The sequence below is a fragment of the Pelophylax lessonae genome (assembly GCF_965119305.1).
Source record: "Pelophylax lessonae genome assembly, chromosome: 4".
In the NCBI taxonomy this organism is placed as follows: domain Eukaryota; kingdom Metazoa; phylum Chordata; class Amphibia; order Anura; family Ranidae; genus Pelophylax; species Pelophylax lessonae.
In genome coordinates this window covers 463032336-463104424 of record NC_138771.1, presented here as the reverse complement: position 1 = coordinate 463104424, position 72089 = coordinate 463032336, and positions in this window count along the sequence as shown.

The window sequence follows — 72089 nt, the reverse complement described above, 5'->3', positions numbered from 1 at the left end:
ATGATATAGTATCTTCATTTTCTTGTTTGCTGTTCTGTACACCTAAAAAATTTGTTGTGAATATAAAACAGAGAGCATTCTTTCTCCAACAGCACATTCTAGCATTTGTTTTACTAAAATAATTCCATTATACAAGGGAGAGAACTTGTACAGAGGGGATTCATTATTGATGTGTGCGCAGCCTACTGCATTAGGGTGTGCACCCCAAAGCACAAACATGCGTGTATATCAGTAGAGCCATGGACCGCGTCAGTAGAGCAAATATTGGTGTCAGTAGAGCAGTGGACGGTGTCAGAAGTAGTTTTTTATTTTTATTATTCTTAAAAAAAAATTTACAATTTTATTTTTTCATTATTTACAATTTTTTTTAGGAGCCCCATTATGGGTCTTTGGTGAAATATCCTACTTTTGAGACAGAGAATGAAACTGGGGACAGAGATTCCCTAATCCCTTTCTCTGCAGCCTGCAGTAAACATTATTTACTATGCTTCAGCTAAGAATGATGACAGGAGTGATTAGTACAGCCCACTCACTGTTCATTCAGAAAAAAAATATTTACCAGCCCCTTCCCTCTCCTAAGAGGAGGGAAGCTGGCAAGCACTGCAGAATGGAGACGTGAAGCAGGGGGAATCAGCACCCCACGGGGTGATGAGGGTGTGCCCAGGCACACCCAGCACACCCTGTGCGCATGTCTATGGATGTGTGCTTAGAAAAGCATAACGTCTAAATTCAGCCATGATGACATAGTAATGTACATGCAACATAAGGATGGGATTTAAATTAGGTGGGCAAGGTTTAATTATTTCACTTCAAAATGACCAATAACTGAAAAAAGGGCAATGTAAAACTCTGGGATTGATTTACTAAAGGTAAATGGACTGTACACTCTGCAAGTGCAGTTGCTCCAGAGCTTAGTAAATGAGGTAAACCTTCACTTTGCAAAGAATACCCAATCATGTGCAAGGGAAATAACAAAAGAAACAACATTTTTGCTTGCTCGTGATTGGATGATGAAAGTCGGCAGAGCTTCTGCTCATTTATTAGGCTCTGGAACAACTGCACCTGCAGAGTTCAACTGCAGTTTGCAAATGCTCCGTCTATTTGCCTTTAGGAAATCAACCCCTTTGTCTACCTATTTTCTTTACAGCATTAGGCCGCCGCCTACCCCAAGACAGCCTCTTTAAAATTCAATCCTAGCTTGGGCAAAACCTAAAAATTTTATAAAAGGTAGCTCCAGCTGCAATACTAACCTCTACTCCACCACTGTCCCCTTTAGACTGAAAGACTTTTCCACTGTCAGAATACACTGACCAGCGCCGCACCAAATGTAGATTTCCCAACAGTCCTGTATGTGGAGCGGGAACTGCCAAAGATGGAGCAAATTTGTCTAATCGCTCCTAAACTGGCTGGATTTTGATCCTTTAAAGGCCAGCTTCAAAGGAGAATGCAACAGAGAGAAGCCCCATATCATTAAGCACCCTGCTGGATACTATGGATGAAGAGGACCTGTAGCATAACTGGACTGAGGACACCTGGCGAAAGGTATGTACTGTAGGTAGATTTTTATATTTACAGGTGGGGGCAAGGCTTGCAACCCCAGAGTTAGGCTATAAACCTGCATTATGATGTCACTTTGATAAAACCCTGTGCTCCTTACATCAGTGCTGTTTCTGTGATCTCATAATAACTTTGGGCTCATTGTAGGTAGGGTGACGTCACTGTATTATGTGGTAGGGTGGCGTCACTGTATTATGTATTCACTTTAAAGGTAGGGTGGCGTCACTGTGGTATGTGGTAGGATGGCGTCACTGTATTATGTATTCACTTTAAAGGTAGGGTGGCGTCACTGTATTATGTGGTAGGGTGGCGTCACTGTATTGTGTATTCACTTTAAAGGTAGGGTGACGTCACTGTATTATGTGGTAGGGTGGCGTCACTGTATTATGTATTCACTTTAAAGGTAGGGTGGCGTCACTGTATTATGTGGTAGGGTGGAGTCACTGTATTATGTATTCACTTTAAAGGTAGGGTGGCGTCACTGTATTATGTGGTAGGGTGGCGTCACTGTATTATGTATTCACTTTAAAGGTAGGGTGGCGTCACTGTATTATGTGGTAGGGTGGCGTCACTGTATTATGTATTCACTTTAAAGGTAGGGTGACGTCACTGTATTATGTGGTAGGGTGGCGTCACTGTATTATGTATTCACTTTAAAGGTAGGGTGACGTCACTGTATTATGTGGTAGGGTGGCGTCACTGTATTATGTATTCACTTTAAAGGTAGGGTGGCGTGACTGTATTATGTGGTAGGGTGGTGTCACTGTATTATGTATTCACTTTAAAGGTAGGGTGGCGTGACTGTATTATGTGGTAGGGTGGCGTCACTGTATTATGTATTCACTTTAAAGGTAGGGTGGCGTGACTGTATTATGTGGTAGGGTGGTGTCACTGTATTATGTATTCACTTTAAAGGTAGGGTGGCATCATTGTATTATGTATTCACTTTAAAGATTATTTACGATGCTACACCAGCAAAGATACATTAAGATGGATATCTCATTTTGAGTCATGCCCTGGTTTCTATAACGTAGACAATGCACAGACAGACATTCACTGTAAACACAATCACCAATACTGAGAAAGTTCCAGAACAGCAAACCAAGGAACATCTAAGATTGGGGGCTTCATTGGAAGTGGGAGGTGGGGGAGCAGATGGTTTTACACTGCGGGACATTAACCCTTCTCAGGTTTTATCTGTTAAAGAAAAAGCTGCGCTGCAGAATCTATTACTTCATTGTATATACTGTATTTGGTAGACTACAGGAGGGCGGATTTAAGACACATAAAGCAGTATTAAACCCTCAGTAAAAAAAAGAAAAATCATGTTTTTCTCTAGCTCCACATAACATTTTTTTTTTCCCATAATATTGGAAATGTTGTAACCATTCACTTACATTTGTCTTTTAGAAGACCTCTGTGCTGCCTCCTCCACTGTTCTTCCTCCAACTTCTGGTTGAAGAGTGCACACTTTCCAAATGGGTTGGATCTGAAGCATCTGGACTATATGTCCCATGATCCCCGGTGTTCTGAACATAGCACGCATGCACGTTATTGGAGCAACTGAACACAGCGTGTAATAATATAGTCTCCGCTGAGAGTATGCATGGAAATGTGGTGACCCTGCAAGGCAGCAAAGCCACCCAATAGGTAGAAAGAAAAATACATTTCATCATTTTGCAAGAAGGGAATGCATACAAATAGGGACAGGGAACAAGCAATAACAGCAATAACATAAAGTTTGCTGCTACATTTACTTTTTTCCTGGGGGGAGGTTCAATAACGCTTTAACACCAAAATGTAAGTCTATTTATGTCTTTGTATAAAAAAAAAAAAAAAAAAAAAATATATATATATATATATACTGTACATATATATATATATTGTCAAAAGTACTGGGACAGCTGCCTTTACACGCACATACATTTTAATGCCCCCCAGTCTTAGTACGTAGGGTTCAATATTGAGTTGGCCCACCCTTTGCAGCTGTAACAGCTTCAACTCTTCTGGGAAGGCTGTCCACAAGGTTTAGGAGTGTGCCTATTTGTGAGGTCAGGCAGTGATGTGGACGAGAAGGCCTGGCTTGCAGTCTCCACTCTAATTCATCCAAAAGGTGTTCTATCAGGTTGAGGTCAGGCCAGTCAAGTTCCTCCACCCCAAACTCACTCATCCCATGTCTTTTTGGAACTAGCTTTGTGTATTTGTCCCAATACTTTTAAAAATATAGCGTGTGTAAGTGTGTATATATATGTATATATATATATACATATACACACACAGTATATATTATATATACTATTATATATATATATTTTTTTTTTCTTTTTCTTTAAAATATTGCTCAGAAATGTCATTGTATTACTTTTCCCTGGCCAAAGAGGGTCTGTTTTAATACACTAGAATGCACTGGAAGTTAGAGTAGAACGGTGGGTTGTTTTCAGTCAATTTCAACCTGGCACCAAACATTTGGGCACAAGACTTGTTAAGGCCAAGGTCTAACCTAAAATGCCTTGTTAACATCCATGGCTAGCACATCTGTAACCCTTATCATCACTCTAACACTAGGGCTGGGTTCACAGATGTCCGGCTGCGGTTTTAATGCGGAAGTCTGGTGCGGTTCTGTTCTCCAGTTCACGTGCGATTCAGGTGCAAATTTATACCTGAAATCGCAGCTGAAACAGACCCAAAACGCACAGGATTCTTTTTAAAACCGCACCGCGGCCGCCCTGCACATGCGTTAACCGGCTGCATTGAGAAGGCTGCCAGTTCACATGTTATGCAAATTGGATGCGGTTAGACACCCATCCAATTCGCATAAATGTGAACCGAGCCTTAAGGCCCTTTCACACTGCTCTGTAGTAAATGTTTGCTGTCTTTCAGATGTGTTTCCTGTGCGTTTCTGGTGCGTTATTGGGTTGCCTGCATCTGTGGAAAAATGGACATGTGACTCAAAAAATGCACCAAAAACACAAATTGCGGTGCCTTTTTACCATTATTTCTATTCATTTCAATTGGAAGCTACGTTCAACAAAGATGCCACATGCAGGACTTTTCAAAATCCACCACACCTGCGGCACAGTGGTGAGAGTTCCGTAGGAAAGGATTTAGGTCCCTTTCACACAATTGGACAAATTGGGTCCACCTGTCCACCCGATCAGGCCACCTATTGACCTCTATTGGGAGGCGGATTTTAGCAGACATGTGTCCACTGACACCCGTCTGGCATCCGATCTGAAAAGATCCACTGAAAACAGACGTATGGCAATACGTTGGCCATCCATCTAGTGGGTCAAATTGGATGGGATTGGATGAAAATGGACAGGCTGTCCGTTTTCATCCTATCTCCCCATAGAGGATAGCGGGGATTTGACAGGTGTGTCTGCACAGCGAGCGGAGACGGACCTGTCATCTGCCTGCTCAGCGGGGATCAACGGAGCGATCCGCGCTGAGCAAGTGGAGTCCGTCCAAACGGATCTGCCCCGTGTGAAAGGGGACATTTTTCTTCCAAGGTAAAAACGCAAGAAAAACATATCAGTGTGAATGGGCCCTTAGGGCTCTTTCAAACCAGCAGCATTGGGCAGCGTTTTTTAACACTGTCACAACGCAAAACAAGGCAATTTGCCTTATGTCCAATAAGTTAAATTCATGTCAACGTGCTGGGTTGGTTTGCACTAAAAAATAGGACATAAACTTTCTTGTAAATAAAACAAAAAATAGGACATAAATAAATTTAACATTTTCATGCAGTGCATTTCTACACACTTTAGCACATTAATAGCACACAGCCAAAAAAATAAAAAATAATTAAAAAAATGCAGTGCAAATTGTATAAATAAGCCCTATAAGTGTGTTTAAATGCTTGCTTAAATATATGCAAGCTTATGGCAGTGTGGTGCATACTGACTACTACACTGACTTCCAAGCAACACAGCATCAAAGTCCTGTAACATCACAAGACAAGTCATATCCTATTGTAGGCCATGGCACTGTTCAAATCGGTGCAACGCTGACTTTGTGGAGCCGCATCGGTTGGAAAAATATTGTTCTACTTTTGGCAAATTCAGGGGCGACTTGGATAGGCGATTGTGCATGAAGCAGCACAGATGTCTTCCAAGTTGTACCTGAAGTCGCACTGACGTGCAAGTTTGAAATCGTGCGACTTCATCTGAAATCGCATGATTTCAAAGCTGCAATCAATGTGAACGAGGGCTTAATGGTATACTATTTTTTTTTGTCCGGTGTGATCATTAAGCGATCAGGAGCAGTGTGATACTGAATCTGCCTACACAGGTGATAATCCTAGCACCATCCATCTCATACAGACAAACAGCAGCGTGGCTGGGTCATTTTTCAAGTCCTCTCTAGGCATGTAAGTGCTGATTTATAGCAACTTTAGCATGAAAGTATGAATACGAGAGGCAGGTCAGGGGCAGGCCTGCAATGTAATGTAAACAACAGTGCGAAGATACTTTTTATGGCTTCATGTAATTCCATGGCATTTGACAAGCAGGCCGATTTACAGCTATATTTAGATAAGCATTTTCAAGCTGTAGACTCTGAGCAGCATCAGCATGAATAGGAAGTCTATAAGAAACAAATTTCCATGTCTTGGAGTTTAAGGGTATATTTAAGCAATACTCAAATTGAACCCCAAACCCCCTTTCAAGTCTCTACAGCATTTTTCTTTTACCTGCCAATCAGCTTTTACCACTCACATAGTTGCCAACATTTAAAAAAAATGTCCAGGGACACTTTGCATCACAGCTACCAATTACTTACCACACCCACTTCCCTGAAGCTCCACCCACTCTGCATAATTAATCTTGTCTATTTATCAGATTATAGAGTCTACTCAATATAGAGAGAATTACAGGAAATTAAAAAAAGAATTTCAAACTAAAGGCCACAGTAGCAGAGTTGGAATAATCCTCCCATTCAGCTGCACTACTTCTGCGTATCATTTATGGGCAGCCTGATTAACAGGCACTTCCAGGGACAATATAAATTACCTGGGACAGGCTCCTATTTGCAGGGACTGTCCCAGGAAAAAAGGGACAGTTGGCAAGTATGCACTCACTTTGCATCATTGCCTGCCTGTAAGATTCTATGAAGGGAAATGGTGGGAGCTCAGTCCCTACTGACATGGGAATGCCCAGAACTACATCCTTAAGGGACCCTTTCCATAAACACAGTGTCTGGACAGGGTCTTGAGTGTCTGGGCACCAGTATTGTTTTTCTGAGAAAGAAACCTAATTAACCACTTCCATACAGAGCAGTTAGACCCCCTTCCTGCCCAGACCAATTTTCAGCTTTCAGCACTCTCACACTTTGAATGACAATTGCTCAGTCATGCTACACTGTAACCAAACAAAATTTTTATAATTTTTTTCACACAAATAGAGCTTTCTTTTAATGGTATTTGATCACAACTGGGTTTTTTTTCTTTTTTCGTGATATAAGCAAAAAAAAGAGCAAAAATTTTGAAAAAAAAAAAAACACATTTTTTTTAGTTTCTATTATAACATTTTGCAAACAATTTATTTTTCTTCATACATTTGGGCCACAATTTATACTGCTACATATCTCTGGTAAAATTAACCCAAATTAATGTATATTATTTAGTCTGTGTGAAAGTTATTGAGTCTAGAAGCTATGGTACCAATTGCTGAAAATTGATCACACCAGATGTACTGATAGCCTCCTTTCTTGAGGCCCTGAAATGTCAGGACAGTACAAATACCCCCCAAATGACCCCTTTTTGTAAAGTAGACAGTCCAAGGTATTTAGTAAGAGGCAAGGTGAGGTTTTTGAAGTTATAATTTTTTCCCACAATTCTTGGGAAATTGAAGAAAAAACATTTTTTTCTTTTTTTTGTCCACAAAGTTGTCAATTTATAAGCCATTTCTAACACATAGCATGTACACAGCAAAAATGACACCCCAAAATACATTCTGCTACTCCTTCTGAGTATGGCGATACCACATGTGTGAGACTTTTACACAGCCTGGCCACAAAAAGAGACTCCACATCCAAGTAGCACCTTCAGGCGTTCTAGGAGCATAAATAAACATAAAACTTTCTTACTACCTATCACAATTTTGAAGACCCTAGAGCACCAATACAATGGAAAAGTCCACATAATGACCCCATTTTGGAAAGCAAACACTCCAACGCATATTCTATGAGGCATTATGGGTAGTTTGAACATGTCATTTTTTTCCACAAGTTTTTGGAAAATGTGGGAAAAAAATGAAAACTTTTTTTTTTTTTTTACACAAAGTTGTCAATTTATAGGATATTCCTAACACATAGCATGTACACAGCAAAAATGACACCCCAAAATGCATTCTGCCACTCCTGTTGAGTATGGCAATACCACATAAGTGAGACTTTTTCACAGCCTAGCCATATAGAGGGGCCCAACATCCAAGGAGCACCATCATGCATCCTAGCCACTTGCCTAGGCCTATTTTTGACATTTGGTGTTTACAAGCTAAAATCAGTTGTTTTTGCTAGAAAACTACTTAGAACCCCCAAACATTATATATTTGTTTTTAGCAGAGACCCTAGAGAATAAAATGGAGATTATTGCAATATTTTTTATCACACCGTATTTGCGCAGAAGTCTTCAAACGCAATTTTTTGGAAAAAATTCACTTTTTTTCATTAAAAAATAATAAACCAGTAAAGTTAGCCCAATTTTTTTCCATAATGTGAAAGATAATGTTACGCCGAGTAAATAGATACCCAACATGTCATGCTTCAAAATTGCGCACGCTCACGGAATGGCGACAAACTTTGGTACTTAAAAATCCCCATAGGCAACATTTTAAAAATTTCTACAGGTTGCCATCTTAGAGTTACAGAGGAGGTCTAGGGCTCAAATTATTCCTCTTGCTCTAACGATCGTGGCAATACCTCACATGTGTGGTTTGAACACCGTTTACATATATGGGCGGGGTTTCCGTATGCGTTCGCTTCTGTGCGCGAGTTCACGGGGACAGGGCGCTTTAATTCTTTTTTTTTTTTACTATTTATTTTATTTATTATTTTTTATTTTTACACTGTTTTTATAAAAAAAAAATTGATCATTTTTATTTCTATTACAAGGAATGTAAACATTCCTTGTAATAGAAATAGGCATGACAGGACCTCTTTTTTGTGAGATCTGGGGTCAAAAAGTCCTCAGATCTCACAAGTACACTAAAAGATAGAAAAAAATAAAAAAATAAAAAAATAATTATATAAAATGAAAAAAAAAAGGGACCTTTAAACCGGTTGCTAGGCTAGATTTGCTAGGTTGCTGTAGCTCCGGTCCTCCAAGACCATAGAGTCGAGTCAGCTTGCCCTCACTCGACATCCTGTCTGTGAGGATCCGGGAACGGATCATTTTCCCCGCTGCCGGCGGGTCCGGTAAGCGAGGAAAAGGACCGGAACGTGGCGGGACGGGGGGGGGCACCGATCCCACGGCGAATCCGCCGCTGGGACCACCCTTATCGGAAAGTCAACCGTCCACCGTTATCCGCTATCTGCTGCCATAACACCGGTATTTAGGTTTAAACGGAGGATGTATATAAACCCTTTTGGACTTGGGTACTGATGATCAGTACTGATACTGATAGGTGATATGTACTGATGGATACTGATGAGTACTGATGGGTACTGATGAGCAGGCGGCAAGTACTCGGGTACTTCAGGCATCAGGTACTCTGATGAGCAGGTGGAAGGTACTCGGGTACTCTGATGGGTAGGTGACAGGTACTCGGGTACTCTGATGGGTAGGTGACAGGTACTCGGGTACTCCGATGACGGGTACTCGGGTACTCTGATGACGGGTACTCCGGTGACAGGTACTCAAAGTACCCGAGTACCCGTCATCAGAGTACCCGAGTACCCGTCATCAGAGTACCCGAGTACCCGTCATCAGAGTCCCCGAATACCTGTCATCAGAGTACCCGAATACCCGTCATCAGAGTACCCGAGTACCCGTCATCAGAGTACCCGAATACCTGTCACCAGCCCATCAGAGTACCCGAGTACCTGTCATCAGAGTACCTGATGGGCTGGTGACAGGTACTCGGGCACTTTGATGGGCTAGTGACAGGTACTTTGATGGGCTAGTAACAGGTACTTTGATGGGCTAGTAACAGGTGCTCTTTATTGGGGGGGCAATCAGTGTGTTTGGGGTGCACTGTAATTGGTAACTAGCTGTTACCACAATCTCCTCCTCACACAGGATCAGTGTGTGAGGAGGAGAACATGGTGACAGCTAGTTACCGTCTTCTCTGTTGACATTTGTGACCCGCTGTGATTGGACACAGCCGGTCACGTGGTAAAAAGCCAATTTCATTGGCTCTTTACCTAGATCGGGGATTGGCTCTGTCCGGGGGACGAGCCTCGTCCCCGGGGGCGCGCATTGCAGAGAGAACGAGCGGCTCGCACTGGAGCCGCTCATGTGATCGGCTGTGATTGACACAGCCGATCACATGGTAAACAGCCAATTTCTATTGGCTGTTTACCTTGATCAGGGATGGGCTAAGTCCGAGGGACGAGCCTCATCCCTGATCGCTGCGCTGCGTGCCCCCGGGGGCGCGCAGTAGCAGCTAGAACGGGCAGATGTCATATGACGGCCGCCCGGAACGGTAAAGCCATCCTGCCGGCGTCATATTACTATACACCGGTATGGATTTGGTTAATGTGAAGTGGGACAGAGAGGGGCAGGAGCAGTGCTGGGACAAGGTCATCCAGTGCCCAGGGCGAACGTGCAAAACTGCGCCCCCCCCCCCCCCCCCCTGGGTTGTGCATGACCAATCATTTTACCCATGCCTGATAACCACACTTGATAATTACACCTATGTATAGAGTGCTAAGGTCAGGACTGAATAATTTACCCCTATGAGGCATTTCATATATGCATGAATACATACATGCAAACACTCAATATATACATTAAACCACCAACTAATGTACCTGTCTAACCCAAATGTATTCCCTGAATTTTTTTCATAATAAACGTTTAAATCCCAACTTCAGGAAAAAAACAAAAAATCAACCCTTACAATGGGGCCTGAAAAGTCCCAGTATATTCCTAAGACTAGAATGTAAAAAAAAAAAAAAATGGTTTGATATTCTCATTGTGTGTATGGGACTTTTTTATTCTAGGAGCAGAGGATTAGGGTAAAACCACTTAGTCCCGGTTCACACTGGTGTGATGCGGGAAACCCTGCTATTCAGTGCCGGTTCCCGCATTGTACCAGAATCGCACAGTGGTTTACACTGAGACCTGCAAATCTCTGGGGGGTGTCAATGTAAAGGTAATGATGACACTTTCAGATTGGTTCGCAGATCGCAGTTCAAACTGTGAAATGGTGCAGGAATTGGATCCCATAGGTGTGAACACCCATGCAATCCAATTCCAGTGCGAACCAAAAAAAGGGCCCTGCTCCATTCTTGTGCAAATAGGATGCGATTTCAGCCAAAAGGTTTGTATGGCTGAAATCACATTGCACAGACATCGCATGTGATCTGCACCACAATGTGGTGCAAATCACATGCGATGTCTGGCATTGCAATAGTGTGATTCGGCACTTAAACTGGCACACATGCATAGGTTTTTTTTTTTGGTTTAGCCAGTGGGCTGAATTGAAAAAAAAACACTTACAGATTCATCCATCCACACAAGAGGTGGATGAAGAAATCCCCTCCACGAGACGTATTCTGATGCTGGGGACTCTTCTCTGTCAGAATACACTGATCAGCATTACAGCCGATTGGCTGCAATGCTGATCGAACAAGGTTTTCCAGCAGGCTCCCATTCTACAGAAGCTCCCATTCTGACAGGCGGCTTCTAACAGGCAAGGCCACACATAGATCAAAATTCAGCTGGTCCCTGCTGAACCGAACAAATTATGTTTCATGTGTACCGAGCTTTACCTTACTCCTTGCTCCAGTAGGCTCTCTCCAGTGCTGTGACTGGTCCTCGGGAGCTCCTGGGTAAACTGTGACTGACTGGGTCACACTCCAGCCTCATCATACCATACAGGGTTAATGTTCCTGCATGGTATGTGATGAGACTTTGGGTGGTAGAGGAGAGCACTGTAGCTGGCTGAAGAAAGTATACATGAGGCTATTTCCCCCAGCACTGTAAGGGTGGACTGTTTCACTTTGCTGGAGTTGGGCTGCAACACATCACTTGTTTATGGTCAATCTTTGAATAGGTTAGGAATATACTGGGACTTTTCAGGCTCTACATACTGTAGATGTATTCCACATACACAATATATCTTATTAAAAGGCAGCATTTTCATTAAGTTACAGTGTGTATGTGGAATTCATTTACAGTATGTGGAGCCTGAAAAGTCCCAATATATTCCTAACCTATTCAAAGCATTTTACTTTCTCTTTAGCAAACCTGCACTGCAAGGGTCAGTACAGGTTTACAGCACAGCATTTCACAGTAAAACAGGACAGGACAGGACAGATCGGGACTCACAGGAGGAGGAAATGCAGTCTGCTATCTGTCTCTTATCTTCAGCTTGAGGAGGAGAGGAGAGGAGAGCTCCGATGTCTGCTGGGCAGAAAGCAGTGATCGAGGCTGCCGTGTAGTGTGCTCTGCTTGCTCCGCCCACCTGTACAGGAGCTCTCACGGTCCCGATCCAACCAGCCAGCCTGTACGAAACCTGTGTCCAGGAGAGTGTTTCTCTCCTTTCCAGCAAGGGGCGGGAAGCCTGCAGAAGGTATGGGCGCATTGTTGGCTCTGATTTGGGACATGTTTTAGCAACACAGGAGCTTAGAATAAAGGTGATTCTTCAGTGTTTTGGCGCCCCCTCCCACACTCCTCCCATACTCCGCCCAGGGCAGCCGCCCCTCCCGCCCACCCCTTGTACCGGCCCTGGGCAGGAGACACTTACTCTGGCTCAGTTTAAGGCCTCAGACAGGAAAAGAGTTGCTGTGATTTCCCTCTTTCAATCCTACTGAGACAGTCCCTCTTTTTCTTCCTTACAAGCGTTGGTAGTGCTCTTTCTAGTACAGTCTGATTACACGCCCTTCCTGGAAGAAGGTTCCAGCCTCTGAGGCATGCAGACTCTTTTCTTCTCTCAGTTCCCACCCAATTGTGGTCAACTATGGCAGGCTTCCATTCAAGTAGCTCAGTCTTTTCCCAACACCCTGTTAGTTTCGTCATTGTCCCCTCTCAGAAGCCAGCCGTCAATCTTCTCCTTGCTTTATTGCATCAGCCAACTACATTCCTTAAAGCCGTTGTAAAGGCAGAAGATTTTTTTATCTTAATGTATTCTATGCATTAGGATAAAAAGCCTTCTGTGTGCAACAGCCCTCCTAAGCTCCCCTAATACTTTCCTGAGCCCCCTCTCGATCAAGCGATGTCCACGAGTGCCTCAGCCATTCCTCCTGATTGGCTGAAACACAGCAGCAGCGCCATTGGCTGAAGGGAAACACCTATCTGCGGCTCAGCATGGATGCCCCCATAGCAAGCTGCTACAATGTAAAGTAGTGGGTGTACAGCTTGTATAACAGTGTAAATTTGCTGTCCCCCCAAATAACTCAACACACAGCCATCAATGTCTAGACCGCTGGCAACAAAAGTGAAGACACCCCTAAGTGAAAATGTCCAAATTGGGCCCAATTAGCCATTTTCCCTCCCCGGTGTCATGTGACTCATTAGTGTTACAAGGCCTCAGGTGTGAATGGGGAGCAGGTGTGTTACATTTGGTGTTATCGCTCTCACTCTCTTATACTGGTCACTGGAAGTTCAACATGGTACCTCAAAGAACTCTCTTAGGATCTGAAAAAAAGAATTGTTGCTCTACATAAAGATTGCCTAGGCTATAAGAAGATTGCCAAGACCCTGAAACTGAGCTGCCGCATGGTGGCCAAGACCATACAGCGGTTTAACACGACTCAGAACAGGCCTCACCATGGTCGGGTTGAGTGCACGTGCTCAGCGTCATATCCAGAGGTTGTCTTTGGAAAATAGACATATAAGCAGAGTTGTATAAAGTACTCGAAACCCATACTTGAGTAAAAGTACAAGTGCTCGATCAAAAAGTGACTTGAGTAGAAGTGGAAGTGCTCAATCAAAAAGTGACTTGAGTAGAAGTACTAAAGTATTCAACATTTTTTGTACTTAAGTATTGCAAGTAGTTTTTGCAAAAATTTTGCTACTCAAGTACTGAAAGTAAAAGTACCAGTAGTTTTGAAAAAAAAATTGCTACTCAAGTACTGAAAATAAAAGTACAAGTACTGTGTTATGTATTTAATAAAGAAAGAAGTCAAAAGTTTGAACATCATATTGTCTTTTATTATTTCAAATGCGGCTTTTATTTATGCATACAGTAGCATTTATTTTCGTATGCGCTGATAATACACATGTTTTGAGCTTCATGAAACCTGCCATCTACTGTTCTGGCAGTGGTAATTTTTATAATAGTAACGAGTAACTATGCAGCACAAAAAAAATATATCGGAGTAGAAGTATTGAAATCATCGAAAAAATGTAGTGAAGTAAAAGTAGAAGTAGGAGAAAAAAATTCTACTCTAGGAAAGTACAGATACCGCTTTTCGGTACTTAAGTACAGTAGTGAAGTAGTTCTACTTAGTTACTATACATCTCTGCATATAAGTGCTGCCAGCATTGCTGCAGAGGTTGAAGCAGCCTGTCAGTGCTCAGACCATATGCTGCACACTGCATCAAATTGGTCTGCGTGGCTGTCCTCCCAGGAGGATGCCTCTTCTAAAGATGATGCACAAGAAAGCCCACAAACAGTTTGCTGAAGACAAGCAGACTAAGGACATGGATTACTGGAACCATGTCCTGTGGTCTGATATGACCAAGATAAAATGTATTTGGTTCAGATGGTGTCAAGCATGTGTGGGGGCAACAAGCTGGGGAGCAGTGGCGTACCTAGAGCATTTGGCACCCGGGGCGGATCCTATATCTGGCACCCCCCCAACTTTAAAATGTAAAAACACCCACAGAAATTTGTAATGTTTTCAAGAATATTTATTGCACAAATTTCACAGTGCCCCTTGCCGTCTGCCCCCCTCCCCCGTCTCTCTAATCACAGTTCCTCCTTTTGCACTCTCTGCCTCCCCTGCACAGTCCTACCTTCAGCATAAATAGATAGAGACTGCAGACATGGTACAGGAGATGGTCAGAGACTACAGACTTGATACAGGAGATGGTCAGAGACTGCAGACATGATACAGGAGATGGTCAGAGACTGCAGACATGATACAGGAGATGCTCAGAGACTGCAGTCATGATACAGTAGATGGTCAGAGACTGCAGACATGATACAGTAGATGGTCAGAGACTGAGGACATGATACAGGAGATGGTCAGAGACTGAGGACATGATACAGGAGATGGTCAGAGACTGAGGACATGATACAGGAGATGGTCAGAGACTACAGACATGATTCAAGAGATGGTCAGAGATTGCAGACATGATACAGGAGATGGTCAGAGACTGCGGACATGATACAAGAGATGGTCAGAGACTGCAGACATGATACAGGAGATGCTCAGTCAGAGACTGCAGACATGATACAGTATGTGGTCAGAGACTGAGGACATGATACAGGAGATGATCAGAGACTGAGGACACGATACAGGAGATGGTCAGAGACTGAGGACATGATACAGGAGATGGTCAGAGACTGAGGACATGATACAGAAGATGCTCAGAGACTGCAGACATGATACAGGAAATGGTCAGAGACTGCAGTCATGATACAGGAGATGGTCAGAGACTGCAGACATGATACAGGAGATGGTCAGAGACTGAGGACATGATACAGGAGATGGTCAGAAACTGAGGACATGATACAGGAGATGGTCAGAGACTGAGGACATGATACAGAAGATGCTCAGAGACTACAGACATGATACAGGAGATGCTCAGAGACTGCAGACATGATACAGGAGATGGTCAGAGACTGCAGACATGATACAGTAGATGGTCAGAGACTGCAGACATGATACAGGAGTTGGTCAGAGACTGAGGACATGATAGAAGATAGAAGAGAACTAGGGGGGCCGGAGAGCACAGGCGAAGCAGAGAGCACTGGAGGAGCTGAAGGGCACGGTGGGGGGGGGGGGGGGCTGGAGAGAATTAAGAGGGGGTTTGGAAAGCATTGCAGGGTTGGTTGGAAGGCGCAGGGGGTGGAGAGAACTGGGGGGGGAGCACTTGGGGCGGGCAGGGAAAACCAGGGAGGTGGAGAGCACTGGGGGGACAGGGAGCACTTGGGGGGTGGGCAGGGAAAACCAGGGGGGTGGAGAGCACTGGGGGGGACAGGTAGCACTTGGGGGGCGGGCAGGGAAAACCAGGGGGTGGAGAGCACTGGGGGGGACAGGGAGCACTTGGGGGGTGGGCAGGGAAAACCAGGGGGGTGGAGAGCACTGGGGGGGACAGGGAGCACTTGGGGGGCGGGCAGGGAAAACCAGGGGGGTGGAGAGCACTGGGGGGGGACAGGGAGCACTTGGGGGGCGGGCAGGGAAAACCAGGGGGGTGGAGAGCACTGGGGGGACAGGGAGCACTTGGGGGGTGGGCAGGGAAAACCAGGGGGGTGGAGAGCACTGGGGGGGACAGGTAGCACTTGGGGGGCGGGCAGGGAAAACCAGGGGGTGGAGAGCACTGGGGGGGACAGGGAGCACTTGGGGGGTGGGCAGGGAAAACCAGGGGGGTGGAGAGCACTGGGGGGGACAGGGAGCACTTGGGGGGCGGGCAGGGAAAACCAGGGGGGTGGAGAGCACTGGGGGGGGGGACAGGGAGCACTTGGGGGGCGGGCAGGGAAAACCAGGGGGGTGGAGAGCACTGGGGGGGGACAGGGAGCACTTGGGGGGTGGGCAGGGAAAACCAGGGGGGTGGAGAGCACTGGGGGGGGACAGGTAGCACTTGAGGGGTGGGCAGGGAAAACCAGGGGGTGGAGAGCACTGGGGGAAACAGGTAGCACTTGGGGGGTGGGCAGGGAAAACCAGGGGGGGCAGGTAGCACTTGGGGGGTGGGCAGGGAAAACCAGGGGGTGGAGAGCACTGGGGGGGGGGACAGGTAGCACTTGAGGGGTGGGCAGGGAAAACCAGGCGGGTGGAGAGCACTGGGGGGGGGACAGGGAGCACTTGGGGGTGGGCAGGGAAAACCAGGGGGTGGAGAGCACTGGGGGGGGACAGGGAGCACTTGGGGGGCGGGCAGGGAAAACCAGGGGGGTGGAGAGCACTGGGGGGGGGACAGGGAGCACTTGGGGGGCGGGCAGGGAAAACCAGGGGGGTGGAGAGCACTGGGGGGGGACAGGGAGCACTTGGGGGTGGGCAGCGAAAACCAGGGGGGTGGAGAGCACTGGGGGGGACAGGGAGCACTTGAGGGGTGGGCAGGGAAAACCAGGGGGTGGAGAGCACTGGGGGGGACAGGTAGCACTTGGGGGGTGGGCAGGGAAAACCAGGGGGTGGAGAGCACTGGAGTCTCCACCAGTCCCTGGGTAGGTAAGGCCCAGAAGGTAGGGAGATAGGCTATAAATGTTCTGGAGCATGACCATGTGGCAGCAGAATCCAGGGTTCAGTTGCATGGAGATGACCCCTGTGCTGAGGGGCTTTGCTCCTGGGCAGAATACAGGACAGGAGAAAGAGAGACAAGGAGCAGCTGAAGCCTCACACCCTTTTCAGCCTCAGCTTGGCTTAGCTGAACCTACCATGACAGTTCATTGAAAGGCTGCATAGAGGGAGGGGCAGCAAAGTGCAATACTTTGCTTGCCTGTGACCAAGGGACAGCTTAGGAACCGGGAAAACAATCCTTCACCTTCTAGCTGGGAGTTCAAGAGCAGCCAGTTGCATTAGCATTTCTCTACAGAGAAGCCTCTGGTATTCAACAGTTGGAACACTGTTGCTATTTGTTCTACTGTATCAGCAATCTCACAGTAAGACAGCATTTTTAATGTTACTATCTAGCAACCAGAGAGATTAGTAGATCCTCAAGGTTGCCTTCAATTTCTATAGTTCTGGGCATCCCATGTTCCCAGTCCCCTTAAGAGTTTTAACCCCCTAAATAAACAAAAACAAAACCAAACAACCCTGGACTGATTCTTGAGTCTGCATTAGAAGCTGCAAAAATCCCTGTTGCCTGGCTGTGTGTGTAAGGGAGGACCTGAAAATCCAGTGCCCCTTTCGGGGGTAGCGCTACAGATACACTATATTACCAAAAGTATTGGGACACCAGCCTTTACACGCACATGAGCTTTAATGGCATCCCAGTCTTAAGGCCCGTACACCCGATACGAAAATCGGAAGTACAATTTCGTCCGACGAACGATCTGCTGATTTTCGGATTGTTAGTATAGTGCTTTCGACAGCCGATTATGAATTTTCAGACAACAAAAACTGGATGTGCAGGCTATAAATTTTTTATCGTACGTCAACACAACGTCCAATTTTCGTTTAACCACTTTACCACTAGAGCATTTTGCTGTCTTACGTCTGGGCCACTTTTTGCGATTCAGCGCTGTGCGACTTTAACTGACGATTGCGCGGTCATGCGACACCGTACCCAAACGAAATTGACGTCCTTTTTTTCCCACAAACAGAGCTTTCTTTTGGTGGTATTTGATCACCTGTGCGATTTTTACTTTTTGCGCTATAAACAAAAAAAGAGCGTTTATTTTGAAAAAATAACAATATTTTTAACATTTTTTTATATGAAATTCCCCCCAAAAAAGATGTAAAAACCAATTTTTTTTTTAATTTTTGGCCAATTTGTTTTCTGCTACCCATGTTTGTTAAAAAAAATCGCAATAAGCGTATTTTGATTGGCTTGCGCAAAAGTTATTGCGTTTACTAACAAAGGGAAAGATTTCTGTCATTTTTGGTGTTTTTTTTAACGAGTAATGGCGGCGATCTGCAATTTTTTTTGCGGGACTGCGACATTGCGGCGGACAGATCGGACCCTTGACTGACATTTTTGACACTTTTGGGGGTACCAGTGACATTACTGCAGTAATCAGTGCTATATATATATGCACTGTTACTGTAAAAATGACACTGGCAGGGAAGGGGTTAATTTTATTGGAGAGGGAGGGGTTAATGTATGCCTGGTGCTTACTAACGTGTGGGGGGGAGGTGACTGTGTGAGACAGGGACAGATCGGATGTCCAGCTATGCTGAACACTCCGATCTGTCACTCCCTGTCACTGAGGAGATCTGCCCGCTTGTGTTTACACAGGCGGGCGGATCTCCACACTAGATCCCCGACGATCGGGGCAGAGCAGCGGCGATCGCCGCTGCTCCTCCCCTGGCCCGACTCCCGCTGTGAATGAAAACAGCGGGAGCGCGCCTCCGGCGGCGCTCGAGCGCCGTGTACAGGGGAGGAGTCTGGCGACGTAGGTCTACGTCGTCAGACGGGAACGAGCCACTTTGCCGCAGTACTATTCAAGTACTCAGCGGTAAAGTGGTTAATTAGTACAGTTTTCATCCAAAAAAAATCTAGGCATGCTCAGAAACGAAAGAACACATACAAAACAATTCAGCACACGACATCACTTCTGAAGTTGAATTCTGTCGTACGGGAATTTTCGTATGAAAGTAACCTCTTCACTTTCCATATGAGACTAGCATGCAAAAAAAATTGGACGCAAGATCGTTTGATTATCTGATCGTGTGTACGAGGCTTTAGTCTGTAGGGTTCAATATTGAGTTGGTCCACCCTTTGTAGCTATAACAGCTTCAACTCTTCTGGGAAGGCTGTCCACAAGGTTTAGGAGTGTGTCTATGGGAATGTTTGACCATTCTTCCAGAAGTGCATTTGTGCAGTCAGGCACTGATGTTGGACGAGAAGGCCTGGCTCGCAGTCTCCGCTCTAATTCCACCCAAAGGTATTCTATCGGGCAGTGGTGTATTTAGGTTTTGTGCTGCCCTAGGCCTGTCTAAACTTGTGCACCCCCTAATTTAAATATGAACCACCCCTTCCTGTAAAGGCCACACCCCTTCTTGTTTTTGACCAGCCCTGTCATCTGTAAACCACAGTCTATCAGTGCCCATCAGCATAGCCTCATCGGTTCTCATCAGTGCAGCATATCAGTGTTGCCTCATCAGTGCCCATTAGTACATCCTTATGTCACAGGATTAGTAAGATTACTACTTTCTTTTAGGATATTTGGACTTGTGTTTGCTGCCACTGATTGTAATCAAAGGATTATTTCACTTATTTGTATAATAAATAGGAAGTCCAGAGTCATTATATAAATAAGTGAAATAAATCAGTGAGAGCAAACACAAGTCCAAATATCTTATAAGATTGGAATAATCCTACTAACCCAGTGACATATTGCGATGGGACATATGAGGTGAGCAGGTCCAAAATATTATTGCAATCATATACAATAAAAGTCTTAATTGATGCAATTCAGTAATCTCGCTCAAGGACAAGGATGTTTAAAGAAATTAAATATATTGACATGATGCCTGCCATACCTGGGGGCCAGTGCTGTATCTTGGCCTAGGCCAACAAGGCCCAGGCCTAGGGCAGCACTTTTCAGGGGGGGGGGCAGCAAAAAAGCTACACCCCGCAGGAAAAAATAAACAGTCTACTCCCTACCCCCCCTTAACGAAAAGGGTCCCCACCGGCTTGAGCTACACTTTTAGTATTGTGCAATTCTTATGGGGCGAATTGGGCCGGAGGGCAGGGTCCAGGAGCAAAATCAGTCTGGCACCCCCATAAAGCGGTCACACTGCTACCTGCCAGTATGATAATACCGGCCGGCCAGGACATTCGGACAGACCCCAGGCCGCCGACCACACTTAATACAACTGGCCTGACGGCCGCCAATGCTAATAAGTGTGGCACTGCACCCTAATGCTCCGCCTACCCTCCTCCCCCTCTAGGTATGACAGGCATCATGTCAATAATATCATTTAATTTCTTTAAAAATCCTTGTCCTTGAGTGCCGGTTCACACTAGGGCGACCTGTGAGGCGACCTGGTCGCCTCACAGGTCGCCGCAGGTCGCCTCCCATAGGGAAGCTGCGGACCCGTTCTAATAGGAGCGACACAAGTCGCTCCGACCTAGAAAAAGGGTCCAGAGCTTCTTTGGGGCGACCCGGAGGCGACCGCCATAGACTTCAATGTTATGAAGTCCGTGGCGGCCGCTCCGAGGTAGCGGCGTGCTGCTCGCACCGCGACCTCGGAGGTCGCGGTGTGAAGTAGCGTCGTTGCAGTGTGAACCGGCGCTGAGCGAGCATATTATATTGCATCATATACAATTAAGACTTTTAATTGTATACAATTTCAATAATATTTTGGACTTGCTCACCTCATATGTGCTATCGTAATATGTCACTGGATTAGTAAAATTACTCCAATCTTATTAGATCTTTGGACTTGTGTTTGCTGCCACTGATTATTTTACTTATTTGTATAATGACTCTGGACTTCCTAGTCATTATACAAAAATATGTGAAATAATCCTATGAATACAATCAGTGGCAGCAAACACAAGTCCAAATATCTTGAAAGAAAGGAGTAATCTTACTAATCCAGTGACATAAGGCTGCACTGATGGGCACTGATATGCTGCACTGATGTGCGCTAATAGGCTGCACTGATGGGCACTAATATGCTGCTCTGATGGTCACTGATGAGGCGGCAATGGTGGGTACTGATAAACTGCACTAATGGGCACTAATAAGGCAGCACTGATATGCTGCACTGATGGGCACTAATGAGGCTGAACCTGTGGGAACTGATGAGGCTGCCCTGGTGGGCACTGATAGCCTGTGGTTGTGGTTGTGGTCTGTGGTTTACAGATGAAAGGGCAGGTCATAAACAGGAAGGGGTGTGGCCTTTAAAGGAAGGGGTGAACCATATTTAAATTAGGGGGTGCACTAGTTTTTCCAGGCCTAGGGCAGCACAAAACCTAAATACACCACTGCTGGGGGCGGAGGAGGGCAGGCGGAGCATTTGGCTGCAGTGCCACACTTATCAGCATTGGCGGCTGGTAGGCCAGTTGTATTAAGTGTGGTCGGCGGCCTGCGGTCTGTCCGGATGTCCTCACTGGCTGGTATTATCATACCAGCAGGTAGCAATGTGACCACTTTATGGGGATGCCAGACTGATTTGCCTACTGGACCCTGCCCTCCGGCCCAATTTGCCCTATAAGACCTATACTAAAAGTGTAGCGCAAGCCGGCGGGGACCCTTTTCGTGCGGGAGCCAGAAGGAGGCTGGTTTTTTTTCATGCGGGGAGCAGCTTTTTTGCTGCCCCCCTGCAAAGTGCCGCCCTAGGCCTGGGCCTTGTTGGCCTAGGCCAGGATACAGCACTGCTATCGGGTAAGGACTAAGGTAAGGTAAGGTAAGGACTGTGCAGGTCAGTCAAGTTCCTCCACCCTAAACTCGCTCATCCATGTCTTTATGGACCTTGTTTTACTGTTATTAAAAATACCCTTCAATTTCAATCTGCAGTCAGTGATGTTTTGTAATAAAAAAAAAAAAAATCTAGAGTAATTTCCGTTCAACTGCCTGGAGGGGTTCTATTTATTGTTGGTGTACAAAATGTCCCGAGAAGAGTCACGGCTTTTTCCCAGAAGTCTGCATAATCTTCAAAGTCAAACTATGGATGTTCTCTGCTATATGAGATTTAGGAGCAATGGGATGTTGAAATTGCTTCTTTTTTTTTTTTTAAATACCAAGATTGCTCAAGGTGGTAATAATAAAAGTAATGTCTCCCACTCAGAAGTCACTTCAAGAAAGAACATGACAATGAGTACATGAACATCTCCTGAACAGGAGAAGAAAATATTTCTTAAATCCCTGCAATATACTGTACATATACTGTATAGGTTTCCCTGGATGTTTTGCTTTTTAAAACAAAGGTTTGCTCCAACCAGTGCTGCTCATCTGATAAACCCCTTCACATGTAGACTGATAATAGATTTTAAAAGAGGATTTGCATGAAAAATCTATCAATTCAGAGACTGATTGAATAGCCTTCTTATTTGCAAAAGCTTAAAAGCATAACACATAGTCATGTGTATTTTTAGTTGAATAATTTTTTTTGTGTATTTCTTTGATTCTTTGATAGCTGTACATTAAAGCAGCATGAAACGTCTCCTGCAGTTTCCTGTAACAAAGACCTGTCTTTGCTGCTTCCTTCTTGTATAGGGCGGCTGGTCTTGCACCGCCCCCCCCCCCCCCCCCCGGAGTTTTCTGCAGTCAGCCTGGATTGGGAGGACCTTCTGGTTTCCTGCCACACCTCTGCTCTGTGCACAGAACATTTTCAACCTATTGATGATGTCACTTCTACATTTGGGAATTGTATCTGGGTTTGCAGAGGCATTTGGTGCACACGAAGTAGATTTATAATCTTTGTGTCCATAAATGAATATATATATTCTGTATGTATATATATATATATATATATATATATATATATATATATATATATATATACACAAAGGTTTTGGTTCCTGGAGTTCAGCTTTAAGGTTTGAGCTCTAATGGTTACCTAAACAACATTTCCTAAAGGAGAAGTACAGCCAAAGCTTCTTTGGCTGTACTACTCCTGTGGATCACAAGAGTGCAGTTCCTTCTGCACTCCTGTGACCTTTTTTCAGCAGACAGCAGACTGAAGCTAACTGTCGGCTGACGTCACAGAGCCGGCTCTGGAAATATTGTGACCATATGGTTGGTATCTGCCCACATGTCTGAACTGGCACCAGCTGCCGCTGAGAGCCGGGGCCAGCCTCTCCCGCCCTTTCCACAGCCCAGCACTTAAGTGAGCGTGGAGGGAGGCAGAGTGAAGAGACAGTGATTGACAGTCACCAGCTATCTACTCAGGGATCTCTGAGAATGAGTGATCAGTATTGCTTGATCGCTCAGTTCTCAGCCTTAGAGCCAGCAGAGTACAGATTCAGTTTCAGACCAATGCTGCATCTACCTAGGTAAGTATGATTCCCCAAAAAAGTATATACTTCTATTTTAAAGAATATCCTTGTACTTAAAAGTAGCACTCATAATCCTGGCTTGTACTACATTACTATAGACAGTTGACGATAAAGAGGAAGAAAAACACATATTAGTAATTCCCTTGGTGTATTTAGAATATTGAATGCTTAAAACATTTGACCCTAATAATGATTTTAAACAAACATACTTAAAGCGGAGATCCAGCCACAAAAATAGTTTTTAGATAAAAATACCCCCCCCCCCCCTAATCCTAAGCTATCGCCAATTACCCTAACACTAACCCCACATTACAGTACAGTACAGTACAGTAATTGAATAAAAATAAATTCTTACCTTTAAAATTGATTGCAGAGCGTGGCCATCTCCAGTGTGGGCATCTGAAGCCGTGGTGTCCCCCCGCTGTGTCCCTCTTCCTGGTTCCTGGCTACCAAGAATGCTGATCGCAATCTCGCGCATGCGCTGTAGATTGCGATCGACAATCAGAGTAGCAGCCGGCCATTCCCATTGCATCCTGGGATTGATGACGCTCATCTCCCAGTATGCAATGCAAGGGAGGAAGTGACGTCAGGGACCGCGGCCGCATAAGGAAGGAAGTGGATGGAAGGTAAGTTCATTTTCATTAAAAACAAGGTAAGTGAAACAAAAAAAAATTAATTATCCAATTCTTTTTCAGGATTTTTTACTGTAACTGATGCTGTAAAGTTCATTTTTAGGGTGGAACTCCACTTTAACATGCATAGCCCAAAAACATATTTTAGGCAAAAAGTGATTTACACAGCTAAAATACAATTAGGGTTGTTATTGTTTTTCTTGCCAAAGGATTTGCATTTCTTTCAATCCAGTTCTGTGTTTTATACAGCTCTGCCACACAGCAATGCAGTTTGGTCACCTCCTTGTCCCAGCCTGGGATATGACAATAAAGCAGAAGAAACAGTCACGCCATCAATTTCTTCTCTCCTTCTGTCTGCATGTTCTTTGTCAGCATGCATTCATTGAGCAGTACTTGACTGGCTTGGAGTTCTATAGCTCCTTGTTCTAGTCTACATTCTTCTGTACAGGGGATTAAAAGAGCCTGATATCAAGATAGATTCAGGTACTTACTCTAGCTGAATTAAAATTTAATTAAATGTCCTTTAAGCCTAGGTTCCCACATATGCAAAGCAGTAACCAACCCGATTCTAGTGCGGATTCCCGCATCGCATCTCCCCTGCAGGCAGTTCACACTGCCCTCTGCGAACCGCTGCGGGTGTCAAAGTTAATGACACCCCCAGATCAGTTTGCAGATCGCAGTACGAACTATGAACTCGGACAGGAACACCCATGTGATCCAAATCCAGTGCTGGGAAAAAAAAGGTTTCTGCACCTTTTTTGTGCGAATCCAATGCAAATTCAGCCATGCAACTGTATAGCAGAATTCGCACAGACATCGCATGTGATCTGCACAGCAATGCGGTGCGAATCACAGGCGATGTCTGACATTGCGTATGTGTGAATTCAGCAGTGTCTGGGTCAAGGCCATGCAGCGCCCAGGGCAAAGATGCCAAACTGTGCCCCCCTTCCCTCAGGGTAAGGGTCAGGATGCCCACACCCCTGTCATAAACCATTGCGCCCTGGGCACCAGTCCCTCTTGCCCACCTCTTGTACCGTCCCTGGAACCCAGGCTTAATGAATACATAACTATGTAGAGTTTCATATATGTTCTGCCTCTCCAAACTGAGCACTGAAGTGTGATCTTTAAAACTGATCCAATTGTGGCAAGATAGCTGTAATTTACAGTCTTAGTAGAATTAGCAGACAGTGACTTGATCCAAATTACTTTTCTCAGATCATAGAAAACTGTAATCCAAAATTTGTGCAGATAATTACAGATGAACATCAGATAGAAAAAAAAAAATTATAAAACTGTATGTCTAGTTCCAGCAATTACATGTGCTCCAAACAGAAAGAACAGACAAAATGAAGGAGGGTGGAACTAACTGTACAGAGCATCTCCTAGCAGGCAAACAAACAACAGTGCATGTGTAACATAGTATATCTGTCTAAAGATCAACTTTCATAGCTTATAAAACAATTTGTAGCTGCATTTAATTTAAAGCTGTATTAAACCCAAAAAGCAAAAATGTAATATATTGTAGCTTACCAATCTTTAGATGTGGTGGGTGCATTCGTTTTCTTTTTTTAGGCTTAAGTTCGCCATAGACAGGTCAAAATTCAGCTGATTCAGCAGGAATAGGCTGAATTTCAATATATCTATGGGCAGGCTTATTGTCCTGAAGTTGATCTGTCAACTGACTTCAGTACAACCAGCCTGTCAGGTTGGTGGGGGAATTGGGCGATTTTCTTTCCTTCAGCCAGTGGTTGAAGAAAGAAAATTGTATAATCTATGGCCTGCGTAAGAGTGTCTGCATCCTGGATGAAGTAGTAAAGCAGACACCTTTGGACAGCATCATTGACCATCTACTCCTATCAAATAAAAGGAAAGATGCCTATACTTATCTATTCTGAAGTTGCTCAGGTCTAGTCACATGATCTCTGCATAGCCAGCTTCCGTGTAGAGGAGGGACAGCTGACAACAACTGAAGAATCTGTGCAATGATGTCACCCATAGCCTTACTATGCAACTTCCGTTGTCAGTTGTCTCTCCTCTACACTGAAGCTAGCGCTGGAAGCCGGTCATGTGACTGGACTGGGAAGACTTCAGATGGATGGAGCCAAATACAGGACAATCTTAGTGGAAAACCTGTTAGAGACTGCAAAAGACTTGAGACGGGGCAGAGGTTAACCTTCCAGCAGTACACCAGACCCTAAACATACAGCCAGAGCTACAATGGAATGGTTTAGGTCAAAGCATATTCATGTGTTACAATGGCCAAGCCAAAGTCCAGACCTAAATCCAATTGAGAATCTGTGGGTAGACTTGGAAATTGCTGGTCACAGACGCTCTCCATCCAATCTGACAGAGCTTGAGCTATTTTGCAAGGAAGAAAGGGCAAAAATGTCACTTTCTATATGTGCAAAGCTGGCAGAGACATCCCCAAAAAGACTTGCAGCTGTATTTGCAGGGAAAGGTGGTTCTGCAAAGTATTGACTCAGGGGGCTGAATACAAATCTACACCACAATTTTCACATATTTATCTGTAAAAGATTTTAAAATATATTTATCATTTTCCTTCCACTTCACAATTATGTGCCACTTTGTGTTGGTCTATCACATAAAATCCCAACATAATACATTTATGTTTTTGGTTGTAACATGACAAAATGTGGAAAATTTCAAGGGGTATGAATACTTTTTCAAGGCACTGTACTGTAACGCAACGCACAATAATGTGTGAAATACTGCACATTAAAGACTTACTACCATGACTGAATGCACCTTTTGAGGTCCACTAACAAACAGCTCAAAATACATCAGATTGGCATACCGGCTTCATTTGTTTGAACATAATGAACCTACATTTAGAGAGGAAGTCTTGTGTTGATTGAAAACAACGTGATATGGTATCAGTTTAAATCCTCTTTAAAAATAAAGTTTCATTATGAGTGCCACAGGTATAGGTCAAAATTTACAAACGGATGGGTTTAAGAAAAAGTAAGAAAAACAGCAATTGGCTTTTTCAAAGACGCTAATTGGGCTGAGAATCAGGGATGTGATTTCTGCAGCTGTTTCACATAAAGTCAAATACACATCCTTATCCTCCTTATCCACAGATGTAAAACAGGATTTGCCTATAATAGATGTAGTTGAACTATTGTGTTGGAAAAATAGGACCCATATTAATATATATACAGTATGCACACACAAACACACACATATATATGTATATATATATATATATATATATATATATATATATATATATATATACATCCTTGATTTTGACCGTTATTGTAAACGAAAACAGCCCATTCAAATGCATGTACATGTTAACATGTTAACTTGTGGACCGCGGTACTACTGTAATGCACTATTACAGTACCGGGCAATAAACCCGTACCATAATGCCCCACAGGGCACACGTCATGTGTTTAGGTATACTGTGTTACAAAGAAAATCTGATTTTTTCTTTGTGCATGTGAAGCTGTGCTGCATTGATGCATATTGTGAATGGGTTCCCAAAGCAAACTGTACCTTGTGCATGGAGGGGGAAGCAACAGGAGCTCCACATAAACATATTATACTCACCTTTCCTTAACTTCTTGCTGCTCAATTCAACCACAGAGGATAAGGAATAGAAGACCAGTGTAAGTTCAAATCCAATATGGCGAACCTTGGCACCCCAGATGTTTTGGAACTACATTTCCCATGGTTCTCCACTACACTGCAGAGTGCATGAGCATCATGGGAAATGTAGTTCCAAAATTCCTGGGGTGCCACGGTTCGCCATCACAGGACTATGAATTCTTTCAACACCCCTATGTGTCAGTGCTAGAAAATCACCAACCTCAGCATTTACGCCTAGGGGGACCAACATGAATCATGTGCTCCTACATAGAGGAAGTGCTAGATGTTTTTGGCGGGGGGAAAAGGGCAGCAGAGAAGCAAAGCAAACTACTGTAGCTGCTGCAGGGGGGTGTTAAAGTGAAACAATTTGCTTGTATAGAAACAAGTTTGCTACCATCATACATTTTGGTTCATTAAGGCCCCTTTCACACATACAGACCGTTTGTCCATTTTTGATTCATCCGTTGACAGATAAAAAACGGACATCAATGCATCTCTATGGAAAAATGGATGTAAACGGATAATCATCCACTTACATCAGTTTACATCGGCATTCATCAACATGCGTTTTTTGGATCAAAGCCCTATTTTTCTTCCGTTAAAAAAAAACGGAACGAAAAACGTATGTAAACAGACAAATGACTAGGTTTGGCCTCCGTTTTTCAATTTCCAACTGATGAGAAATGATGAGAAACTGATGTGCAACTGATGAAAAACTGTACACTTCTTACGTTGTTTCTTTGAAAAAATGTGACTGCACTGATAAAAAAAACGGTCCGCATGTGTGAAAGGGGTCTTACTGAGAATTGAACAGTTAGCCTTTTCAGTGGAGGTTTGTTGCTTCACTGTTTAAAGCCCCTGTCTAAACTGGCCCTAGTATGTGTAAATATGAATGGGATTTAGGGTCCTTAGATTGTAAGCTCCTTGTGGGCAGGGACTGATGTGAATGTACAATATATATGTAAAGCGATGCATAAATTGAGGGCACTATATAAGTACCTAAAAAATAAAATAAACAAATACAGAGATGAAATACATATAACGCAGCTGATTTACCTGGCAAAGGATTTCGATTTCTGTTTATCCAGTCCTATGATTTACACAGCTGTGTCCCACAGTACTGTCTACCAGGATTCTGTGGAACCCTTGGGTTCCTCCTGAGGTTGCTAGGGGTTCCTTGAGCAATGAGCAATTTCTGCCTCTCTGATAAGTTCTCAATGACACCATTGTTCCTTTTAGCTATCTGTTAGCATTCTTCCCTCTGACTGTCACACCAATTTGTCATGAGTTGTAGATTTTTCATATTTTGCAGGGGTTCCCCGAGACCAGAACTTTATTTCAAGGGTTCCTCTGTGTTGAAAAGGTTGAGAAAGGCTGGTCTAGCGTAAGGGAGACCTGATCTTTCTCTGCTGCAATTTCACTTGCGTTTATAGGTCTCCTCCCCACCTTATGACTAAACAGTGAATTCAAAGCAGCACACTGATGAGCGCCTCTCCCTGGCCCCTTAGCAGTATTGATAAGCCAGTTCCTGTGCTAGGGGGCCTATATAAGGAACCTATGAACTCTGTTGGGGGCTAAGGAGACCTCAAACCCAAAGTGCTGGATCATTTGTTATGGCCTAATAATGATAAGGTTATGTTTGTTTCGAACCAGAATAGGTAAGCTGTCACTGTTGAGCTAGTATAAAACAGCCACCAGCAGCTCATTAGCCCGGCACAGCCAGGACTGCCGTTAGAAATCACGGGGCCCCATACAGCCAACCTGATAGGGCCCCGTTCCCCCAATAAACACAGTTTACTATGCTTCATTTATGAATGAACACAGTGAGTGATTGGTACCGATCAATCTTTGTGTTCCTTCGAGAAAGGAAGGAGCTTGTAAATATTACATATTTATCTAACCCTTCCCCCCGCTCTTCATCCTGAAGGACCCTATTGTAAGCTTTCAGCTGCTTGCAGGATGAATAGGAGGAACTGCAGGGGTGGTGGGGCCTGGTGTGAGGGGGGACGTATGGAGCACAGGAAGGATAATCAGAAGGGGGGGGGCAAATGCCAAACCCTTGTATGGCTTTCTCTGCAGCAGCTGAAAGCTGGCAGGAGGGATAGAAGACATTGTTAGCTTTGAGCTGAATTGCTCCCTTCCCCAGGCCACGCTAATCACCCTGCTGGGCCCCCTTCTGGCCTGGGCCCCGTACAGGAGGACTGGTGGTACTCCCTTATCCACAGCTCTGGGCTCAGCTAACCTCCAGGTTTGGATTAACTTGGCTGTGGGCCGAACCCAAGCTTACCAACTTCTGTGGTTGCCAATCTGGCCCCCTCCATGGTCATGCCACCTACCTGGCCTCAAAGGCAGTGGGATACAGAATACGTGGTGCAGACGGGTCTATACCAACATGCTGGCTAACCTAACTTCACCTGGGTGCCACTACCTCTCACTTATGCAAGTTTCATACAAAGTTCCCTAAATATAAGCCACCTTCTTTAGTGGCATGGAAAAGACTGCCTCCGTGTCTTTTTTTTTCCCTTGCTTTACTGAACGTTAACTGGCATAACAAAGCTTCTCTGAACATGCAGGAAATTATTCATGGTTACATGAAGGGCACAACATAGAACATATGGGAAACTCTTGCTAGTTGTATAAAGTTTTTTCCTCTGCCCACCTAGCCATAGTTTTTCATAAAACAGTCCTCCGGCTTCTCTGGGTTGGATCACTCAGGGTTAGGAAGCAATCTCAGCATTCCCCAGAATGGAAATCCATGGTATGGTGCATTACATGGTCTTAAAAGCAAGGCCCTTGGATTCCCACAAGGGACATAAAACAGGAACACATGGTCCTCTCTTTCTACTCTCTACTTCCCTGCCACCAACAACTGCTAAGCCCTCCCCATGTTTCTATTTATAGTGTGCTAACCTAAACAGGGAGACCCCTAGTGGCCAAACCAAGGACTATTGCTCAACCCAAGCATATACTGTACAAGACTATACAGTATCTCTGGTTTCAGTGACTGTTCTAAAATGCAGTTTTCAATGAGGTTAACTTCTGCCTAGACATTCTTCCTCTCCATATGCCCTGCTTTACAGGCCTAGGGTTTACTTTTAATGGTTACATTGTTTCAATTTTTGGATAGCACACTATAGATTAATTAAAGTTTAAGCATAGAAAGCTAGTTTTTTGCAAATGTTAATAAACAGATGGCAAAAATATGACTTCACTAAATGCATTGCACATTAAGCTGAAGGGCAGATATATATTACAAGCTTTTTGTAATAATTAGCAGCAGAAATATTTTTTTTTTCTTTCTAAGTCAGTAAGTGTTGTATTTTATTGCTTCCGATCTTTTTGATGTGCATTTGTTAATGTATTTCTGAGTTTACTGTCAAAATATAGAAAGAATAGGGGCACAGAGCCATTCTTTCACTCAATGCTGCCAAAGCATTCGATAGTGTAGAATAGCAATATCTATTGATGATACTAGAGAAATTTAATTTAGGAAGCACATTTATATAATGGATTAAGTTACTTTATAGGGCCCCCGATTGCCCGCATTAGGGTGAACAACATGCTGTCTCCCTCCTTTGTACTACCTAGAGGTAAAAGGCAGGGTTGCCCCTTGTCGCTACTACTGTTCGCTCTGGTGGAGCGCTTAGCGGCTGCCATTAGAAAGAACCCTAACATTTGTGGATTTAAAAGGGGAGACAGAGAGGAAAAAATAGCATTATATGCTGATGACGCTCTTCTATTTCTAGGCGATTGAGCTGATTCTCTAACGAGTCTCATGACATTAATACAAAGGTTTGGATCCTTCTCAGGCTTCAAAATAAACTGGGATAAATCTACGTTGTTAGCACTGGACCCTCTTACTCTACCCTTACCACATATGGCGCACATCAAAATAGTGGAGAAATTTCGATACTTGGGAATAGTTATTCACCCCAACCTAAACACATATATTAAGCAAAACAATAACCCATTGCTACAAAAATTTCAAGAAAAAACAACTAGCTGGAATAAAGTGCCGCTATCAGTAGTGGGACGATGTAATTTAATTAAAATGATATGGAGTCCCCAGCTATTAAATGCTCTCCACAACTTGGGTCCCTTTTCATATATTCAAAAAATGCAATACCATTTTTCATACACTGATTTGGAGGAAACAGACTCCCCGTATTAGACTGGAAACGTTACAGGAAGTGGGGGACTCAGGTGAACTAGCAGTACCTAACCCATATTACTATTATCTAGAAGCTCAACTACAACATATTACGGGCTGGCTGAAAGCTGAGTTCCCTGGTCCAATTAGAAATATTATCACATCTCTGCTTTCCAACAATAATATTATAGAATGTATAGAAGCAGGCAAACTTGGAAAAATTGTCCCAATAACCCGCGCTAGTGCTAATGGATACAATCTGGTATAGAACTAGAAAACATTTCCAGTATACGGACTACTCTGACTATTCACGCATTATTAAAAATAGTAACTTTTCTGAACTGGATAAGCTAAAAGACTTCTCCAACTGGTCTAAGCATGGGCTGATATATGATAACTGTATCGTGGAACTCTATTGAAGGACTTTCAATCGCTGAGAGAGGAATATGGCCTACCAAATAACCTATTCTTCCAATACCTACAACTAAGGCATGTAATTTCTGCTCAATCCAGAATATCCATTTGGGAACCAACTAATCCCGCAATACTTACAGGACTCATCACATTGACAGCCAGAAAGGGGCAGGATTTCTCCCTATACGGATTCTTTATGGGTCAGATTTCCAAAGCTTCGTCATTTAATGTAGGGCTAGTTGGTCGGAAGATGTAGGTCAAATCTCGGATGAGGAGTGGGCCGGTAAACTGGATAATGTACTTAAAGTGTCAATCTCATCAGCCCAAAAACTCACTCAACTGTTTATCATACATCACACCTATCGCACCCCCTATACCTTACATAGATGGCATAGAAGAGACTCCCCATTATGCCCAAGGTGTGAAATAAATAATGGTACACTCCTTCGAATGCTATGGAAATGTCCAAAGCCAATTGGATGGCTGTACTGAGTTCAATTAACCACTTGCCGACTGCCGTCAGTAGATTTACTGCGGCAGTCAGCCCCTCACAGGCAAAGTGACGTAAATTAACGTCACTAGCCTGTGAGGCTGTGAGCTGTGAGCCTGTGAAGCTCTGTTTGTGGAAAAAAAAGGACGTCAAATTCGTTTAGGTACAGTGTCGCACGACCACGCAATTGTCTGTTAAAGTCACGCAGTGCCGAATCGCAAAATACCCCCTGGTCGTTTAGCAGCCAAATCCTCCGGGGCTTAAGTGGTTAATAACATTTGGAGTCTCACTCTTAAATTGGAACCAAAACTTTGCCTATTGGGCTGGTTGGATGAAGAGTTGTATACTCCTCACACATTTTTTTTTTTTTTTTAAGCCCGTAGCGTGTGAAACACACTCAAAAGACTTCACCCGGTGCATAAAAAAGTGCACACACACAAACGTGAGGAACACAAAAAGTGCACAGGGTGTGCGAACAAATGGTCTTCCCTCCGAAGAGGTAGGACCCGAACCTCGATCCCCCGGGGCGCAAGACTCCTGACAGGGATTTGAGGTACTCATGGTCTGTCTGGCCGGAACCAGACTGACCCCGTTCTTCAGGGGGACTGCCGAAACAGCCCCCACCGAGTACTAAGTGGGGCTCCCCCGAAGGGAGACCCCATGAGAGAGGGCGGACCAAGCCAAAAGGCCATATCCACCCCCTCCCAAGACTCAAGGTAGGGCCCGAGGACCCACACCCTACAAGTCGTGCCAAGTGAAAAAAGGTGATAGAAAAGTGACAAACCACAAAGAAAAGGCACACACAAACAAAAAGGTGGGGGAGGGGAAGTGGAGAGGTGAATTAGTGCCTAAGTGAAAAACAAAGGCAGGCCTTCCGGCCGGAATAAAAATTCCTCTGGTCGAAGCCAAAAGGCCTTGCCCAAGAGGCAGGTGCTTAAAAAAGTGTGCGTAGGTGCAGTGACCATGGTGCCGAAAAACTCAAGGCGAGCTGCCCCTCACCAGTGAGAATTAAGGCACCCCTGGGCTGCCACCCCAGGGGCACATACACTACGGGCTTTTTCTACCCCGGCCCAAAGGCCAGACCAAGTGTAGCCCTATCCTACCAGGAGGCATCAGAACTTTGGACAGCTTAGGGAGAACCTGCCTTCAACTGGGGCAAGCCTTTTGCAAGGCCAGATTCAACCCAGGAGGAAAGGCTCCCCCACCGCCACCGCCGTTCCTTACCAATCACATCCAGGAGCAGTACTAACTGGCCGCAGATCCAGTTTTCTCGCTCCCTTCAAACTGGTAGGGGCGGACCCATTCAAATCAGGAAGGCATTGGAACCCTCCGGCTTTCTCTGGTTTGGCCTACTCCGGTCCTCCAGTTACGCCCAGAGCGCCCCGGTATACTTCGGCCACCACCGATACTAACCTTCAGGTTCCATTCCAACACTGATAAGAACAGATACTACACTTGATCTTAGCCAAAAGGTGTATACTCCTCACACATATGTTGCTATCCTTAGAGTGCTGTTCATTGCTAGGAAGCTCATTGAACAAAAATGGCTTTCTCCTCTGCCCCCTACACACACTGAATGGGCTACTACAGTAAATGAGATTCTCTTAAGGGAGAATCTCACTTATAAACATAGGGGAAGTTTAACAAAATGTTACCATATTTGGGACGCCTGGTTGGACGTTCCCCGACTAGCTTTGTTACAATTGGTCCAAAACAGAATTCTTGAAAGTAAAGCCTCCTCTACTTAATTATAGGGGGGGGGGGGGGTTGAGCTTGAGGTATTTGCACTGTGGATAAGCAAATATTAGTTTTTTTTTTTTCTTTTATTCAAAAAGTTTGTTCATGTCTATATGTGCTATAAGTTGAATCCCACCTAGTTAGTATGAGAATCCTCCTTATCGAGTTTTCTGACCCCACATAGTTTTGAAACATGTATACGGGGTAGAGAAAAGGAAAGAGATAGGCAATATGGGATACAAAATATAATTGGGAAGACATATTAAGAGTGTCTTAACATAAGTGATTTTGCTTTCCTTATATTACTTGACTATATGTAACACATATAATATTGCAGTAGAACCGGTTGGCAACTCATACGGGTGAGTTTATGGCGTACTAAAGATGTGCTGTATATGCTGGATAATTGTGTTTGTTTCTTTTTGTTTCTTGTACAAGTTTTCAATAAAAAAAATCTGATTTAAAAAAATAAAAAAATTATATATATATATATATATATATATATATATATATTTTTTTTTTAAATCAGATTTTTTTTATTGAAAACTTGTATATATATATATATATATATATATATATATATATATATATATATATATACAGTGCCTTGCGAAAGTATTCGGCCCCCTTGGACTTTTTGACCTTTTGCTACATTTCAGGCTTCAAACATAAAGATATAAAACTGTAATTTTTTGTGAAGAATCAACAACAAGTGGGACACAATCATGAAGTGGAACAAAATTTATTGGATATTTCAAACTTTTTTAACAAATAAAAAACTGAAAAATTGGGCGTGCAAAATTATTCAGCCCCCTTAAGTTAATACTTTGTAGCGCCACCTTTTACTGCGATTACAGCTGTAAGTCGCTTGGGATATGTCTCTATCAGTTTTGCACATTGAGAGACTGAAATTTTTGCACATTCCTCCTTGCAAAACAGCTCGAGCTCAGTGAGGTTGGATGGAGAGCGTTGGTGAACAGCAGTTTTCAGTTCTTTCCACAGATTCTCAAATGGATTCAGGTCTGGACTTTGACTTGGCCATTCTAACACCTGGATATGTTTATTTGTGAACCATTCCATTGTAGATTTTGCTTTATGTTTTGGATCATTGTCTTGTTGGAAGACAAATCTCCGTCCCAGTCTCAGGTCTTTTGCAGACTCCATCAGGTTTTCTTCCAGAATGGTCCTGTATTTGGCTCCATCCATCTTCCCATCAATTTTAACCATCTTCCCTGTCCCTGCTGAAGAAAAGCAGGCCCAAACCATGATGCTGCCACCACCATGTTTGACAGTGGGGATGGTGTGTTCAGGGTGATGAGCTGTGTTGCTTTTACGCCAAACATAACGTTTTGCATTGTTGCCAAAAAGTTTGATTTTGGTTTCATCTGACCAGAGCACCTTCTTCCACATGTTTGGTGTGTCTCCCAGGTGGCTTGTGGCAAACTTTAAATGACACTTTTTATGGATATCTTTAAGAAATGGCTTTCTTCTTGCCACACTTCCATAAAGACCAGATTTGTGCAGTATACGACTGATTGTTGTCCTATGGACAGAGTCTCCCACCTCAGCTGTAGATCTCTGCAGTTCATCCAGAGTGATCATGGGCCTCTTGGCTGCATCTCTGATCAGTCTTCTCCTTGTATGAGCTGAAAGTTTAGAGGGACGGCCAGGTCTTCGTAGATTTGCAGTTGTCTGATACTCCTTCCATTTCAATATTATCGCTTGCACAGTGCTCCTTGGGATGTTTAAAGCTTGGGAAATCTTTTTGTATCCAAATCCAGCTTTAAACTTCTCCACAACTGTATCTCGGACCTTCCTGGTGTGTTCCTTGTTCTTCATGATGCTCTCTGCGCTTTAACCACTTTACCACTAGAGGATTTTGCTGTCTTACGTCTGGGCCACTTTTTGCGATTCGGCACTGTGCGAGTCACTTTTGCATTCAAATTTGAGAAAACTTCTATATATGTTTGTTATGTATTCTAATTCACTTAGCAAACCTAGATTTTTTTAAATTGTTTCTTATTTTTTTTTATTCTTATTAACCACTTAAGCCCCGGAAGATTTTACCCCCCCCTTCCTGACCAGGGTCTATTTTGCGATTCGGCACTACGTGACTTTAACGGACAATTGCGCGGTCGTGCGACGCCATACCCAAACCAAATTTATGTCCTTTTTTTCCCACAAACAGAGCTTTCTTTTGATGGTATTTGATCACCTGTGCAATTTTTACTTTTTGCGCTATAAACAAAAAAGAGCGTTTATTTTGAAAAAATAACAATATTTTTCACATTTTTTTTATATGAAATTCCCCCCCAAAAAAAATGTAAAAATCAAATTTTTTTTAAATTTTTGGCCAATTTGTTTTATGCCACATATGTTTGGTACAAAAAATCACAATAAGCGTATTTTGATTGGTTTGCGCAAAAGTTATTGCGTTTACTAACAAAGGGAAAGATTTCTGTCATTTTTGGTTTTTTTTTTAACGCGTAATGGCGGCGATCTGCAATTTTTTTTGCGGGACTGCGACATTGTGGCAGACAGATCGGACCCTTGACTGACATTTTTGACACTTTTGGGGGGTACCAGTGACATTACTGCAGTAATCAGTGCTATATACTGTATATGCACTGTTACTGTAAAAATGACACTGGCAGGGAAGGGGTTAATTTTATTGGAGAGGGAGGGGTTAATGTATGCCTGGTGCTTACTAACGTGTGGGGGGGGGGAGGTGACTGTGTGACACAAGGACAGATTGAGGGTTCAACTATGCTGAACCCTGCAATCTGACCCTGCCTGTCACTTCAGAGATCCACCCGCTTGTGTTTACACAGGCGGGCGGATCTCCACACTCGATTCCCCGACGATTGGGGAAGAGCAGCGGCGATCGCCGCTGCTCCTCCCCTGGCCCGACTCCCGCTGTGACTGAATACAGCGGGAGCGAGCCTCCGGTGGCGCGCGCACGCCGCTGAGAGAGGGGAGTGTCTGGCGACGTAGGTGTACGTCGCCAGACTATAACGAACCACTTCGCCGCAGTAGGCTCAACGTGAGCAGACGGCAAGTGGTTAAACAGACCTCTGAGACTATCACAGGGCAGGTGCATTTATACGGAGACTTGGTTACACACAGGTGGATTCTATTTATCATCATTAGTCATTTACGTAGGTCAACATTGGATCAGTCAGAGATCCTCACTGAACTTCTGGAGAGAGTTTGCTGCACTGAAAGTAAATTGGCTGAATAATTTTGCACGCCCAATTTTTCAGTTTTTTAATTGTTAACAAAGTTTGAAATATCCAACAAATGTCGTTCCACTTCATGATTGTGTCCCACTTATCTTCACAAAAAATTACAGTTTTATATCTTTATGTTTGAAGCCTGAAAGGAGGCAAAAGGTCGCAAAGTTCAAGGGGGCCGAATACTTTCGCAAGGCACTGTATATATATAAAGAAGGCTAGCAGCAATGTTGCATCAAAATAAACCTTAGTAATATTTTAGGCCAATATGTAATATGCAACTGTATCTTGCTGCTGTTAGTTGATGAGAATGCTAAGTAACTGATTTTTATTTGCTGATTATTTATTTATTCTGAGATGACATGGTGTGGGAAGAGTTGTGTCCAGGGTGACCCAGTTAAAGCAGTTTTGAATCCATTTTCTCAAAACGTTTGCAAATAAAATATTTTATAATTATAGTTTGTTTTTTCCATGACAGAGCTGTTAAAGTCCTAAAATGTAAGTTTTTTTTTAAGAAAGAGGAGACACATGAAGCACATTAGGGAAAATACTTATGGGTTAAGGATAAATTCACCTCGTGTAACACCCATAGGGATCTAATTCCCTCCCGCCTATAATTTTAAAAAACTGCGGCGATGCACTGCCCCCCAGCCTCATCATTCATTCACAGTGTTCTCTGGATGTCTAAACTACAAGTACCTACAGCCTTTGCGGCAGACAGCTCATAGTTCTCAATGAACTACCAGGGTGCTGTTAAGTGGTCTAGTTCAGGGATTTCCAAACCACGCGCCGCCCACAAGGGGAGGAGTCCAGCGACGTAGGTCTACGTCGATGGACGATAACGAGCCACATTGCCACAGTAGCAGCAATGTGAGCGGTCGTTATGTGGTTAAGCTGCACTGTCCTGCTGTGACTTCCTGTAGGAGTTTCCCAAATTTCTGTTTATATGCACCTGGGTCACTTGGATTGCACCTTTACGAGGTGAATCAGCAACCACTAGGGATGCTGTCGCATTAACTTATTTAAAGGGTAACGCTACTTTCGTAGGGGGAAAAAAATAGAAAACAAAGAAAAAACAATATAGCGTATACAATTGGGACATAAATCAAATTGCAATTGAATGTTATTAAAAAATATCTTTCCTTTTCAATCTGCAGCTGTTGTAATTCTCAGAAAATGCAATGCAATATGGCTACCTGGAGGTGTTCTGTACACAGAATATGTACTGACCACACCCCAGAAACATAATTTCCTGCTTGTGTGATTGGCTCTCCAATTTTCCCAGAAGTCTGCCTAACATACAAGTCAGATTTCTGGCATCCCCTGCAATAAAAATGTCATCTTTGGTGAGATACTTGCAATAGGAACACGTCTAAAGGGATGCAGGCCCAGCAGATTTCCTCATTAGAGCCCTGCAGGTGCTACAGCTGATAGATAATTATGAAACCACTCCCATTAGACCCACTCAGCACAGAGGCATAGAGAAACAAACAATGCTTTCGTCAGAATAACAAACAGTAGGAATCTGCAACAAAGTTTGTTAAAATCCTTGTAATGTACATAGATCACCCAGAGGGGAATGTTGAACTTCTACTTTAATAGCAATTATTTTTGTATCCCTGATTCAGACCTTCTTAGCTACCATGTGTTTAGGAAGAGAAGTGGCTGAACACAAGTTCTACATTGTTCTAAGCCAAAATACAGGCTCACATTTTTCCATAGCTTGCAGAGTTGATGTCATCCAGTAGGTTAAAGCAGTGGTTCTCAACCTTAAGGAGACCAGGGCTCAGTAAACTCTTCCAAAACCTTCTGAGCATCAACATGGCCATGATCAACTGGTAGATTGCAATTCACCCATTTCCAACCCCCATTCTAAACCTACCCTACTCTATCCTTGTTGAATTAAAAAAAACTTAGAATATGATTAGATATACTTTAAATCCATAACTTTTTATCAATAGAAGCTATAGAGCTGATCCATTATGAAGCAAAATAGCACAAAATTGTACTTTTATCCCACAGCAGCCAATCAAATTTTGATTAATGTCTCCGTACAAATAAATGATAAAATCGCATTGGTTTCTATTAGTTTCCAGTGGATATCCAGGAGGGCTGAACCACAATGGTTGTGCAGCTGTACACTAGGAAAATAGCACAGATGGTCAATATTGTGTACCTGCCTGTCACATCACAAGGGAGGATGCACTTGTACAGATATGGCCATGGCCATGCACATGCAGACAATGGCTACTCTGCAGGCAGTGGCTACTTTGTTCCTTTTGCAATCCTTATTAATGTCAGTTGAAGTGATGGGGGGACCAAAGTTGCTACCTTGCCTAAGGCCGTATTCTTCCTTAATCCCTCTTTGGTGGGAGAGTCCTTCTTCTTTGCCTGTGTGATGTGTACACTTTCCATTGACTGTCCAGCAGCAGTGTTCTTTCAGGCTTCATAACTTCAGCAAGGTGATGATGTCATAACCAGTTGACCAATCAGAATGGGCAAAGACTGCAGCACTGGATCACTGGTCTCTCCTCCTGGAAGAGGCACAGGTGAGGGACAAGTGAAGGTGAACCTGAGTATGTAAGGTGAACCTGAGTATGTAAAAACGAGGAGTTGGAGGGGGTTTTGTGGGACAGAAAAATGTAAATGAGTAGAAGGGAGGGGGTGTTGGATTGCACTAGACATCTTTCTAATATAATAAGCAGCAAATTTTCCAGAACACCCTGCCCAGAGACTGTAGATCTTTAGTTACCTGGACATCATGACAACTGAAGTTACGTCTCCCCTTAGATCATGCAAATTATTGCTAATTCTGATACTTCTTATGTCAGGGCATTACCTTACAATGCTGTGAAAATAACTGGCCTTTAATTTGCTGATATTTGCTTTTGTCCTGACATCGGTAAAGCATGCTACTTTGTCTGAAAACCATGATTAAAACCACCGACAGCAAAAGGAGGGCCCCAGATGAAAGCCATCTACATTAGTGTAAGAAGAGAAGTTTTAGTGGAGTTATTTTCAACAGACTAGAAGTACATTGGGGAGTTGGAAAGGAGAGTTCTGGGAGAGATTCAACATTTTATAGTTAACACAAGGAATAGAGAGACCACAATCTTTGTATATTTCAATAATCAAGAACAAATGTCATCTCTGAAACTCAAAATAGCTTTAACCCTCTCTGTAGAAGTCCAATGGTGGCAGTTAAAGTGTATGTCGGGGCAAAAAAACCCCATATGCAGTACACCTCTTTAATACATGCATGTTTCCCATATTTTATCCCTTTAAAAACTTTGCAAGTACAGAAGAATAACTGTTGATATGCTAAAAATGCACTTAGCTCATAATTTTTTGTTGGGAACTGACAATGCACAGGATTTTTTGTATTGAAATTATAAGAAATGGTCAGCCCTGCCCAGTTGTCTCCTGGAAATGTACTGAATCGTTCCCAATCTACTCATCTCCACAACATAGAATTGTTCTGTAGTCCAATATAAGAACTGGGAGGGCTAAATAGAGCCTTGAGATAACATTGGAAGTGTGCACAGGTCACAGGATCGCTTTGAATTTCAGACACGATCAATAGGTATTTTTTACATTTTTTTCAAAAGATATAACAGAACATTTTGAATTATATATTTAACAGAGCAAAATGGAGCAAATAAGAGATTTTAATTGTTGGGCTGTAAATACACTTTAAATTAAAGAGTAAGATAAGTGCATTTTATAATCCACTTGCCAGCACATTTAGTACTTCTCTTTGGCAACCAAGAGGACATCTTTAAAAATTCTCGGTACTGTTGGAATGAATCTGGGTTTAGACAATTTAGGGTATCGTTTATTAGGTTTATCACTATCTTTTAAAATTTAATGATAAAATGAAATCAATTATTACAAAAACAATTGATGCTGGTAAAGTATTTTGGCTTCCTCAAATACTAAAGATTATTTTATTTTAAATTTAAAGTGTACCTTCAGGCAAAACATTTTGGATAGATGTTTAGCTATTATTGTTATCCAGTCTCCATTAGATCCCCTTATCTTTTAAAAAAAGGTTACATTAAAGCACAGTTCTACCTTGAGTTCAAAAAGCATAGATGGATCTCCACACAGCATCTAAAAATGAAAAAGCAGTCTGTGTTGCAATTATTACTTGTTTTTTGGCACTGTCCCTTGAAGCCCCCCAACCCAGCAATGTGGCGCCACTCCTTTTTTGGGTTTTTCAACTCATTCAGGGCCAGCCCCTGCAATGGGCTGACAGGAGAATTCTGTAGAGAGTGGTGGCATGTAACTTTTTGCAGCATTTAGGATCCAGCAACTGCTGGAGGAAGAAACGGGGGAAGAGAACTTATGATGTCATCCGACTAGGCTAAAAATCACCAGAAAAAGAAGCTTAAAGATTTTTATTGAAAGTTGTCTGGAGTGATTTAAGAGGAGAGAAAGTCCCCAGTCAAGAGTTTCAAGTTGGGGTTTACTAATATCCCTTACTAACACCAACCTGTTCAATATTTTCAGTATAGTCTGAGCTTTAGGTGATCCTGTGCTTGTCTATGGAGACAACAGGCTCTCTTGAATGATCATTACTCTGACCCAGGTCCTGAAGACTGCTTTGAAAGAAGAAACAACTTTACTGTAAATTTTTTTCTCCTCAAACTGGTTTATGTTACACCATATGTCATGAAATAAATTGTTCTGGACTCTAAAACCATGGGGGGCATGGGGGGAGGGGTGTCTCTGTTGTGTCTTCTAAAACTAAATTTTGCACAAAATGTCTTTTAAGGTCTTTTCATGATCAATATGCTCTACAGTGTTAAAGTGTTACTGAACCCACAACAGTAAAATCAGTCTGTATGTGCAGTAAAGCATGCTAATTATACTTACCTTGAAACCTAAGGGGTTAATTCTCTGCATTGTGTATAAAGGCTGCGTGGTCCTGTCTCTTCTGATCCTTCCCTTCTTTAACTGACTCCAACCCATCTTGTGATAGAACAGAGCATTAGGAATCAGGCTGCACATGCTCAGAGAGTTTTTCTTGGGAGAGCGCATGTGATCAGCACAGGGCTAATCAGCACTCTCCAGACAGAGGGTCAGGGGAGATTGAAAACTCATCCTACAAGCTTTACTAGGAACTGATACAATTCACAAGGCTGTTATATACTGCTGTTGAGAAAAGGTATTTAGCAGTTTATATTTACTAAAATAATTGCATTTCCATGTTCTGTGTACTGTGGGAGACCAGATATAGTGAATACAGATTCTGGGAATGGTAACACTTTAATTTCCATTTTGCACTTTGCATTTTGTGTAATCAAACCAGTCAGTGGAGGATCCAGCACAACCCAACCATACCTTCTGAAGCAATAAAAAATGACAGAAATTCTAACCAAGTTTTGTCTGCATTTGGGCTTAACATAGAGCTCCAACCAAATATAACAAACTGAAAATAAATAGCCCATTAAAATATAAAATAAGACCTTTTCATGGATCACCTGCTGTTGGGTTGGAGGTGAATAGATGATTTTTAATATGTCTTGGCACTGGGGGGAGGGGGGGGGAGTATTATTATTTACTTTGCTTATTGTACATTTTGATGTATGAACCTTCTGATTTACCTAAAGTTATTACAATACTTGTATGATATCAGCTTGTGATGTAGTTGTGCAGTATACATGCTGTGGACCTTGTACTGTTTATATCAAATGTTTAATAAAATTCTTTAAAACAAAAAAAAAAGATCAAATAAAAAGCAGCTTTTGCTGCACTATTCGCCATTAATCCAAAGGTTTCCCTCAGTTTGACGGCCAGCATCATTTAACCTACTGAGCCCAGGTCACCCTGAACCCACTCCAACATGTTACTGGACTATGGGGATGACCTGAAAACACCTGGGTTCAGTTCATTGAGCTCTGACCAAGTATATCAAAAGTTCAGATGCCGAATTTGAACTGCATTAAAGTCAATGGTAGCAGACTCTGTCAATAAAATTTCTCAGTTTTAAGGTAATAGCCAAGGGATTGGCCAAAGAGTGCATGGGGGGGTTGGTGTGGCTAGACACTGTTCCAGAGCAAATGTACAAATGCAAAAAAAAAGGAAAAAATTTCAGAGAGCAGTAAATTTAAAAATGATGAAAGCGCAATATTCAAAATGCACTGATTCTTAAAAAACAACCTGCTTAGGGGGTCCCCAAATCTGCCTGTGGAGTGGCACATCTCTACCAAGTAAGTAAAGAAGTATAGCTAAAGTGACATTTACAAAGGGAAAAAAAGTTTTTAAAATGGCGTTACGTTTTCCAGAAAGATTCTTGGATTTTGTAAATAATGCAACGTGGACCTCCCAAAATACATGGCAAACCCTCATCAAGGAGAATCAGGGTCTGGTATGTCTTTTGGGGCAGTCCCCATGGCATTATTTACCAAACAACTAAAGTTTTCAGGGAAAAGTAAATTCACAGCCATGTATGTCACTTTTGCTATAGCAAAAAAAAAAAAAAAAAATTACATGGGGTCCCCAAGTAACAAGTACTAGACTCTTTGGATCTGTTATAGATTGTGTGATGGATTGTCCAGCACCCAACTTGGATGCCTCTGTCAAGATACAGCTTCCTCCAGACTGGAACCAAGAACCAGGTATCATAGCTGAGCACCCAAGAACTAGACAACACTAGCTTAGGTGCAAACTGGAACTGACTTTATTGTAAATTCACACAGAATATATATATACAGTATATATATATATATATATATATATATATATATATATATATATATATATATATATTGTATATAGGAGCAAAGTATGGCGCTCACCGAACCTACAGTAAAACTTCACTCACCCAGCGCCAAAGTATTCCAGAAAATTAAAAGAATAAATATATAAGGAAAGCTGCTGCTATAAATTCATACATGTATATAGGTGCATTTAGACTCAAAACAGCTCAACGCTACATATTCATTCACGCACTAGCAGCGCTACAGTCCATGAAATAAACCATGAATCAAAAATTGAATGTATGGATGAACAAAATCAATGAAGGAAAATCCATGCATGCAGTCCCAGATTGTGAGAAGATGATGTCAGTGGGTATATCCTTGCAGACCCCCAAAAAAGTCCCAAGGCTTTTTTGGGGGTCTGCAAGGATATACCCACTGACATCATCTTCTCACAATCTGGGACTGCATGCATGGATTTTCCTTCATTGATTTTGTTCATCCATACATTCAATATTTGATTCATGATATATATATATATATATGTATAGGAACGGTCAAAATAAACATACACAGTACGCTATTTACCAACAAGCCTTGATTAGACAGGGGGTGCCCAGACAATCCAACAACAAGCCCACAACCCTGGATATACAAAGTACATTACACATTATCATAAGCGTAAACACGCGAACAGCCCACAATTGTTCGATAACAAGGTAAATAGGACACAATATTAATCACATCTCCAAGAGATGAGCAGACAGACAGAAACAATAGGGGACAAATTAACAATGGGAGTTCACACCTAGGGGGCACACAATAGGAAAAAGACACTTACTACATAACAACTTAAACAAATTATAGCAGACCCCAGCATCAGGTGGTTTTGAGCTGATTATATTAACATCTACTCTGAGTCTGACAGTCTAAAGCGGTTATAGTTGGTTTGGGCACAAAGGCCCCAAATCTGTATCCTGGTCCTAGATTCCCAAAGTCTGTGTTTGTTTCAGGGAGACATGGAATCAAATCCAAAGCAAGACCACTCCAAGGGTCCCTCAGGCACACACCTCCCAATAATAGAGCCCCCTCAAAAGTCAGGGCCCATAATCAGCAGGCAAGAAGTTACCCTGCAGTCCCATCCAAAAGCCACTGTACTGGTTGGGTCTGTCACAGATTGTAGAGGGCCCAGCCCAGAAAAAAAAATGACTAGATCTTTAAGATCTGGTGTGGATTTAAAGGAGGAACCCCACGCAAAAAAAAAAAAAAAAACACCAAACAATAAATGTCCCCTACCCCTTAAAATCCATATCAGAACCTATAAATCTGATACAGATTTTATGGGGGAACCCCATACAATAAAATGGCATAGGATCCCTCCCCCACCAAAACCATACTAGACTCTCAAGAAGAGCAGGCAACGTGGTAGGCCAAGAAAGGGTAGGCCTCCCCTCCCCCCACATGCCCTCAACATGGGCGGAACATGTTTATGAGGACAAGAGCCTCTTTCCCATAACCCTGGCCAGTAGTGGTGGGAGTGCAGGGGAGGAAAGAAAGGCATGGGAATTATCAGAATCTGGAAGCCCCTATTAAGCCCCTCATTAAGATAAGTGAGCTCCAAATATCCCATCCTTCCCCACATGAATGAGTAAGGCTGGCCATACACGTTTCAAATCTAGGCAGTTCAGTAGGATTCAAAATGTACCAAGTTGATCAATTGATTAACTTGTGTAAAACCAGCCTGCTGGATTCTCTTTCGATTATCACTACCAGCTGCTATAAACAATAGCCTGGCAGGAAGGATTTCCACGGGAAAGAATTTTTCTCTGTGTATGGCCAGCCTAAGCGATACTTAGTACCTCTACACATTCACAAAAAAGTTCAAATAAATCCACACAAATTTTTGACAAAAAATAACAGCCATTGGCAGTGGAACACTGTAATTTACAGTGGGGAAAATATGTTTTTGATCCACTGCAGATTTTGTAAGTTTGCTGACTTACAAAGAAATGAAGGGTCTATAATTGCTATCATGGGAGGTTTTTTAAATAAATGATAGAGACAGAATATCAACCAAAAATCCAGAAAAAAAACACGTGATACAAATGATATAAACTGAGTTGCAGTTCTGTGCGTAAAATTAGTATTTGATCCCCAAGCAGAACATGACTTAGTACTTGGTGGAGAAACCCTTGTTGGCAAGCACAGAGGTAAGATGTTTCTTGCAGTTGATTAGCAGGTTTGCACACATCTCAGGAGGAATTTGGTCCACTCTTCTTTACAGATCTTCTCTAAACTCCTAAAGGAGTTGTAAAGGCAGGACGGTTTTTTATCTTAATGCATTCTAAGGTAAGGTAAGTATAACATAGTTACATAGTTAGTGAGGTTGAAAAAAGACATCAATCCACCCAGTTCAACCTATGATGTGTGTGTGTGTTTGCTGTTAACCGTACATTGTATACCCCTGTATGTTGTGGTCTTTAAGGTGCCCATCTAATAGTTTTTTGAAACTATCGATGCTCCCTGCTGATACGACTGTTTGCGGAAGAGAATTCCACATCCTTACCGCTCTTACAGCGAAGAACCCTTTAAGGTTAAACCGCCTTTCCTCTAGTTTTAGTGAGTGACCACGTGTCTTATTGTATTCCCTTTCTCTGAATAGTTTGTTCCTTATGCTAGGGTCGCCAGTACAGTATTTGTACATTGATATCATATCCCCCCTCAATCGTCTCTTCTCCAGAGAGAATAAGTTCAGTGCTTGTAGTCTTTCCTCATAGCTGATGTCCTCCATTCCCCTAATTATTTTTGTTGCCCTTCTCTGGACTCTCTTCAGTTCCAGCACGTCCTTCCTGAGGAACGGGTCCCCAGAACTGGACAGCATACTACAGATGTGACCGGACCGGAGTCTTGTAGAATGGGAGAATAATCTCTTTATTTCTGGAGTGAATCCCCTTTTCTACACATCCCAGTATTCTGTTGGCTTTGCTTGTTTGTTATTATTATTTTATTATTTTTTTTTGTTAAAAACTAGACTTTACAATCAATTTAAGGTTTCTTGGCTGTCACTTGGCAAACCGGAAATTCAGCTCCCTCCATAACTTTTGTATAGGATTAAAGGAGAAGTCCAAGCAGAACCTAACAAACACTAAACCTGCTATGTGCCACATTCTAAACCTAATCTATCCAACCATGTAAGACAAAAAGAGCTGTACTTACCTATTCTGCAGCCGATCCGGTCTGGTCTCCAGCTACGAAAGCTCAGTGCAGGAGAGGACTGACAATGGCTGTGAAATGGCTGGGAAGTGGCATCACCCATAGAGTTACTATGGGGCTTTCATTGCCTTTCCTGCCCCCCCCCCCCCCTCCATGCCAAAGCTGCGGCTGACAGTTAATGCTGGGACCGGACCAAATCGGCTGCAGAATAGGTAAGTACAGTGATTTTTGCTTTACAGGGCTATATAGATTCGGTTTAGAATGTGGCACAGAGCAGGTTTAGCGTTAGTTAGGTTTTGCCTGGACTGCTACTTAAAGGTCTAGAGACTGGCTAGGCCACTCCCTGACTCTAATGTGCTTCTTCTTGAGCCACTCCTTTGTTGCCTTGGCAGTATGTTTTGGGTCATCCTGGAAGATACATCCACGACCCATCTTCAGTGTTCTGGCTAAAGGAATAAGGTACTCATCCAAGATTTTACAATGCATGGCCCCGTCTATAGGTCCCTCAATTCGGCAAAGTTGGCCTGTACCTGTAGCATCCCCAAAGCATATTGTTTAAACCTTCGTGCTTGACTGTAGGGATGGTGTTCATAAGGTCATAGTTAGCATTTTTCTTCCATCAAACACGGCGAGTTGAGTTAATGCCAAAGAGCTCAATTTTGGTCTCATCTGACCACACCACTTTCTCCCAGTCCTTCTCTGAATCATTTATATGGTGGGCACCTTGTGGGCAGTGCAGGATTTTATTCCAAGGTAGCGTATTGTGCTGCCAATGGTTTGTTTGGTGACTGTGATTCCCAACTGCCTTGAGATCATTCACAAGCTCCTTCCATGTAGTTCTTGGCTGATCGCTCACTTTTCTCATGATAATTCCTACCCCATGAGGTGAAATCTTGCATGAAGCTCCAGTCCAAGGGCAATTGATGGTGAATTTGTATTTCCTCCATTTGCGAATAATCGCTCCAACAGTCGTCTCCTTTTTAACAAGCTTCTTGCTGATGGTCTTGTAGCCCATTCCAGGCTTTTGCAGGTCTACAATCTTGTCCCTGACGTGCTTTGACAGCTCTTTGGTCTTGCCCATGATGGTGAGGTTTGAATGGAAGACAGATGTGGACAGGTGTCTTTTATACACAAATCGAGTTGTCATTAGAAGCACCTTCTTAAATTGACAGCACTAATCTGTGTACCATATAAATACATACTGTAGCCAGTCTGTAAGAACCAGAATTATTGTTGGTTGGTAGGGGATCAAATACTTATTTTACTCACTGAACTGAAATTCAATTTATAACATTTGTATAATGTGTTTTTTCTGTTTTTTTGGTTTATATTCTGTCTAATTATTTTCCCCACTGTATAATAGCAGTCATATTGCTAGTATACATGATATTCAGCTCTCGAAGAACAGGTAAATGTTTGGACGTTTATCTGAACTCCCAAACAGTCAAGTTCCTTCCTACTAGACAGTGAAAAGAGAAGCAATACAGTGATGAGCAGGGCCGGTGCTAGACTATTTTACACCCTAGGCGAGACCAGCTACTTGCGCCCTCCCTTCCCCCAAAAAAAAAATAAAACAAAAAGGGAAGGGTTTAAAAACTCCTCTATGTCATATTCAGTGACCCTGATCTGATGGTTCCTCCATGTAGTTCTTTCATACCCAGTGACCCCCATATTCCTCCATGTCACACCCGGGGACCCTGATGTCCCCCTATGTCCCACCCAGGGACCCTAATGTTTCCCCATGTCACATTCGGGGACCCAAATATTACTCCACGTTGTGCTGTCATACCCATTGACCCCGATGTTCCTCCATGTCACACCCAGGGACCCCTGTGTTCCTCCATGTCGTGCTGTTATACCCAGTGACTGTTATACCCAGTGACCCCAATGTTCCTCTATGTCACACCAGGGGCCCCTGATGCTCCTCCATGTCATACCCGGAGACCCTGATGTTTTTCAATGTCACACCTGGGGACCCTGATGTTCCTCCATGTCACACCTGGGCACCATGATGTTCCTCCATGTCACACCTGGGGACCTATATCCCCCATGGCATACCAAGGGGTCACAATTCCTCATTGCACACCTGGTGACCCCGAACCCCTGTTACACTCCTGACCCCTATGCCCCATGTCATACCTTTATGACTCCAATTCCCCATGGCACACCTGGTGACCCCAATTCTCTTTCACACCAGGGATCCTCCATGCCACACCCAGGGACCCTGATCCCCTGTTCTGGGGACACTCACTGGGCAGTATGAAGAGAGTGGCCCGCACTCTGCCCTCCTTCACTGGGATCCTGCTAAATTCCTTCTCCCAGGAAGCTCCTCTCCTGAACCACAGTGCTCACCACAGCTACAACTGGCTCCTGGTGGAGGGAGAAGCAGCAGTCAGAGAGCGCCGCACATCCTTCATCACCAACCTCCTCAGACCATTCCGGTACCTTGTCGCTTCTGCTCCAGTAAAGGTGCCGCCCTCCAGTGCCGAGCTCCGGCTCAGGTTCAGCTCTCCTCTGCTCCCTGCTTAATACTGACCCAGGGAAATGAACAGCTGCCCACCAGCTCAGTGTAGAGAGCCACGTCCTGCCCAGGGTTTAGGCCGCTCAGCTCCAGATGAAGAGGATCATTATGCAAGCAGCACTCCGGTGGGCTCCCTTCCTGCCTCTTGCCCCCCCCCCCACCAACAATGGTGGAAATCCAGGGCCTGGTAGTTCCGCCATTGCCCCAGACACCTGGCATCTTCCTCTGTCCCTTCTTCATCCCCCACTGCCGCACCTCCCCTCAGCTCCCAAGGATCATTCATGATGGAGAGAGAATGCTGACTCGTGGCTGCGCCCCTAGGTGGCAATGCGCCCTAGGCGGTTGCCTAGTTTGCCTAGTGGAAGCACCGGCCCTGGTGATGAGATCATCTGTGCTCTCTCCTCTTATCGACATGCTTTGTTCGTGTTGTGTTTATTATTAAAGTGTGATTGAATATCCATGATTTTTTTTTTTCAATAACAAACATATCATACTTATCTGCTCTGTGCAATGGTTTTGGCACAGAGCAGCCCCAATCCTCCTCTTCTGGGGTTCATCGGCAGAACTACTGGCTCCTCTCTCCCCGTAGGGTGCCCACCACAGGAATCAGCAAGCTGCTTGCTGTGGGGGCACTCGTGCAGGCTCACTCCAAAGCTGGTTCTGTGTGTCCATAGACACACAAAGCGTGGCGTGGCCCCTACACCAAACTCACTGGCTGCGAATGACAGTGGCAGCAGTCAATGGCTTTACTCAGAAGATTTTATACTTTAATGCAGAGAATGCATTAGGGTAAAAAACCTTTAGCTTTTGGAACCACTTTAAATCTGTGCCCCTTACCTGTATCACCACTTGCTGCTGTTTTTATGACCAGATGCATATACTATTTCACTCACATACTGCGCTAAGTGTACTAACGTACTGATAGTAGTGAATTACATTAAATTTAGTATATAACTAATTGACCATTTCAATAATAAAATCAATTGCCCATAGCAATACCCATAATGCATTATATATTCATAAAGTACTTCTTCACATCAAAAAAGTAAGCTTGTGTTTTACTTCTAAATACAGTCCACAAATAAAGTTCTAAGTATCGAATTCTCAAGTGCGTGCTTGCTCTTGTGATTTTCCAACACCCCTCTGTGAAATTGTCTCACCAGATTCCCTTTCAGAAGTCAGAAATATAAACAAAAATAACTAAATCAACTGAAATACCTGAAATACTCCACTTTGGTGAAATTTTGCCAATAGCAAAATTGATAATCTCACCAAAACCTCTGCATTCATCCCTATTATATCTATATGTCACTAGAACATTATATGTATTGCATTAAAGTTGAACTACACCGCATCTGAGCATCGCAAACCAAAATCGCAATTTAATTCATTTATAATATTCATAGCAACTCACACATCCATTAATGTCTTTATGCTTTATTTTGCTGCAATATCACTTTGAAAAACAACCCCCAGCATTTCTGGCCATTTACTTCTTGGAATCCATCTGTCCCATAGCTCAGGCATTAAGGCAAAAGGGTGTGCTTAGCTGCAAAAACCCCGCCTCCCCTCCTGAAGACTCCTGGGATGTATGACATCATTTGCGTAGGCCTGGAAACCAGGAAGTAACTGTAGAAATGTAAAAAAAAGTTTAAAACATGTAAATATGTTAAACTTTCTTATCTATTTACTAATGTAGCAGCATAATTATTAAAAATACTAGTCATAGTTGATTGAGAGAGTGAAGTTCTGCTTTAATTTCTAACATAATATATTATATGGGGCAGGACAGTGGCTAAGTGGTTAGCTCCTCCACCCAGCAGCACTAGGGTCATCACATTGAATCCCAACCACAGTGCTACCTGCCCAGAGTTTGCATGTTTTCCCTGTGCCTGTGTAGGTTTCTTCTGGGTACCCTAGTTTCCTTCCACGCTCCAAAGACATGCTGGTAACTTTAAGTAAATTGGCCCCAATATATCTATAAATGTGAGTTAGGAACTGTAGATTGTAAGCTCCATCACAGCAGGGACTGATATACACACGTATTATATATTAGTAAAAATGCAGCATAAATTGATGGAACTATATAAGAACCTGTAATAAATATTATTATATCTATTATTGTGCAGCACCACAGGAGATTATGATGATATAATAACAATAATTAAACAACAATAGAATGCAAACATATGTGCCACATTGGAGGTAAAAACAGAATTTCTTCATGTTAGCATGTTTTAGGGCTTTCTAAACTTCAGGCCCTCCTGTGGATTCCCTTGTAGTTTTAATAGACTAAGTTCAACTTCTCTGTGATGGAGGCCTAATTACCCTCCATTGCCTCTGGCTCCTAAAATGTGTAAACCATAAAGCAGGTCCCCCATACTGTCATGAAACAGCCAATTTAAAACTGTCTTCTAAATAGTGATTGTCAAATCTGACCAATTTTGATTTGCCAGGGGTTTGGCAAAATGTATTTGAAATTTGGCAAAATTTAATTCAGAGACAAGTTGTATTAAAGTTTTTTTTTTTTTGGGGGGGGGGGAGGGGTACTTTTTCCAACATGTTCCCAATTTTTAGGGCAAATAGCAGACTACTTTCAAAATTAAGGCATTGTAGGCTGAGCACTTCTATGGGGGGTTTGTAATAATATAAAAGATAAAAAAATATCATACTGTGGGGAGAGGGTATTTTCATGTCGCTTTTAGGGTTAGTGCTTTACCACAAGAATCAAGATACTATAGAGTAGGGATCCTCAAACTACAGCCCTTCAGCTGTTGCAGAACTACACGAGGCATTGTAAAACTCTGACATTCACAGACATGACTAGGCATGATGGGAATTGTAGCTCCTGAACAACTGGAGGGCCATAGTTTGAAGACCCCTGAGTATAGAGCATACAACAGTGTAAACAGTTTTATTCAGGGATAATTGGCCTAACTGGTGTATGCCTAACTTTTATTTTATCTATGGGGATTGGGGGTGTGTTACATATGTGTGATATAATGTGAAGTGGAAGAAAGCATTGCAGCAATAAATAAATAAATTAAATAATAACTGTCCTGTCAACATAAAATAAACTCTGAAAATAAACGAAAGGCCATTTTTAAAAGGATGTCTTGCAGCAGTTTGCTATAGACAGGCATGTAAAACATAAACAAAGAATAAAAACCCACACAGGCTATAGTGTAGTAATTAAAAACGATGTGTTTATTAACTCCTTGGCTCCGGCAAATATGCGGCCTCTCATGGCCAGCCTTGGTGCAGAGTGGCTGCATATTTGCGTGCATTAGTGCAAACAGCGATGTGCAGAGAGCACGCTCCCTGCCTTACCTGCACCTGGCACCTGTCAGAAAACTCCCGATCGCCCCATGCGATCTGGATTTTTCCGATCATGTGACCGCCAAGAAGGCCAATCACGGCATATGACCTTAAGCCCGGTCCTACAGCATGTAAAACCCCTTAAGGGGCTGGCATCCGCTAGCTCCAAGGGGTTAAATAATAAAATAAGATGCACTCATAAACAGACCAGGAGGCAGAGGATTGGATGGACGGAAAAGCAAATGAGTCGCTCGAATGTGCCATGGAGATCCGTTCCTCGGGGAGCCTCGCCAGACTATTCTAAAGTAAAGGGAGAATTAGTTTTCAGCCTAAAAGGTGTCCCTATTGGTAGGTCCCCTCATGTCCTGTTCCAGGGATGACCATACATCTTTTCTATCATTTTCTTTTCCATTGAGGGTAGTCATCAAGACAAACAGAGAAGGTAAATCTCCCCAGGGAGGACATCAATAAAAACCCAACTGGGGTCTTAACCCTCCCCTACTCTGTCAAGTTTTCAACCTAAGAAAATATTTTGGCCTTACTGAAAAATAGTCAGAGAGTCTACTAGAAGTGCATTTTAGTCAGAGACCAGAGTTCAGCTTTAAAGCAAACACTACAGTAATATCTGAGGCAGGTAGATAAATGGAAGTTGGGCAGACCAGTGGCTTAGTAGTTAGCACTTATGCCTAGCAGCACTGGTGACCCCAATTTGAATCTCAGCCAGGATGCTATCTGCATGGAGATTGTCTGCTCTCTCTGTATTTCTGTGGGGGTTCTGTTTCCTCCCACCCTCCAAAGACAAACTGATAGGTTAGCTGGCTCCTGTCTAAATTGGTACTAGTATATGTGTACAAGCTAAGTATGCACATTTTTTCTTTCGGGATCCTGAGGGTGTGCAGCAGCAGTGCAGAAGATTGTTGCCATCCCTTTGCCCACTGATGGAACACTTTGAGCATTCTTCCACTTTCTTCATTTTTCAACTTGACTACGAGGGATGTCAACTGTTTGCAAAGAGCGCATGAAAACTGCACCAGATTGCCTCCCCTAAAAAAATCTGCCAAATGGGGCTATACTCAGTGAGGCCCCATTCACACCTCAGCGTTTTGGAGAAAAAAATAAATTATTCGCTATGGAGATGGTTCACATCTCCACTACAAGTTGCCTGAAGCCAAACGCCTGAAGCTCAAAAAAGTTCTGGAGCTTTTTTTCTTGATTTTCAAGTGTTTTTTTGTTTCATAGAAATTCATTGAAACAATAGATTTGAACGTTTGAGTGTTTTAGTGTGTTTTGTTGCGTGTTTCTGAGCATTGTTCTGCTCAAATGCAAAAAATAAATACAAATGAATGATAAATAATAAATAAATAAATAAATACAATACATACATAAACTAATAAAACATAATAACCAAAAATAAATAATAAAAAATATAACTAAAATGACCCTAACCCCAACCTCTATCCCTAATATTAACCACTAATAATAACCCCTAACCATAATAATAATCCCTAACCCTGATCCTAACCCCTAACCCTAATCCTAACCTCTAACGCTAATCCTAACCCCTAACCCTAATATTAACCTCTAATCCTAACCCTAACCCCTAATCTAACAAAATAATTAATAAATAAATTAAATAAATACATTAACCAACCATAGCCATTAACCCCTAATCCCTTACAAAAAAAAGTTTAAAAATTAATAAATTAATATTGAATAATTAACAAATAAAAGTGGATGAAAAGCTGAAAAAAATTGCAAAAAATGATGAAACAGATTATATTTTTCTCCAAAAAACTCCAAATCTCAAAAATGCTTTAAAAAACGCTGTACAAAAAGGCTCAAAAACGCCTATATAATCGCCTGAAAAAACAATAAAGAAAACTCTCAAAAAACGTGACGCTCAGGTATGAATGCAGCCCAAAACCCAGTAATCTGCTGCATCGGTTTCGCTTTAGACCAAATCTTATGCATTAGCATGTTCATGGAGAATGTCCTATGGGACTTAGTATGGTGCAGGACAGTATACAGCATAGATTTATAGTAACTGGGGGCATAATGTACATTTTATTTTGATCTGTCTGACCACCTGTAGATACCTTGGGTAAATTCAGCAGCAAAACCGAGAGAAGGCAAGCAAGGGCCTGCAGAGAGGAGTCACGAGACTTGCTATAGCTCAAAAGGAATCTTAAGATTCTGTAGGTCATCTATGGTTTTAAAATCTGTGGCAATATTCACCTATACAGTAAACCCCTGTTATATCGCGGTTCAGTTTTTGCGGTCCCAGTATATTGCGTTTTTTTTCTGTAAGAGCCCATTCACATTAGCGCAACTTGTCAGGCGACTTGTCAGCCTGACAAGTCGCGGTATGTCGCGGTCCATTGAGTAGTACAGGACCCCTTCTAATAGGAGTGACACAAGTCGCTCCGACTTAGAAAAAGGGTCCTGTACTACTTTGGGGCGACCTTGGAGCGACTTGCATAGACTTCCATTATGTGAAGTCTCTGCAAGTCGCGCCGAAGTCGAGGTGCACAGCGGTGCACGCAACTTCACAGGTCGCCCCCCCGAAGTCGTGTCGCCTCAATGTGAATGGGCTCTAAGACCTATTAATGTTAATTTACTAATTAAATCATTGTTAATTAAATATTTTTGTGTTTTCCATTGCTCTTGCTCTGTCTTTCAGTATCTTTTATGTGTTTAAATATGTTTCTATTGTTTTAAAAGTGTGTTTAAAGACCTTAAAATGTTTTTAAAAGTACAGTGAAAGTTATAAAAACATGCCTATTGTGTATTTAACCACTTCCATACCGAGTCATGTAAAATGACGTCGGCAAAGTGGTTGTCTAGATCCGGGCCGCCGTCATATGACGTCGGCCCGTTCTAGCTGCTACTGCGCGCCCCCGGCGGCGCGCAGCGGCGCGATCAGGGATGAGGCTCGTCCCTCGGACATAGCCCATCCCTGATCAAGGTAAACAGCCAATAGAAATTGGCTGTTTACCACGTGATCGGCTGTGTCAATCACAGCCGATCACATGAGCGGCTCCAGCACGAGCCGCTCGTTCTCTCTGCAATGCGCGCCCCCGGGGGCGCGCAGAGCAGCGATCGGGGACGAGGCTCGTCCCTCGGACAGAGTCGATCCCCGATCTAGGTAAAGAGCCAATGAAATTGGCTCTTTACCACGTGACCGGCTGTGTCCAATTACAGCCGGTCACAAATGTCAACAGAGAACACGGTAACTAGCTGTCACCGTGTTCTCCTCCTCACACACTGATCCTGTGTGAGGAGGAGATTGTGGTAACAGCTAGTTACCAACTACAGTGCACCCTAAACACACTGATTGCCCCCCCCCCCAATAAAGAGCACCTGTCACTAGCCCATCAAAGTACCCGAGTACCTGTCACCAGCCCATCAGGTACTCAGATGACAGGTACTTGGGTACTCTGATGGGCTGGTGACAGGTATTCGGGTACTCTGATGACAGGTACTCTGATGACGGATACTCTGATGACAGGTACTCGGGTACTCTGATGACAGGTACTCGGGTACTCTGACGGGTACTCGGGTACTCTGATGACAGGTACTCGGGTACTCTGATGACAGGTACTCAGGTACTCTGATGACGGGTACTCGGGTACTCTGATGACGGGTACTCAGGTACTCTGATGACGGGTACTCGGGTACTCTGATGACAGGTACTCGAGTACTCTGATGACGGGTACTCGGGTACTCTGATGACGGGTACTCGGGTACTCTGACAGGTACTCGGGTACTCTGATGACAGGTACTCGGGTACTCTGATGACGGGTACTCGGGTACTCTGATGACAGGTACTCGGGTACTCTGATGACAGGTACTCGGGTACTTTGAGTACCTGTCAACGGAGTACCCGTCATCAGAGTACCTGAGTACCTGTCACCTACCCATCAGAGTACCCGAGTACCTTCCACCTGCTCATCAGAGTACCTGACGCCTGAAGTACCCAAGTACTTGCCGCCTGCTCATCAGTACCCATCACTACTCATCAGTACTCATCAGTACCTATCACGTATCAGTACTGATCATCAGTACCCATCAGTACAGTATCACCTATCACCTATCAGTCAGTGAGTACTACTCATCAGTACCTATCACCTGCCTGTCACCTGCCCATCAGAGTACCCGAGTACCTGTCACCTGCCTATCGGAGTACCCGAGTACCTGCCACCTGCTCATCAGTACCAGAGTACCTGTCACCTGCCCAACAAAGTACCCGAGTACCTGTCACCCTTCATACAGCCACCATGTCCAAGTCCAAAAAGGTTTATATACGTCCTCCGTTTAAACCTAAATACCGGTGTTATGGCAGCAGATAGCTGCCATAACCCTGGTATTTTTTTAAACGGTGGACGGTTGGCTTTCCGATAAGGGTGGTCCCAGCGGCAGATTCGCCGTGGGATCACCCTTCCGGGATGGCGGAAGAGGCGCCCCCCCTCCCGACGCGTTCCGGTCCTTTCCCCCTCTTACCGGACCCGCCGGCAGCGGGGAAAACGATCCGGTCCCGAATCCTCACAGACAGGATGTCGAGTGAGGGCAAGCTTGCCCTCACTTGACTCTATGGTCTTGGAGGACCGGAGCTACGGAAAATGTTGTTGCCTAGCAACCGGTTTAAAGGTCCTTTTTTTTTTTTTTTTTCATTTTATATTATAATTATTTTTTTTTTTCTATCTTTTAGTGTACTTGTGAGATCTGAGGACTTTTTGACCCCAGATCTCACAAAAAAGAGGTCCTGTCGTGCCTATTTCTATTACGAGGAATATTTACATTTCTTTTAATAGAAATAAAAATGATCAATTTTTTTTTTTTTTTTAAACGGTGTAAAAATAAAAAATAATAAATAAAATAAATAGTAAAAAAAAAAAAAAATTAAAGCGCCCTGTCCCCGTTAGCTCGCGCGCAGAAGCGAATGCATACAGAAACCCCTTCCACATATGTAAACGGTGTTCAAACCACACATGTGAGGTATCGCCGCGATCGTTAGAGCAAGGGGAATAATTTGAGCCCTAGACCTCCTCTGTAACTCAAAGATGGCAACCTGTAGAAATTTTTAAATTGTCGCCTATGGGGATTTTTAGGTACCAAAGTTTGTCACCATTCTGTGAGCGTGCGCAATTTTGAAACATGGCATGTTGGGTATCTATTTACTCGGCGTAACATTATCTTTCACATTATGGAAAAAAATTGGGCTAACTTTACTGGTTTCTTATTTTTTAATTAAAAAAAGTGAATTTTTTCCAAAAAAATTGCGTTTGGAAGACCGCTACGCAAATACGGTGTGATAAAAAATATTGCAATAATCTCCATTTTATTCTCTAGGGTCTCTGCTAAAAAAAAAAATATAATGTTTGGGGGTTCTAAGCAGTTTTCTAGCAAAACAACTGATTTTAGCTTGTAAACACCAAATGTCAAAAATAGGCCTAGGCAAGTGGCTAGGATGCATGATGATGCTCCTGGGATGTTAGGCCCCTCTATATGGCTAGGCTGTGAAAAAGTCTCACACATGTGGTATTGCCATACTCAGGAGGAGTGGCAGAATGTATTTTGGGGTGTCATTTTTGCTGTGTACATGCTATGTGTTAGGAATATCCTATAAATTGCCAACTTTGTGTAAAAAAAAAAAGTTTTCATTTTTTTCCCACATTTTCCAAAAACCTGTGGAAAAAAATGATATGTTCAAACGACCCATAATGCCTCATAGAATATACGTTGGAGTGTTTGCTTTCCAAAATGGGGTCATTTTGTGGACTTTTCCATTGTATTGGTGCTCTAGGGCCTTGAAAAGTGTGATAGGTAGTAAGAAAGTTTTATGTGTATTTATGCTCCTAGAACGCCTGAATGTGCTTCTTGGACGTGGAGTCTCTTTTTGTGGCCAGGCTGTGTAAAAGTCTCACACATGTGGTATCGCCATACTCGGAAGGAGTAGCAGAATGTATTTTTGGGTGTAATTTTTGCTGTGTACATGCTATGTGTTAGAAATAGCTTATAAATTGACAACTTTGTGGGAAAAAAAAGAAAAAAAAATTTTTTTCTTCATTTTCCCAAGAATTGTGGGAAAAAATTACAACTTCAAAAAACTCACCATGCCTCTTACTAAATACCTTGGACTGTCTACTTTACAAAAAGGGGTCATTTGGTCGGTATTTGTACTGTCCTGACATTTCAGGGCCTCAAGAAAGGAGATAGGCAGTCAGTACATCTGGTGTGATCAATTTTCAGTAATTGGTACCATAGCTTCTAGACTCAATAACTTTCACACAGACTAAATAATATACACTAATTTGGGTTAATTTTACCAGAGACATGTAGCAGTATACATTTTGGCCGAAATGTATGAAGAAAAATTTATTTTTTGCAAAATTTCCTAATTGAAACTAAAAAAAAGTGTTTTTTTTTCAAAATTTTTGCTCTTTTTTTGCATATATCACGAAAAAAAAACCCCCAGTTGTGATCAAATACCACCAAAAGAAAGCTCTATTTGTGTGAAAAAAATGATAAAAATTTTGTTTGGTTACAGTGTAGCATGACTGAGCAATTGTCATTCAAAGTGTGAGAGTGCTGAAAGCTGAAAATTGGTCTGGGCAGGAAGGGTGTCTAACTGCTCTGTATGGAAGTGGTTAAATAGGGTCTTTCTATTTTGCGGATTTTCACTTTTCGCGGGTGGGTCCGGAACGTAAACCCCGCGATGGAGGGGGGTTTACTGTAATAGGTGATATAAGAAAAAGGGCAGAGCTCGTACTAAAGAGCATCATGAATGACTTTCCTGGACAGATGACTCTCTAAGTACTGCCCTGATAGGGTAATTTGGGATTTTTATAACGAGTAGTAGTAAAAAATGATTAAAATATATAATTTTCATGAAAAACTACAATAGCATTAGACAAAGGATAAAAAAAGAGTTGTAACAATGAATTATCAACAAATGAGTTATTGTTGTATGTAGCTAAACTTCACACGTCCAGGAAAAGGGGCTTCAAGATTTCACAGTAACCCATCAAATCCAAAAATACTTAAAAGTAAATGCTGGCCTAAAAAAGAAAAAAAGAAAAACACAACAGCACACCGACTAACTGTCTGGGAAGCTGGATTGTAACAAATCGTTATGGGAAATACTAAGGCATTTAAGTGGTCCCTGTGCCCCATGGGACTGAACCCTAACGCTGACTGAAATCAGTCAAATCAAATTTGTCATCTTTAAAAAGTTAGAAGACATTAATGGGCTGTTATAGTGAATGATTAATACAGGGGTTAGAAAGTAACTGAAGGGAAAAACCATGTGCTGCTCCTACTGGAAGATTATTAAAATGGAAGGTGACTTAATGCTTGCAGAGACCCAGCTCTGCTCAGTATTAAGTCCCCCTCCATGCCTCCGTCACACATGCAGCACATGGTATGGGATAAGACACATTTCTGAAGGTAACTCCTAGGCTTATGGGATCAATGACAAATAATGAAAAGTGAAGAAGTCCACTGTTTTCAGCTGGTCATTAAGCAGGTTTTCCACCTTAAAATGATAGTAAAAAACCTTCCCTCATATCCCCAGCACTGCAGCCTGCCCATTCCTCTGTAATAACACCAATGTTGTTGCCACCCATAGCTGCCTGGCTTACCTGTCATGAGAAAAAAGCTGCTACAACTAATCTGTCCTTAAATGCTTATTGCCTGGCTGTTATGTTGAAGCTTTGACTTTCCTAACACAAAGATCGGTGATGCTGACACTTATGTTTGGCATGCTTGTTCTGATATTTGGAAAATTGTAGGTCAGACCCAGTCAGGCATTGATATTTTTCAGAAGGAAACCATCAACAGCAGACCCCATTATTCTGTTCCCGCTGCTACCCACTATCATCATGCACAGGGCTGCTGATAGGGGGGGGGGGACCACCAGTCCTCCTGTAGGGGGCCCAGGCACACAGGGGGGCCCCAACAGAATGGGGAATCAGTGTGGTTGGTTGGAGGGGCAACTACAGAAGGAAGCCCTGTGCGGCTCTCTGCAGCAGCTGAAAGCCAGTCTCCCCTTCCTGCCAGCTTTCAGCTGCTGCTGGGAGAGACACAGACACAGGGCATCGTTCCTGCAATTGCTTCTCCGACACTGATCCCCCTCCCTGTTCTGCTTGATTCTGATCCCCCCGCTTGTGTGCCCCCTTTCACTGTGCCCCCCACCCCCACAGCATTGCAGGCTATATATATATAAATTAATTTAACATTGTAATAAATAATTTTAAAAAATTGTACAATAAAATAATTGTAAACATTTTTAACCACTTTGCCGCTGCTCACTAGAGCTCTACTGCAGCAAAGTGGCTCTTGTAGGCATAGGTGTGCGCAGCCTATTGCATTAGGGTGTGCACCCCAAAGTTTAAATACACATGCATGTGTTTGCCTACATGTATATGGCCCCGGTACATTACTCTCCCTGCTGGCAAAGTGAAATAGAAGTGTGTGGCACTTCTCTTATGGCAGAGCAGGTCCGAGGGAGATCTTTCCCATCTCCTCACTGGCAAACAGAGCGATAATGCTAATGTGCCCTAGGGGATTAAGGTGTGCCCAGGCACACCCGGCACACCCTGTGCGCACGCCTATGCTTGTAGGTCTGGCGACGTAGACCTACGTCGCCAGACACTCCCCCTTCTCGGCGGCACGCGCGCGCCGCTGGAGGCTCGCTCCCGCTGTATTCAGTCACAGCGGGAGTCGGGCCAGGGGAGGAGCAGCGGTGATTGCCGCTGCTCTTCCCCGATCGCCGGGGAATCGAGTGTGGAGATCCACCTGCTTGTGTAAACAGAGTGGGCGGATCTCCTAAGTGACAGGCAGGGTCAGATTGCAGGGTTCAGCATAGCTGAACCTGCGATCTGTCCGTGTGTCACTCAGTCACCTCCCCCCACACATGTCAGTAAGCACCAGGCATACATTAACCCCTCCCTCTCCAATAAAATTAACCCCTTTACTGCCAGTGTAATTTTACAGTAACAGTGCATATATATAGCACTGATTACTGTAGAAATGTCACTGGTACCCCCAAAAGTGTCAAAAATGTCAGTCAAGGGTCCGATCTGTCTGCCGCAATGTCGCAGTCCCGCAAAAAAAATCGCAGATCGCCGCCATTACTCGTTAAAAAAAAAACACCCAAAACTACAGAAATCTTTCCCTTAGTTAGTAAACACAATAACTTTTGCGCAAACCAATCAAAATATGCTTATTGCGATTTTTTTTACCAAAAATATGTAGCAGAAAACAAATTGGCCTAAAATGATAAAAAGTTTTGGTTTTTACATTTTTTTTGGGGGGAATTTCATATAAAAAAAATGTGAAAAATATTGTTATTTTTTCAAAATTTATGCTATTTTTTGTTTATAGCGTAAAAAGTAAAAATCGCAGAGATGATCAAATACCACCAAAAGAAAGCTCTGTTTGTGGGAAAAAAAGGACGTAAATTTAGTTTGGGTACAGCATTGCACGACCGCGTAATTGTCAGTTAAAGTCGCACAGTGCCATTTTGCAAAAAGTGGCCCAGACGTAAGACAGCAAAATCCTCCGGTGGTAAAGTGGTTAACATATAAAAAATATATATAATTTTTTTTTTTTTAAGGTTAAAAAACAATTAAAAAGGGCCAATGTACACAGGTTCACAGGTTCTCTATGTTTGTGTCCACTAATAATAATTTTATTGAAAATATTATCTTGCTATATTCGAGGGGGGGGGGGGGGCTGCTAGTTAGGCTGTACGGAGCCCCATGATTTCTAACAGCAGCCCTGATTCATGCACACCAACCCCCTAAACTGTCATTAGCTGCACTTTCTGGCATCTCCTTGAACCACTGCAGCCAGCAGGAATATCTGGCACTGCCAGGTATTGGGGAGCATATGACCGGTTCCCCTGTGACAGTGTCCAGGCCTAGCAGCCAATCAGTCATGTGACTTGCGGGAGTAATATAACCGATCCATTCAGGTCACTAATTTTGGTGTGGGCTGCAGATGGATTTGGCAAGGTACTGCAAGGGCGTGCAGGTATGATGAATATATAGGGTGTGGGGGTTGGGCGGGGTGGAACTTTGTAGAGAAACTGTTACATTCTCCTGCATATAGGTAAGGTGTCAGTGTCTCTTTAAGGTTGTAGTAAACTCACTTAACATGTACCTACAGGCAAGCTTACAATCAGACTTACCTGTAGGTACAATGAATATCTCCTAAATGTGCATTGTTTGGGAGATATTAACACTGGCAATAGCTGATGACATCACCAGCCCGTGCACAGTGATGCTCAGGGCACACATGTACCAGAGTGACATCATCGCAGCCCTGGCCATTCCAGAGGCCAGAGCCCATGAACCCGGAAGGAAGACCAGGTGAAGATGGGAGCCCTGGCTGCAGTGACAGCGCGCTGCTGGAGGGATCAGTTTGCAAGGTAAGTACAGTATGTCATAATGTGCTAGTATGCGGGGCATACTAGCACATAATGGCATAAAACTACAGGGGATCAATTTTTTTTTTTTTTTGAGGGGGGGGGGGGGGGGAGTGCTTTACTACCACTTCAGGAAAACTTTGGGATGCAGTAAAAAGATGAGCAACTGAAAAACAACAGACTTACTGGCTGGATCACCAGATGAAAATAACGAAAACCTAAAAAATAAAGCTAATGCATCCATCAAATCTAAGACACATGTAATCAATGTCCAAAGCTTGCCTCCCCAACCTCTGCAACATCCCTAAGATACGCCCCTTCTAAACTAATGACACCACTAAGCTCCTAGTTCACTCCCTGGTCATCTCCCGCCTCGACTACTACACCTCCCTTCTCATTAGCTCACCTTTACATAGACTATTCCCCCCCCCCCCCTTTCAGTCCACTATGAATGCTGCAGCCAGGCTTATCCACCGTTCCAACCATTATTACTCCTCTCTGTCAATCCTTCCACTGGCTTCTGCTTACCCAGCAAATTAAATTCAAGATACTAACAACAACTTACAAAGCTATCCACAACTCGGCCCCCAGCTACATTACTAACCTTGTCTCAAAATACCAAACTAATCATTCTCTTCATTCGTACCAAGACCTCCTGCTCTCTAGCTCCCTCCTCACCTCCTCCAATGCTCGCCTCTAGGACTTCTCCTGAGCCTCTCCTATCCTATGGAACTCCCTACTCCAAAACATCAGACTATCTCCTACTCTGTCCACTTTTAGATAATCCCTGAAAATTCATCTCTTCAGAGAGGCCTACCCGGCCCCCCTAACAGCTGTACATTTGTTTTCTTCATCAGCTCATCCCCCACAGCTTTTACCTTTAGTATAACTTGACCCTCCCGCCTAGATTGTAAGCTCTAATGAGCAGGGCCCTCTGATTCCTCCTCTGTAGAATTGTATTGTAACTATACTGTCTGGCCTTATGTTGTAAAGCACTGCACAAACTGTTGGCGCTACATAAATCCTGTATAATAATAATAATAATATATCATTTGGGCTCCATGCACACTAGCGTTTTTTTTTTTTGTTTAAGCCCCTAGAAGCTGTTATTAGCATTTCTTTCTGCTCCTAGAAGCTAAATAGTGTTATCCTATGTGTCTATGCACTCTACTTTAGGCTATTAGCATTTTTTGAGCTTCAACGTCTAGGAGCATAAAAAAATAGTTTTTTGTAGAGTTTCTTGGAGCGTTTTTCAAGCAGAAAAAAATGCTTAATGCTTCTAACTGCTTCTAAATGCTACTAAAATATTACTAACAGCTTTTTTTTTTTTTTTTTTTTAGCTTTTTTGTTAGCTTTTTTCTTCATGTAATCCAAAAACACTAATAAAATTCTAATACTCCTAAATGCTACTAAAAGCTGGCACAAAAATGCTATGATCAACATTTTTCATCCAGCATTTTTTATAGCTTTTTTGAACTCATGAAAACCGCTAGTGTGCATGGAGCCTAAGGCCTGTGTAGGAGGGTGTTGTTGGCATAATGTTGGCATAATGTTGCATTTCACCTGCTTGGCTTGTAGTGCAAACGCATCTCAAAAGGACTTGCTGTGTTCCCACTAGCCCAACCAACTAACATTAAAAGGAAAAAAATTCAGTATAATATTAACAGTGTTGTCATCTCCAAAACCACCACCTCTTATACTGCTGAACCAAAACAACCAATGGGCCAGATTTTTCAAAAATAAATAGTTTCCTCCATCCACACAAACAAAGTGGATGGAGGAGTCCCCCTCATACCCTCTCTTCCACCCCCCCCCCCTCCTTGCCCCACAATGACATTGTATTCTGACAGCTGCACCCCACCCACCACTGTCAGCGGCTGCAATCTATTGGCTGCAGAAGCTGTTAGAGAACAAATTTCCAATACTTCCCTTCAACAGAAGTCAATCAAACTCTATTGAGCAGGGACAGCTATACACTGATGGAAATGCAGCCAGTCCCTGCTGAATTGGCCAATTTTCAATTAGTGTATGGACAGCTTTAGTCTATACTATAGTATTGAAGTAGGTAATCTGTTGACCTGCTTTTATTTGTGTGGTAAAGTGTTCCCTATTTTTCTACTTTTTTTACGTATTATATACAGTGGCTTAGTGGTCTTGCAGCACTGTGGTCCTTAGTTTGAATCTCAGCAAGAACCCTATCTGCATGGAGTTTGCATGTTCTCCTTGTGCTCCATACTCCAAAGACATGCTGGTAGGTTAATTCGCTCCTAAATTAGCCCTACTAGTATGTGAGATAGGGGCCTTAGATTGTAAGCTCTTCGGGGTAAAGAGGTAAAATGTAAAGCACTGTGGAAATTGTAGGCTCAATACAAATACCTGTAATTAAAAAAATAAATCTTCTCATTTTGGTTTGCTGACATACTGCTAACTATAATTATAACTAATAACTTATTTTGTAAGTAGCTATCTATTCATAGACGTATGTATGTAAGTTTTTTATTTAAACAGCTGTATATACTGTATATATAATGTCTATAATATGGATCTCCCTCTCTATTCCCAGAGAAGCAGTGTTCAGACCCATGTTAACAAGCTCCTGAAGAAGCGCGATGTGGTGCGAAACATGTTGAGCTAAACCAGTTAGCAACCATTGGATCCATCACCTGGATACTGGTCACCTATACTGACCTTACGCTTATGGCTTTGGCCATTAGGTTATAGTATTTTTTGATTTTTGGAGTTTGACATCCAATATCTAGGTTAAATGGTTCACCATTGTGTTGGGTTCAGAACTTATGGGAAGATTATTGTTCTCTAAAACTAAAACAATTTTTTTATGTGATATTTTAATGGATTTATAATAAAATATAATTCTTATGAAATGTAATGTCCTGTAGGACTATGTTGTGCCACCAATGTCCATTCATCTTCGTTCTTTGTTTAATGTAATCCAGGATGAGGCATGGTTTATTATGCCAGTGTCCACAGTGCCACTCTGTGGTCACACCCAACAAACTAACTACTGCTAACTATAGTCATTTAACTGAGTCACATACAGCATATGTGATCTTTATGTAAATACTATTTAAAGAGTTACATGGACATTATTCTGTACTCTTGTTCTTTTAAATATGCAATAAATACTTAATGTATAAAAAAATGTATATTCTTCCTATATATGGACATATATGTGGACACTTTCAGGATTCCTGAAGATGTTATTATTTGTTGCCTTGCTCTGGAATCTCTAAACATTTTGGGGGTAATTTTGCCATCAGACCCTTGAGATGAAAGGGGCTGCTGAAAGTAGGCACATAATTCTATGTAATCCAAATTCCAGGATGCCTTTCCACCTTTCTCTGCAAGTCTTTGGTTGGTGGACTACACATACATATTTCTGCATATAAAGCAGTAACCCTATGTTTTGAAATGTCCATAAAAACGAGGCTGTATGGCTAAGGACATAAGGGGTGGATCACCCACAAAGGCGCATCATTATACATGAGTCCATGTCATCATTGCCTGAAGAAAGTAACTTGTCCAATCAATGATCTGCTGCAGATTTACATGCTTATTTGCTGTTGAAATATGGATTAAAAAAAAAAAAAAATACTTTTGCAATAAATTGTTTCCAAATCAGTAATATTTAATTGGCTCACAGCATCAAATACTATTTGATACATTCTGAAGAAGAATTATGGCGTTAATAAAATACAAACATACTGTAAATACCAAGGGCTGACTGGCAACTTTCAGCCCAGAAGGCAAGTACAAACCAGAGGCCCATGGTGCAGCGACTCGGCCCCCCTCCCACTCTCTCTCTTTCCGGACTCCTCCTGACCCCCATTCCAGGCTGAAGCTTCGCTCCAGGTACTCTCTACTCACTGGTCGAATCTGGTTTCCCGACCTGGCCAGCAGGGGCGGTTGGGGGGGGAGCTGGGACATCTCGGTCGGGGCTTGCCAGAGGAGGAGAGTCTCCAGTAGGGCATGGAACCGGCCTCTGCTCAAATACAGCTTACACCATCCATACTGGGGGGAGGGCTGCACTCTGTCCTTATCTTTGTCCTGCACTCAGTAGGTCAGTGTGGGGGCTTTTTACTTCTCTTCACAAGGAATCCTTTAGGCATGTCTGTGGCAGAAGCAGTGCAGCCTTTTTATGGGGCATCAGAGTGGCCCAGGGGGGCAATTGCCCCCCTGCCCCCTGTCCCAGTCCTCCCCTGATAAATACCCACCTCCATGCTGTAGCATTGTGTGACTTGCAGCTGTCTCTCTCCAGCTGCAGATCTCCCTCTGACAGATCACATGACCTCTGATCAGTCGGGTCTCGTTCTGCTGGCAGCGGAGAACATTGACTGTTAGTCAATGCACCCTACTCTGCTCCTTCAAGCTTACCTGAGCAACAGGCTGGGGAGGAGGCATGAAGAGCTGGTTCTGGTTCTCAGCCATGTGCTGAAAGGCAGAGCCAGCTGTTAATCGGGCAGCCAGGTGGATCCTGACAATATTTTTGGGATCCTTCCTGAATGTGGTGCAGGTCTGCCCCGCCAATGAATTGTTCTTATTCTTACATGCTGTAATCCAGAGCAACCAATCAGTATTCCTCTTCTGCCTGCTAAAGGCTGCCAAGATAAAAACGTATTACAGCCCAGCTTTAGACCCTGTGCACTTATGCCAGCCATAGATGGCTGGAATCTCTGCCGGTTCAGCAGGAACTGACCAAGATTTGAACCGTGTATGGGCAGGCTGAATGCACCAATTTGATCGTTCGAACAACAAGGTCTGCTGGATTTTACTTGCTACTATTGCTAGTGGCTAGTATAGTTGCTAGCAATTATCGATGTCTTCTCCCGCAGGAGGTGGCTTTCCCCACCCGGTCCTCCCACCGGGAGTAGACAACGGCTCAGCAGGAGAGATTGCCACATCAACACTGTCTGTGTTGATGTGGGAATCAAGCAAATTTTTTTTTCTTCAACTCGTGGTTGCAGGAAAGAAATTTGCACTATGTATGGCCTGCCTTAATAATGTAGTACACCAGGTCAGACACGTCCCCTTGCCTTTGATGCAATACAGAATTTGCTCTATATCTGTATACAGTACACTGTGATAAAGCTTGTGCTGTGGGGGTCTCTATTACTCAACCCAGACTGCCACAGAGCACTGCAATGTGGGGGCTGGAAGTTGTATTTTCACTGAGAGACAAAATATTGTAGACCCTTGTGTACTAGCCTGTATCAGTCCTGTGATAGTTAGACTGACAATTACTTAGTCAAGCAACTGTACCAAAATTAATTTTGTATCATTTTTTTTCTAAATAGATGGAGTATTCTTTTGGTGGTATTTAATAACCACTGGAATTTTTATTTTTTTTACTATAAAAAGAAAAAAAAACCTTGCTTGTAGAAAATATCAAATACAAATACCAGGACGGTAGAAACACCCCCACAACTACCTCTTTTTATAAAGTAGACACCCAAGGTGATCCTAACTTGCAGCAATTTTTTGGGGAATGAATAAACATGCAGGTATTGAGGTGGTAAAAACATGAGGCTTGCTAATGGTGTACTAGATACAGCACATGATTAATGTACAGGTCATACACAGAAGAGGGGGGTGGTGAAGGGATTAATGTACAGGTCACATACAGTGGGAGTATGGAGACAAGGGGGTTAATGTGCAGGATAAGGTAGGTGAAGGTGTTAAATGGTTAGTTCACCTTTACCATAAAAATGCCTATGCAGGTACTGTAGGTGGCACCTGTACATAAAGACAAATTGTGCAGCTTTCACTAAAGTCGCATAATGTCCTTGCTATAGGTGTAGACAAATGACCTACCTACAGAAGCCTGGCTGAAACATTATGCAGCTTTACCTAAAGCTGCATAATTCCCTTGCTACAGTATAGGTGTAGACCATTTGTGTACCTTTCAAAGCCTGGCCGAAAAACTTTCAGAGATGGCATCATCCTGTCCTGTCTTGTTGCTAGGACATTGTTAAGACACTCCAGGCTGTGTGCAGTGATGTCATTGTGGCGCTGTTTAACACCAGAATTGACTTCTTTGCACCGGAAGTAACAGGGAGCATTTCAGAGAATACTGGAAGCTGGTGCTTCCTGAGTATTTTCTGGTGGTTGATACCTTTTTGAGCAATTGGTGCCTTTGAAGAGGAGACATGAGGCTTTTCCCCTCCCCTTGGTAGACCTATATATACATTTTCAATGGCCAAGTCTAGGTTGTTGATGCTGCCATGGTGGCATTGTAGTGATCTCTTATAACTTCAATTTGGGAGTCCATGCATGTTTTTGGTAAGATCCTACTTGTTTCCCAGCTATTTTTGGGGTACTTTATTTTTTCTCCTTTTTGACTCTTTTGTTTGGGGCAACCTGTCCCCCTGTCGCCTGGCTTTGTTTAGATATTTACTATTTTTTATTTCTATGTGTAGTTATTCTGTTTTGTGCTCTATATTTGGCTGAAAAACTTCCTCACATTAGTTTTTACCTATTAAATTATTATTAATATAATTTTAAATATATTACTTAGATATTGTTTGTTTGAGAAGGAGGAATCTCTGGCGCTCCCTGTGCTCCCTCTATCTTCTCACTATATTGGTCACCGGCAACCTATAGATATAGTAGTTTCTAGTTTGGGCTAATTCTCTGTACTTTCTTATCTGACATTGTAAGCTATTGCTACTTATAAATAATGACTAGCATTTGTTGTGTTTTACATTTGTGTATGTCTTTTTGATATTTACACTTACATTGCAGACTTACCACCAATCTCTCCCTGATGAAGATTTTTCAGAAATTGAAATGTGTCAAGCTTACATGTAACAATCGGTCAAAATTTGATTGATTGTAAAAAAATGTATAAATATATCCATCTGTTATGTGTTGATAGATGGTTCTACACAAGTTAGGGTCCAACGCTTTAATCAGCCTTGAATTTATCAATGTTTTATGTAATATTCAATAAAATGTATTGTTTTATGTTGTGTTTCTCTTTTGGTGCCTAAAAAATCCCAACTTTTAGGACTTCTCTTGATGGTTTTCTATATTTTGGGGATGTAACACCCTGGACAACTTCAGACTCTAATGTGAAGTGTTAGAGTTATTAGTCTGCTTATGTTAGCTCTCAACCAAAATGTTAATCCAAGAAATCAGGGCTGGGACAAGGGGTAGGCAGGAGGGACAGCTGCCCTGGGCACTGTGGTATCATGTAAGGTGTGGGGGCACAGTGAGGAGATTGAGGGGGGAGGGAATTTGTGTTAGGAGGAAGAATTTGAAGGGCAGCAGGGTAAAATGATTGTTCTAGGAGGGGAAATTTGAGGGGGTGGGGCTTCTAGGAGTGGTGATTCAGGGGGGTTTGTTGCGAAGGGGGTAGGAGAAGAGGATTTGTGGTAGGATGGGGGATTTGGGGGGGTTTGTGCTAGAAGAGGTGATATGGTGAAAGGGGGAGGAGATTTGTGCTAGTAGGAATAATTGGGGGTATATTTGTTCTAGGAGGGGGATTTTGAGTGGATGGGGTGAGAATGTGTACTGGGAGGGGAAATTTGAGGAGTGGAGGACTTGTGCTAGGAAGGGAGATTTTTTTTTTTTTTTTTTGGTGGGGGACATTTGTGCTGGGGGAATTTGGCGGATAGAGGGAGCAAAGATTTATACTGGGAAGGGGGATTTCAGCAGTTGGGATCCTTTGTACTGGGAGGAGGGCGCATTTATGCATAGAGGCTAATCATTCAGATTAATGCCCAATTTGTTTGGGGGAAGGGGGGGCAGTTTGGCATCTTCGCCCTGGGCTCTAGGTAACCTTGTCTCGGCACTGCAACAAATGTGTGATCACATGTGCAGCATCATGACAATTGCAGATCAAACAGAGGCTAAGATGGCAGCTTCTTTGGCTATAAATGATATGTTGCGCATTATTGCAATTTTAGTCTCTCGTTTTGCATAGCTTATTTTTGCTCCATCTGCAGTGGAGTGACTGTCAGCTACGCCATTCGCAGACAATTGTGGTCTGATTATATAGACACTTACCTATGGTTTATGCTATACCTGGAGAAAAGGTAATCTTGTTTCATTTTCACTTTCATTATTGAGCTACATATCACATTGCATTTATTGTTTGAAGTTTGTATTTTATGTAGAGTT